Source organism: Microchirus variegatus (assembly GCF_963457635.1).
Source record: "Microchirus variegatus genome assembly, chromosome: 8".
Taxonomy (NCBI): Eukaryota; Metazoa; Chordata; class Actinopteri; order Pleuronectiformes; family Soleidae; genus Microchirus; species Microchirus variegatus.
In genome coordinates this window covers 15,972,597-16,043,953 of record NC_139809.1, presented here as the reverse complement: position 1 = coordinate 16,043,953, position 71,357 = coordinate 15,972,597, and the positions used below count along the sequence as shown (strand labels likewise).

Sequence of the window (71,357 nt, the reverse complement as noted above, 5' to 3'; positions counted from 1 at the left end):
GTCGTCATGGAAACACGGCATGCTAACGCGTTAACGTGCCCAGCACGAGTCAAAAGGAAAACTCTCCGTGTGGAGTGGAGAAGAGTGTTGTCGTTACCGCAGTGACACTGGTGGAGTGTGAGCGCTCACTTTTAAATCGCAGTCCGCTGTGTTTTCGTGGCATGGACTCGCCGGCTCCTCCTCCTCAGTCTGCGTCTCGCTTCGCCCCGGTGACAAATTACTGACCTCGCTGTCCTCTGCTGATTTAACCGTGTGATTATCCAGCCCCTTGGCTTCTTCCATCTCCTCGTCCTCGGGCTCTTTGACTCTGTGCACGATGTAAAGGTGTCTGTTGAGGGACATCGCCGACGTGAAGCACAGGCCGCAGCGGAGGCACTGCGGCGTGTTCTCGTCGCTTTTGTGCTGAGGTATGTGTCGCTGGAACTGCGCGCCGTCGTCGGTGGCGAAGCCGCACTTGGAACAGCGGAACTGGGTTTTCGGACGTTTCGCCGACGGAGCCTCGGCACTCAGGCTGCGATCCCTGCCCTCCTTCTGCGAGCCGTCTGAGGGCTTCTCTGGTGCACGTCCCTGCAAATTACAGAAACTAAATGAATGACTCATTAACTCTACTACCCCGCCGTTCAAAAGTTTGGTGTCACTTAGACAACACAGTGTTTGAAAGTTACACACTACAGCTTTAAATTATAATTTGTTGCTGTTGTTTCAATAAATAATAACAGTTAATAGATAATAACGTACCTTCCCCAAAGCCTTTTTGGACTGCTGCGTGGATGTTTTCGGCATTTGGTCGAGATCAGGATTTTTGATTCCGTGCATTAGACTGATGTGGTTCTTCAGCTTCAAACTAGTCGTAAATACTGTCTTTGTGTCCGTGCAATACCTCAACGAGAGAGAGAGACAAATGGAAATGAATCATTTGATAGTTTAAATAGTTAGTCAACGAGTTCACTATCAAACACAAGCTTACCAACAAGTGTAGGTTTTCTTCTTTCCGTGGTGGTCGTTGCGAAGGTGTCTTCTCAAGCTGGTGTTAGAGTTGAAGGATTGTTCGCAATGTTGACACGGATACTTCTTCACAGACTGTTGGGATTAAACACAAAGACATTGTCAGCATCTATACACTACCGTTCAAAGGTTTGGGGTCAACTATACAATTTTGTTTGTGTGTTTTCCATAAAAAGTCACACTTGAGTTGCAAAATGAATAGAAAATATAGCCAAGACATTGACAAGATTAGAAATAATGATGCTATCGCATCGAAAGAGTTCAAAACTATCTATGTCAAAGTTAGTGCTGGGCACATATACACTGTTCACGGCGTTAACGCCATCAACGTTAGCGAACATTAGCACATGGCACGTTTCCATGACGACCGACTGAAAAAGGCGCTCATGATGTCATGTTTTATGTGACTCCAGATTGTTGGGTTAGGGTTAGGGTTAGACAGAAGTAATAAGTAACGCTAAACTTTAAAAACAGAGGCACACATTCGCAGTACACAGGTACGCTGGTTTTTGGTAGCGCTGATCTTTTCATTTAATAAATAGACAGCTCCAGTTCAACTGTAGGCGTGCCAATGGCGCTAAAGGAGCTAATGCAGCATGCAGAGCTAATTGGTAAATGGTGCCTGGACTCCGGTGCCGCGGAACGTAAACATGACGTCACGCACATCTTTTTTCGGTCAGTCGTCATGGAAACACGGCATGCGTTATTGTGCGTTAGCGGTGACGCTGTTAACGCCGTTAGCTTTGATGCTGCTAACGCCGTTAGCATTGACGCCGCTAACGCTGTTAGCGTTGACGCCACTAACACCATTAACGTTGACGCCATTAACATGGCCAGCACTAGTCAAAGTGGATCTCTTTAAAATGTCAAATTTGTAACCTTTGGGGAGGGAGTACTGTGCAGAATTTGAATATACAACATATATAATATGTATACACAAACACGCTTCAACACAAAATAAAATAAAAAATCTTTTGTTTTCCTCAGAATAAGCCTTTCATGTCTACTTTAGGCACATTTTGCAGCACTTTGTTTATACATTATAAACTTGTTGCATAAATCCATGACAGGACCTGTTTAGATTCTTTCTGTGAGAGGACTTTTGACGTCTCACCATTCGATCCCTTACCTTCCCGTGTTTGCTCTTCACGTGAGAAACATAGGCGTCTCTTTCGGGGAACCACTGGAGACACTTGCCACACGTCCAGCCGGTGGGCTTCACGCGCGCTCTGCCGTCCTGCTCCGCCTTTTTTCTGGTACTCTCCGTGTGTTTGACAGAACTGTGACTCGTCGTCTTCTGCTGCTGCTGCTGAGGGACAGGATGAGAGGCCTGATGGCTCTCGGCGTAGTCGGGTCGTCTGCTGTTCTTCTCCGTGGTCTCTGCCGTCGTGTTTCCTACATGCACGGACTGCAAAACAAAAGTCCCAAGATGTTAATAATGTAGACAGAACGGCACACGTGATTTACAACGTTGATTTGCCTTTGCATCTTGTGCAAGGGTTTACACAACAAACCCCAAACACTGACAAGGCAGGAAGTGAGCTTTGCTCAGGAAAAGGGATCGGTTTGTTTATCCTACACTATTTCCCAAACGTTACAAAATGGGATCCAATTTAACAGTTGATTGACAGAAATCTTGACAATATGCATAATTTAGTGACTAATTTACAGCCGCATCTGTTAAAGCTAATATAATTTTGAATTGGCATAAGAACAATTGCCAAGAGAGGTTTAGTAAATTAGTTATTAGTGCTGGTCACGTAAACAGCGATAACAACGTTTACGTTAACGCAGGACGCGTTTCCATGAAGACTGACCGGAAAACGACGCGCATGACGTCATGTTTACATGCCGCGGCACCGGAGTCCAGGCACCGTTTTAGCAGTTAGCACCGTTAGCTGCGCTAGCTCCTTGAGCGCCGTAAGCGCGCCTACAGTGGAACTGGAGAGGTCTGTTTATTAAAGGAAAAGAGTAGCGCTACAATAACCAGCGTACCTGTGTACTGCGTATGTGTGCCTCTGCTTTTAAAGTTTAGCGTTACTTTAGAGACTCATTTTAATAATCGGGAGTCACGTAAACATGATGTCCCGTGCGTCTTTTTCCGGTCAGTCATCATGGAAACGCTCCGTTAACTACCGTTAGCGTGCCCAGCACTAAATTTTATGCATGTTATTTAAATCATATCCACATAAACCATAAATGAATCCCACAATTTTGTTCGGGGACCCAAAAAATAACCATCTGTGGGTCCCTTCCCGGTGTTTTTGGGAATCACTGATTTAGATAAAGGTGACAAATAGGGACATTATTCTGAATTGAAGTACAAGTATCAAGTATAAATATACAAACAAACCTTGAAGTGCTGCATTAATAAGTGCTTTTGTGGAAAGACGGAGTTGCACTCGGGACACTTGAACACGCAGGTGACGCGCTTGTGGGCGTTCTGATGGAAATGCTGGAACAGCAGCTGCTTCTTCTTGAAAACTGTCTCGCAGGAACACTTAAAGATTAATCTGCAAAACATAAGGAAAGAAACGGTGATGTGTCATTGTAAAGAAGAAGAAGAAGAAGTGATGCGCCGCTGGTCATGAGGCAGGTTAAACTCACTGAGGGGTCGATTTGCTGGCGCCGTGTTTGTTTTTCAAGTGCACTTCACAGCTCTCAGTGGTCTTTAAGGCAACTGGACACATGGAGCACTTGTAAAAGACCTCACAGTGTTTCTCTTCAATGTGAGCCTTTTGTCCTTGAAAGGTCTTGAAAACCATATCACAGTGAAGGCATCTGGGGAGAGGGGCGGGAACAAAGAAATGTGATGTCATGACTCTGTAGTTTATCATGGTATACTCTTTCTTCTTTTTTGTGTTAATCATCATAATAATAATAATAATAATAATAATAATAACAATAATTGAGATCAGAAGAACTAAACCAAACACGCAACACATGTAAACCTATGTGAGGTTCATTCAAGAAGGGCGAGTATTTGCAAATATTAAATAATCAACATATTTATTAGCCAATGATTATGCATTACTGTTTTCAGGAACTTGATAAGCTCCTTCATCCTTCAATGGAAAATGTGTACATTTTCCATTTCAAAATTCCATACATTTCCATACTTCTCGGAGGACTTTTCAGTCAATATTAAACATACCAATTGTTAGATGTTGCATTAGTAACTTGTTTTGATTTGTATATATTAATATATTTAATTTTAGAACGCGAGATAATAGTCTGGAAACAACACACACATTTTTCCATACTTTTTTCCCTTTTTCCTTACTTATCCACACCTGGAAATTACTCAAAGGAACCCTGGGTTACTGAAGTTAAACCATTTTTTGTGGCGATTGAAGCAGAAGCTTACAACATTCCAACGGGTATTTTTATCAGCTGATGGAAGACACATCGCATCTTTGCGGTATGTCAAGGCCACTGTGTTTCCCTGGCACGCTTGGAAAAACAGAGAGTGGATTCCTCCTCCCCTTTCTGACTCGCTTAACTTAAGATGACACAAAACCCTTCAGGGGCCAGGACTTACTTGTACCAAGCCTTGCGAGCGTAGTGCAGACAGTTCTCCTTGACGTGCTTCTGTACGTCCGCAGAGCGGCTCAGGCCGCCACACTCGGGACAGACGTACGGAGACTTGTGCGTGTGAATGCGATGATGAGCTCTGAAGCTGCACTTGTTGGGCAGCAACATCGAGCACATCTTGCATATCTGTGTCGTACAAGGGAAACAGGAAAATGTCAGTTTTCTTCCAAAACACATAAAAACATCTCACTAAAGTCTTTAATATACACTACTCACAAAAAAGGGATGTTTGGTTTTTGGATTCGATTTCAGAATGCACCTAAAATGCACTATGACCTTTACGGGTGAACTGAAATTAACCTTCTCTAAACCTTTGAATGCACATGTCCAGTTGTTAAATGTTTTAGTACTTATTGAATAACATGCTGTTCTCCAACAAGTCGATTAAGGCTGGCTTTACACGACGCTGGGTGAAACTGACAAAATATTTGATCAGATGTGCTTTTCGTTTAGACGGCGACGGCGTTTTGGGGGCTTAAGAACGCAAAAAAATGAACCCACCCTCCAGAATGGAAATCTTAAAAACGCTCCACGCTCCTGGTGTTGTATGGCAGTGCTTCACAGTGCCACCTAGCCACCTGGCATGCATACTACCCACCGTCACCGTGTGCATGCAGATTTCCACCCAAAGACGCTCGTCTAAACACAAAATAAAAAGTGGGAACGCAACGCTGCTTTTGCGGTTTGTGTTCAGATCGTTGTCGTGTAAAGCTAGCCTAACTGCAAAAATCACAACTGTCTGATGTAGTGGTTCAATTGTTATTGAAGAGTTGAAAGTTCTGGTTCAATTACTAGTACTTGCATTCAAACAGTCCTCTTCAAATGATAGTTTTGTTGCGGTTGCCATCACTGTTGTTAGCTCTTATTTGAGATAAAGAAATTACCATTGCATCCTTCTACTTAAATGCCCTGCTTTCATGGTAGAATATCACTGTAGCATGAACTTTTCAACAAGAATATACTTAACTCTTTGTAGTAGTAGTGTATGAATTAAATATCTACTTACAAGTCCTTCCACGTCCTCCGACGGCCTCTGGTAATGGCCCGCCAGTGCTTTGAAATCGGGTAACTGTTTGTTACACTCCAAGCACCTGATTTTATGACGAATGATACTGTCTGGATATAACGGCAGGACGGGAGGGTTTTTAGGTGAGGGCGAGGGCGAATCGTACAAGTCGGCATTCACAGGTTCAACGCCCAGCGGTACAAACATGTGCTCCGCAGCGATGGGTTTCATGTGGAGCTGCGTGCACTGCATCACCATGCCGTTGCTCTTGTGCTCGCGGGCGTGCGCCAACAGGGCACACTTGTTGAAGAACACCATGGTCTTCGCACAGTGCGTGCATCCGACTTCAATGTGGACACTCCGTCTGTTGTAATGAAACGCGAGGCTCCGCTCCACCCCAAAGGAGTCGCCGCACTCGAGGCAGCAGTAGCCGCGCGGTGGCAGGTTGATGTTGCTCTCCGGAGGGGGATTGAGGTTGGGCACATATGTAGGCACGGGGTTAGTGTTGTTCAACAGTCTGTTCAAGGTTCCCGCAGCTGTGTTGGGAACGTATGAGCGAGGAGAAGGGGTGGTTGTTTTGACCTGATGTACCAACGGGACAGTGCTGTACACCGTAGAGGAGAGCGCGTGTTGGCTTTGTTGACTGCAGGTGGATCGCGCGGCTACTGACGCAGCGACGCTGTGAGGGACGAGGTTCAAACTTGCTAAGTGCATCGCTTTGGGGAGGAAGTTTGTGTTAGTTGTCGGAGGTCCTGCTGCGGCCGACGCTCTCTTTGGTCTCTGCACCTGTTGTGGAACCGGTCTTTTGCCAGAACCACTGGTGTTGTGAACTACCGGTGCAGACTGCGATGATGTGCCTGGCCTCCTGGAGCTAGCGTCGGACTTCTTAAGTAATACTTTGGGTGATAATTGGGCACTCACTGAGGTGACTTTACCCTGTGCGTCAACATCATCGGCCGCACTTTGGGACAGATGTGGAGACATATTACAGTACGAGTCTTCACTCATCATACTCTGAGACGGAGAGGATTCATAGGTCGAGTGAACTTCGTCCGTCTCAGAGTCGGGCAGAACACTGGTGACTGTGCGCTGGATCTGTCCCGATGTGGTTTTGATGGTTTTAATTCTGACCCGGGGTATCACAGGGGGTGACCCGGACGCCATGGCGGGGGACGCTTTACCGCTACTATCACTACAGATGCTCACGGGGCTATCGGAGGGTTTCATTAAACGTTTCACGACTTCGAGTGGACTTCTGGGACTTCTCGGGGATATAGGGACCTTGGGGCTTACTTTCATGCAATCGTTGTGAACTGCTGATGTTTCTCTTGGGTTCGTCGACTCACTGGGATCTTTTCTGGCATTCAGCGCTGCCAAAGCCTCAAGGCAAGATGATAATTTAGATGTCGGGGTTTTGACAAATGGATAAGGAATGTGAACATCCTTTGTTGTTCCTGAATTGCAGTTGGACTCAAAGTTCTGGTTACTGATTGGCGAGGGAACTGCGCTGCGCACTTTAGGTGTTAAATCCATTTCGTTACCATCCGAGGGCACTTCACTTGGACTGCTTTCCGTTCTGCTACTTTGATTGTTCTTGGGAACATCAGAGTCATCGAACAAGCCGAGGTCCACTTTTGGGGGATTCGCTGGCACTGAAGCCTCCACCAAATCTGGAGGTTCTGGGAAAGAGGGTTTCTCTTGTTTTGGATGAGCTTCATCTCTATGACATTGAGTGTCTTCCGACTCAGGACTTGAGATGGGACTAAAATGAGACACAGACTGAGAAAATATTGCCGCTCCGTCGGGTTTGTGCTGAATAGGCGTCCTGCCAAACTCCCTTGAACTCTCGCCATTCAAAGCAGAGACAAACGATTTGGAGAAGTCAGGATCGATTATCTCTGAGTCAATGGAGGACTCTTGTCCCCTGAATCCATTTTGCAATGCCAAGCCTGTGTGAAGCCTGTCTTCAAAATCCCCCAGTGACTCCTGACGACTTGTGTTTTTCACAATAACACTTACAGCGGGTATATCTGATGCTGTAACTGCTGGGTTGCTCAATAAGCCGTCATCCAGACACATCCCCGCGTGCTTCAGCTGACTCTCAGCCTCCTCATGACCCCCTTGGATGGGCTCTTTAGCATCCAACCCTGTGGCATCAGGGATGTCAAACGCAGCCAGCAGATCATCAAAATCTGGGGTTTTCATGTCACCCATGACTGCACAGACTCATAAACCTACAAAAAAACATCATACATTAGCTATGACAGCACAGGGTTGACACCGCAGAAGGAAAACAGATAAATTAAGAATGCTTTCAAAAATGTGACGTTTATCAGCTGGGCAGTCCTGTCGCTAGCTCCGGCTAACAGGCTAATAAACGTTGCGCACATATGCTTAATTTTCATATATACCGCTTATAATTGTTTGACACAAACGTATAATCCCACGGTTACAAATACGTTTACATCTAACCAGAACCGCAACTCCTCCATACATTGAACCTCACTGGAGTTGTTATGATGTTAGCCTAGCTAACGCTCCACTAGCGCAGGAACTACAATACTAACTGAACTAGCCAATAAGTTAGCAAGCTAGCTTAGCAACACGATAGCGAGCAAAATAACGACTCCACACATACGGCCGGAACAAATCGAACCCCGCCGTTGCATGACTTCGCTTACCATTTGATCCGGTTGTGTTTAACCGTTCCTGTATATTAGCCAGATGGGTTGTTAGCTGTATGCGCAGTTTGAGTGCTCGCTAGCAAGGTTGGGTTGTTACAGGGTTTCATAGCTAGGCTACAAGCTAGCAGCGCTAACTTCGTTTTCCTTTTCCGCTGAATGGTCAGCCCTCGGCGTTGTCTTACAGGCGACAGGAGCCACAAAAACGTATAATATTAAATATATTTGGAGACAACAATAAGTAGTTAAATAAGTTATCCATTAGTTAGTCCATTCCATGTCCAACCCTCCATTTTAAACAAGATATGAGATATATAGCAGTGATTGGGAACATTATAATTCAACATTTGCTTAAAATGGTGTCAATTTGCCCTGAAACAAGATGAAAAATATGAGGGAGATGGGTTTTATTTGTGGTTTAGCTGCTGCACATGAAAAGAAGATTTTTAAGACGGAGAGATAATCATGTCAACATCACACTTAGTTTAACATCAAATGCAAAACATGTGAAGACCAGATGGAGAACTGAGAGTAAAAGGGCCTCTAATTAATCCCACACCACACATTGTATGTACAACAGCTGCTCAACATTGTTCATATTATAAATATTTCTTGAATGGATACTTAAAGGTGCATTCTGTAATAAATCTGAAGCAACTGGCCATAAAATCCTCCTAATATGTCACAGAGACTCAGGAATAATGTTCATATAACAAACTGAACTCAACAACAACAACAGTACAGACAAAATATTTGCATTAAAAAAAATATTTTGCAGACTGCAAATCATGTTTATGTTTTGAAATCATGTTTTGGCATGTGGCGCCACCTACCGCCATCTACCAATCATTGCAGTCAGTAGAGTCTCAGCTGCCGAGCAACCACGGGTTTCCAGTTACGTCAGAAAACGAAACCTAAAAGACCTCGGTATTTTGAATTTGAATGTAGTAACTGTTTTTGGCCACATTCGTACATATGGCGCCTTTAAGCAATGCATTTTTAATGTGGATCTCAAAAAACAAAGAGGTAGAACCTGCCGAAATAAATAAAAACACTGAGTCCAAATCGAGTTTATCGATTTAAATGAAGAAATCAGCGATCAAATGTGAAATAAACCCAGATATCTCAGTGGAAACCTCTTTCCTTGGTTCAGAATGGAAAGTATGAGCTAAACTCCAAAAACACAGGGACGTCACTGGTAGTAGTCGTTTTTTCCATTATCGCCTGTCTGAGGGAAGTCTGGAGTCCAAAATACACCAATTGATAAGATTATCAGTTCCAATAAAACATGTATATTACCAATAAAAAAAGATATGAATCAATTATTATTATAAATCACAGTGACATCCAGCAACAGTCAAACATGAATAATAATATGTTATTGTTTTGTTCTTTTCAAGCCTGTTATGTCTTGTTATGTGACCGCAAATAAATGATGTACGTGTATGTAACTGATAATTATAGTTACTTATCAACAAAGTATCCAAACAGGAAGTCATGGTCAGGTTTCCTGTTGTGCATCATATAAAAAACAACCGTGGCAGAATTGAATCAATATTGCAATCACAATAAAAACTTGGGATAATTATCTTGTCAGCCAAACAACATTTATGTTATTTTGTGATTGTAATTATTGGTTTTCGTTACCACGTACAACCAGGAGGTCAAATAAAGGAAACCTGGAGTCAGCTCTGGACTGTTTGCTCGTCTTAACACTCTGGTTCAAGTTATTGTTTCACTGTTTGTTCTGATAATGTAAACAGGCAGCACTTCCTGACATGCAGTGTTGACATTGTCCTGGTCAAATAATGTGAAAATGAATTAAACTGTAATAATGCATTCACGGGCAACAGCGGTGCAATAAAACAATACATTTCTGTGTTTTACTTCAAGCAAACTTGCCAAATGTAATGTTTATTTTGTTTTTTTGGGTATTGGTTTTAGTCTAATTCCTTATTGTTTCAGGTTTTTGTATCCTGTGAGACAGAATTTAGGGTGTTAATGCTCATTTTTCGGGCAGCAGCACAGCACTGACACTAATTCCTATCAAGTTCAATGACACACAGGCCTGAAAAAAACAGTTATTATTAACTTCACAAACACAAAGAACAACTATGTGACTTATCAGTGGCCATGTGTCGTCTAAATACAGCCCGCGATAAGAGATCCTGCAAAGTAAAGCACTAACAATGCATAATTCTTAGTCTCAATTTGCGGCTCGTGTACCACCGGTGGTACGTGAGATTCCTCTGGCGGTACTTGGGAGGAAATATTAGAAATACTGGTCTACTGTATACACCAGGGTATGTGTTAAACCACTGGTTTATGCCCCGTCCCAATACCTCCCCCTTAAAATTTCCCCTTGGTTTTGAGTGCTAAACTAAGTCATATGTTGACAATTCTACCGGTGGAGCATGCTGCTATTTTCATTCAGAAATCCAGCTGTTGTGTTGCCTGTTGCGCTATGTTTGTTTTTCTCCATCCTCGTAAACGCTATATCATGAATGTGATTGAATTCTGAAGTCCAGGGTATTCGTGTTCAAGTGAACACCAGTACACACATCCAAAACACTGACAAAGCTACCCAGATGTAGCAGAGCTAGCTAGCGGCTATTTGTCGAGCGCTTCGAGAGAGTATGCCCGGGCGAACGCTCATGAAGCACTCAACAAATAGACGCTAGCTAGCTAGTTTGCTAGCTGCTTTCATAAATCGTTGTTTTCTGACATTAGTGTTCAAAGCTCAACGGTCCTTTGGATGTATATCAAACCAACATATTCCAACACATTTCGACATTGTAACGTGCTTATTTGCAAAAATATATTACAACTAAATTGTTCCTCGACAGATGTGGCCGCCATCCAAACAGCAGACTTGCTGAATTCGCAAAGCATCATGGGTAATTTCATCTTTCATTTCGTTTGAAGCCCACATCAAAGCTCACTTCATTTTGAGGGTTGATTGATGACTTTTGTTTTTATCTTGTTTTTATAGTTTTATTGTATGACCTGTTTATTTGTGTTGTTTTTTTATGTTTTCTACAGTATTTTATTGTTTTGTTATTGTTTGTTCTTAGGTCTATTAAGTCACACATTTGTTTGTTGTTGTTTTTGTTTTTAAAGTGCTTTATAAATAAAGTTGGATTGGATGGACTCTGGTCACTGTCTGGTTTTGAAGGGATTTGAAATATGTGTGTGTGTGTGTGTGTGTGTGTGTGTGTGTGTGTGTGTGTGTGTGTGTGTGTGTGTGCGTGTGCGTGTGTGTGTGTGTGTGTGTGTGCGACAAGAATTTTAACTGTGAGCAGTGAGATTAAATTTTAACTGTGAGCAGTGAGTCGCACAAATAGCTGCTGCAATTGTGTCATTAACATGAGATTAAACGTGCTGTTGTATATTTAATGGAGCAGATAATGACCAACACTGATTCTACACAATCAGTACTTGTTCTTCATAGGAAGCATTAAAAAAAAATAGCGATAATAGTTAGTGCAATTACAGGACAAGTGGTTCAATTTAAGAGTGGTTTTATTTTATGTTGATACTCTATTATACCTAACCTTTCTGCTTCTTCTTTCAGTGTTTACAGTCTACATTGTGACTGAATGGTGTCCTTTAACCTTGTCTCCATGAAACTATGCAGTTCAACATCTAGTGGTTAACATATGCAACTGCACGGGACAAAGGACGCTTTGTGTAATGGAGTGTATGGAAATGTGACACTATATAGAGCAGAGGAGTCAAATAATAATAATAATACTTGTCTTTTGTTTTATTTATACTCAATGTGAATAATTTATATCAATTTACAGCAGAATTTCAACAGTATTAAGGTGTTTTTTACTGTTAATATTACAGAACATCGGTGAAATTAAAGCTCATTTACATTTTTTTTAACAGAACTCTAATGTATTCCTATTTTACAGCACTTTACTGTTAAAGTGTATTAGATAACAGTATCATGCATTATTTTTGGCATTCTGGGAAGAGCATTGCCTGAGCTGCACATGTGAAGCTATTTACCTGCCATTCCCGATTTTTGAAATTCAGGAAATGATCCATTTGTCCTGATGCGCTTTGACAGTGAGCTGACTTTAGTCTCAATTACAAAAAGTATCTCAGATTGACTTGAAATTTACCATCATAATATTCAGCATCCCCCTGAACAATGATCTGCTGAAAATATTTGCAAATCTCTTAAGGAATAATTTTAATGAATTTTTGAAATTCAGGAAATGATCCATTTGCCCTGATGCATTTTGACAGTGAGCTGACTTTCTTCTCAAAAACAAAAAGTATCTCGGAATGACTTGAAATTTACCATCATAATAGTCGGCATTGGCCTGAACAAGGATCTGTTGAAAATATTTGCAAACCTCTTAAGGAATAATTTAAACAAATATTTGAAATTCAGGAAATGATCCATGTGCCCCGATGCACCCATCCCCTCATGGAGACCAAAACTGAGGAACAGGTGAAGCTTAGGGCCAACATCTGAATTGTGTTTAGGTTCAGGTTAAGCATTAACAAGGTCAAATGTTGACCTTAACGAACGTGTTTGGCACCTAATCTAAATAATGGAGAGTTTGTTATCGTGTTGCTCCCTCGGTGTCACAGCAGCTTCCACAATATGGATGACGTCATGATCCATGATGCATAAAAAGTCAATAAATAGCATTTTATTTCTAAGAGTGCAGGTTGTTTCTCCGTCAATATTTATCTCTGTAATCTATAAACAAACCGTTGTATGTATTTTTTGGGGGGCGTCGACACCTTGTTGACCACACAAAATGGATTATGCTTAAGATGTTTTTAAAGAATGATGCATCATTACATGTGAATCAATCATTTATCACATTTCATTATCACTTATCAGGCTGATATGTGGTCATCCATATCAGTATTTTCATTTCCAGTGAATCCTGTGATCAACTTATCATTCGCTGTGTCGTCACGAGGCCAATTAAATGATTGCAGTCATTCACTGTGTCACTTGTGCTGTGTGCACTTCCTGAAGCCGATCACGGCCGTATATACGCAACATGTCTGTCAATTAATGATGAGATTCAACTTTCATAGAGGGGCAGAGTGTGTTTTTTCCCTGCAGTGTCGTGCAGCTTCTCCAGCCACAGCATTTGGCAGCCAGGTTTAGGAGGACGCACAATGAGTAAGCCATTAGCTCTGCTTCTCCTTGAATTAATCAGTTTGCTTTGCTCTTTTCCTCGCCACGATAAGCCTCCGGGAGAACTCTGTGGACCTTATTTTAGATATAACGTGTTACCTGACGTGTTGTTGTGTAAGACTTTGCCTAAAAGCTGCCACGCAGACGCTCGGTGAACAGTTCTTCTCTTTGTTTCCCAGCTGAACGCAACAGTGTCCGCCTGAAAAAAGCAACCCACGGCAACGGAAATGGCGTGGACAACCAAGCCTTTGAGATTGAGGTATGTATTATCTTTCCTTCTTTAAAAAAAAAAAAAAAAAAGTCAATACTATACAGAATAGATTGCCTAAAATGCCTTTATTTTCATAGGAGGACAATATTACTGACACTAACAGCTTCACAGAGAAAACAAAAAAGACTAAAAAGGGATTGGGATCATACATAAGGTCTGTCAGTTCAAGTACAAGTACCTGTGTTTACATATATAGTTATACAGTATTATTCCTGGGTAATAATGATCTTTTTGACACCTTTTCACACTTTAAATAAGATACACTACCGTTCAAAAGTTTGGGGTCACTTGGAAATGTCCTTATTATTGAAGGAAAAGCACTTTTTTTTAAATGAATATAACATTGAATGAATCAAAAAATACACATTGTTAATGTGGTAAACGACTATTCTAGCTGCAAACGTCTGGTTTTTAATGGATTATGTACATAGGTGTATAGAGGACAATTTCCAGTGTTCTAATGGTACATTGTGTTTGCCAATCGCGTTAGAAGGCTATTGATGATTAAAAAACCCTTGAAAACCCTTATGCAATGATGTTACAGCAGATTTGCTGGTTCTTAGTGATTAGAAATGATGATAAAAATCATTATTTATAATCTTGTCAATGTCTTGACTATATTCTCTATTAATTTCGCAACTCTTTTGATGAATACAAGTGTGACTTTAACCCTTTTAGGTATACGCACCAAGAAAAAAGCAAAGGAAAAAAGATATATACTTCAATTTCTTATTATTTTATTATTTTATTTTATTTACTTATGATAACAATAACGACAATCAATATATATATATTTTTTTTCAATTAGACCCTACAGTATTTCAGATACAGGCCTCTACCAAACGGTTGAGACGTCTGTTCATAATAAACCTGGTTTGCATAATTCATGAAGTACAACATTCAGAACAAGTGATATTAAGTGTTAGTGAGTTCAGCTTGATGCATTTTTCACTGAGATATAGTGACTTAAAGTGTGGTTGACCAAATGGTTGAGTAGTACCTTAAAGGGTTAAATGGAAACTCCAAAATGAAAATTTATATAGGTGACCCCAAACTTTTGAACGGTAGTATAAAGTAGAAAACAGAACAGGACCTCACTTCCGATTTGCTCATCTGTGCTTCTTCAGCAAAGTCTCAACGCCGATCAACGCCACAGAGGAATACATCAAGTCTCACTCGCGGACCTTCAAATACATCGTGCTGGGAATTCTCGGAGCAGGTAAATGTTCAGAGAGACCTGACCACTGGGGGTTAAAGGAGCAGTATGTCAAATTACAGCTGAATGTTCCTCACTTTGCCCTTCTCTTCCGAGAGAAGATCTGTAGCCTTCAGTTCTAGCGTTTATACCAGAGAACCCTTTAAAACCCCTTTACTGAATAAGGGGTTTTGAAAGGGTTCGAGTTGGAACCCTCCAAAAGGGTTTCCAGGTGGAACCTGTATAAGAAGGTTCTACCGGGAGCCAAAAAGGGTTCTCCTATGAGGACAAGCCAAAGAACCTTATATGGTTCTACTCAGCACTTTTATTTCTAAGAGTGTACTAACCCTTCCAGTTGAAGGACAACCACCGAGCCACCGTCGCTCAATTTGCTTTCAAAACTCAGGTACAAAATGACTTAAGTACAAATACTTAACTACAGTAAAAGTCGTAAACATTTTTACGACTTTTACTTAAGAAATATTGTGAAAAGTGACTTCAACTTCTACCAAAGTCATTTTCTGGTCAGATACGTTTTAGGTACTTTGTCCAAGATTGTGTATAGTATAATATATATCTAGTTCATCTAGTAGTTTCATTTTTGTTGTTGTACTTTTAAGCAATTATTTATGGCCACACTTGATTGATTTTCAGCGATTTGTAAATAGCATTGTACATGACTAGTTTGGCCATTGTAGGCTTCTGTAGAAACAAGTTTGGCCTCCGTAGAGCTCATCACTGTCCGATCCATTACGGAAAAAAACTCATTTGTTCTAGTTCCTATAGTAAACAGTTTACTTACAACAGTTATACTTCATTTTAATAGGTATACTTATAATACAAATACTCAGGGTTAGAGGAAGGGTTTGTGCTCTTGTTTTATAGAGGGTGGCAACCTCACCTGACCTCGTAAAAACAAAGTAGAAGAAGGAAATGGTTGTAATTTCTTCTATGATGATTCACACGGACAGGTGATCGTACACCGACTCTATCTTCAGATTCTGCCAAATCAAAATGGTTCCACCTAAATTTCCCGTTACACTGGATCTTTAAAGTCTGGTCTGCTCTGCAGGTTACGTGGCGTACTTCATCGCCGCCTGTGTGCTGGACTTCCAGCGGGCGCTCGCCCTCGTCATCCTCACCATTTTGGCCATCGTCATTCAATCGTATCAGCTCTTGAAGACGTACCAAGGGGAACGCATCGTCGCCTGTTTCAAGCCTGTGGGCAGATGCTTCAAGTCAAACCTGAGATGGATCAAATGGTGAGAGGACGATCTCAGTTTTTCTTCTTCTTCTCACCGCGTGGAACCTGTCGCTGAAGTGTGCTTGGTGTGTTTTCAGGGTTTTTATCTTGGCCGTCATCGCTCTGCTCGTGCTTTGGCTCGTCCTGGACACGAGGCATCGTCCCGAGCAGCTGATATCGTTCGCAGGCGTGTGCATGTTCGTCCTGCTCGTGTTCACCTTCTCGGCGAACAGGGCGGCGGTGAGTTTTTTTTCCTTCTGACTCACGTAGAGCTGCTGCTCGGAAACGTGCGCACGGGGGGCGTTTCCCCTCCGGGTTATCGTAGACTTTGGATATCACTTGACCTTGTGTCTGGGATCATCTTAGGGTTAAGCAGAAGTGCTACCTTGCAACAACACAACATAAAAACTCCCTGATTCACCACGTATTCCTATGTTTAGGTATCATGGAGGCCTGTGCTGTGGGGTCTCGGGCTGGAGTTCTGCATGGGCCTTTTTATTATCAGGACGCAACCTGGATTTGTGGCTTTCGAATGGCTCGGAAATCAAGTGAAGGTACTGTGTATATGCACATTAATAATCGACAATTAGCAAGTATATGGTTCTCTAAGATGTTATCTTGTCCCATCGTATGTGCTCTGTCACTTTGCCTATGTCTAAGACACACAGTGTTCCTTATCTACAAAGAGACAATGTTCTTCATCTCCCCATACATTCTCATGCTTATCTTTAGAGCGACTTTAATGGGCTGTTTGCCCGGTCATACAAAGGCTCAATAATGTGCGGAGTCAGCCATGTGCTCAGCCGCTATCTTTACTAAGTTTAGTCAACTATAAATGAATATCATGACGATCATAATTATTGAGTAAATGATTTATTACTATAACTCTTTGTGTTTCCTCTCTGTGCTGTAATTACAGATATTCCTTGAATATACCAAAGCGGGCTCGTCGTTTGTTTTTGGAGATCTGGTCACAAACATTTTTGCATTTCAAGTAAGAAGATGAGATCATTATAATGCAGTTACCTCACTATTTCATCACCAAGTTATGATTCAAACTTTTGTCATGTCCTCCTCAGGCTCTGCCCATCGTGGTGTTCTTCAGCAGCATCATGTCCATCCTTTACTTTTTGGGAGTAATGCAGTGGCTCATATTGAAGGTAAAGTGTCAGGTTAACACACAAACACACACACGTTGCTGTACATGTGTGTATTTTGATTAGTCGTGCGGTGATATGCTGTTGACAGAGAGTCATGTGTGTTTGTCCACGCAGATCTCATGGGTAATGCAGATAACATTGGGAACCTCTCCCACAGAGACCTTGAGTGTGGCAGGCAATATATTTATTGGACAGGTACGCCGAGCAACACTTCTCTGACTCAACACTTCTTTGAAAGACTCTGCACTTTCTTTTGTGTGTGATTACATAAGCAGTTATAAATGTCAATAACTGGAGTTTTTTTTCTCTTTTTGTGTGTGTGTGTGTGTGTGTGTGCTTTAGACAGAAGCACCACTGCTGATCCGTCCCTATTTGAAGGACATGACCAAATCCGAGATCCACGCTGTTATGGTCGGTGGATTTGCCACAATCGCAGGATCTGTCATGGGGACGTTCATGCTATTTGGAGTGAGATAAGCACATACATATACATATATGCATATGTTCATACATTTGTACACACACATACATACATACATACATACATACATACTGGATATATCTACTGTACCCACCTACCTGCCCACCTACTACCTAGCTAGCTAGCTAGTGACTTGCCTGCCTACCTACCCACCTACCTACCTAGCAAGCTACCTATCAACATACATACATACATACATACTGGATATACCCACCTACCTACCTGCCTGCCTGCCTACTACCTACAACACCACCCACCCACCCATCTACTACCTAGCTAGCTAGCTACTTGCCTACCTACCTACCTACCTACCTACCTACCTACCTACCTACCTACCTACCTACCTACCTACCTACCTACCTACCTACCTACCTACCTACCTACCTACCTACCTACCTACCTAGCAAGCTACCTCGACATACATACATACATACTGGATATACCTACCTGCCTGCCTGGCTACCTACTACCTACATCACCACCCACTCACCTACTACCTAGCTAGTGAGCTAGCTACCTTCCTACCTACCTAGCTCGCTAGCTAGCTGCATGCATATATACAGTACATGCATACAGGCATTATTTAGTTAGTAAGACAATATTCATGTCTATAGTACATACATTTCCATTTCACAACAGCATGAACCTTTGTCCTTCTCTTCTCACTACTTTCTGTAATTCTTACTTGACCTGCATTTATGTGTTATCTTGGACATGAGAAACCATTTTAGATGACCCAGCACTGAACCTTGGGGCACACCCAAAAATGAAAAACAGAATAGTCTCAGTTTGTTTTTTCTAAGACTTAAAGTGCATCAATTCATCCATGTCCCTTCAGCTGCAGCAAGTAAAGTTTGATAAGCTGAAAATGTATCAAGAATAATGAATGTTACTGGCATAAAGGAGCATTTTTTTTGCTGAGAACAGCGTGTACCAGTGTCAGGTTTGGTACAGCCTGTATCAAAGCTCAGGTCTCTGGGAAGACGCCAGTCTGAGGGGAGAGGTTAAAATTGTTCAGCTGAGCTGATAAGACCTTCAAGATAAATCAACGTCAACCACAACAGACATGTTTGTGCAAAACGTGTGTGATATCAAACAGTCCATCAGTGCACGCTGAATTAAAAGACATGACTGTATTTTTCAGATTGACCCATCTTCCTTGATATCGGCCTCCGTCATGGCCGCCCCTTGTGCCTTGGCCATCTCCAAACTCTCTTATCCAGAGACGGAGAAGAGCGCCTTCAACACGGATCAAAGTATTAAGATCGCCGTTGGGTGTGTACACGCGTCCCTGTTGTTTCTTTTCAGCCTTTTTTTGACCTGCTTTTCTGAGTTGAACGTACTTTTTCTCACAATCCGTAGAGATGAGCGCAACATCCTGGAAGCTGCTAGCAGCGGCGCGTCCGCGTCTATAGGTCTCGTTGCTAACATTGCGGCAAACCTGATCGCCTTCATTGCCATCCTGGCTTTCATCAACCAGGCTCTGAGTTGGTTTGGCGGCATGGTGGGATACCCCGAAATCTCATTCCAGGTACGACCTGGCCGTAAAAGTCATACGTGAAATATCTCTGTTGACTGTAAAGTCTAAAACAATAACGTTATGTTCCCCAGTTGATGTGCTCGTATGTGTTCATGCCGCTGGCCTTCATGATGGGGATCCCTTACGAGGAGAGTTTCACCGTCGCCGAACTCATCGGCATCAAGCTCTTCATCAACGAGTTTGTGGCTTACGAGAAGTTAGCGGAGCTGAAGCAAAACAGACTCGACGGTCTCAATGAAGTTATTGGAGGGGAAAGACAATATTTATCCGTAAGTTTATGTCTAGTATACTCACAAGTAAGGCACAAAATATGTCACGTAGGTACGGTGCTTTTTTGCTATCGATCGTTTGATTGTTCGATCTTTCTTGTTGCAGGTCCGATCGGAAATAATCACCACTTACGCTCTTTGTGGGTTCGCCAACTTTAGCTCGCTGGGAATTACGATCGGTGGCCTATGTGGGTATTTTATCACCCTAATCCTAACCCTAACCCTCGTTGTTGTCCGGGGTTACTACGGTTACTGAGTCAGACTTGATTTTGACTCACAGTGTTTTTTGTTTTTCCCAAAAGCCTCCATATGTCCACCAAAAAAAAGTGTCATCTCCTCTCTCGTGTTCCGAGCTATGCTCACCGGGACAATTGTGTCTCTCGTCAATGCCTGCATTGCAGGTGAGATTATTATTATTATTTTTTAAAGTATTTTCATCTGAGGAGCGTCCTGTAGTAAAGTTTGACTTGTCTTTCCCAGGGATCCTCTTTGTTCCTGCAACAACGGACTGCGTGGGGCTGTTCCAAGCATCCGTGTTCAACACCACAAATGTGAATAGTCGAGATTGCTGTCAAGATCTCTTTCAAAGGTACGCACACACAAAAATTACTAACTTGGGAGATTTAATTCCATTAAAATAAGAGTTTCAAAATAATTTTGAACGGCTCACTGGTTTTTCAAAGGCACAACAGCAACGCAGCACTTAAACATAATTGGAACACTGTTAAATATTGTATTGAGTAGTGTACTATTTGATTTCAACTCTATTTTAATCACAGAAAACCATATTTCTATTTAAGGCAGATGTCTCAAACTCCACACCACTTTATAACATAATTATATACAGTTCCATATAAAAACAACACGTTTATTTTGAAATTCTGTGAAATATTGTGACAAATTTTGTTATATTGTGATAAATCATTATATCATTCTAAGCTCATAACGTTTTTTCTAGTTAGCCAGTTAGCATTGATAGCATTTATTGCTGCCAAATTTCTCACCGTAAAGTGAACACTCACTGGGAATCCATAAAAACAAGGTAACAAGACAACAATTCCAATGATCCCATTAATCCCGACACCATTAATCTAGGTCATCAAAATAATAACATTTACAATGAAATGTCACAGAATTTCGAAATAAAACAGTTTTTTTTTATATGGAATGATCAGGCAGGTAGCTAGCTAGCTAGGTAGGTAGTAGGTGGGTGGGTGGCGGGGTAGGTACACTCTTAGAAATAAAAGTGCTAAGTAGAACCATATAAGGTTCTTCGGCTTGTCCTCATAGGAAACCCTTTTGGGCTCCAGGTAGAACCTTTTTATGAAGGTTCCACCAAGAACCCTTTTAAAACCCTTTATTCAGGAAAGGGGTTTTAAAGGGTTCTCTGGATCAAAATGGTTCTTACTGGAACCATTAGTGTTTCTTAGGGAAAGGGTTTTTCAGAAGCAACTGGTTCCAGGTAGAACCTCAGCCCTTGTAGAAGGACCCTTTTGGAACCCTTATTTTTAAGAGTGTAGTAGGCAGGCAGTTGATCAGTTCAGAATATAAACTTAATTATGACGCAAATTCATCTATTAATAGAAAAAACATGAAGACATACAGTAAGAGGTGTTGTGTTGTGGTTCTTATCTACTGTTGATAAGCTAGCTTCGCTGGAACAGCTCGCCCTTTATTGACACACCCAAAAACACCTGACTTATCGGCTCAGACCTGGAAGTCCCCGCCTACTCCCCACACCATTGGCTTGTAAACCACAATTATGACTAACACACATTGGGCCAATTCCAATTCCTATCTTAACCCTCAATCTAAACCCTCAAGCTCAACCCTTAATCTTAACTGGCCCTCAAAACCAAGTGTTGAGGGTTATTTTGTCACTTAGAAATGGGACACCCCTTAAATGCAGATACGTCTTCAGACTGTAGGGGGCAGAATAACGCAAAAGCTGCGTCCAGTCTGTCAACTCTCAATTCAAGTTATTAGGTTGTCAGTTAGTTATAAGATGATACTCATACAAATACCACAACCACGGACATATTCAGCTGACAGTTACCACACACCACGGCTTATTGAAAAGTAAACCATAGCAAACGATCGTGTGTCCGCACCGGCCGGCTATTGACAAAAGATCGTAAAATAAAAATAAATGTTACGCAACAATGATGTCAGTAATCCATAATATGGGCCTAAACTAAGATAATACAATGGTTTTCATCATTTTTATATCTCTATTAACAAAGAAAATACTTAATTTGTAACGTACTCGTTTCAATGTTTTCGGCGCCATCTTTGTTCTGTCAAAACACGCAATGCATTCTGGGTAGCCCTTGCTCCCAAGGGTGGTCTCGGAAAATCTCAATATTGAGGGTGAATCGGGACAGCACTTGCACTAGCGGGAACGCGCATTTTTGAGATTGAGGGTTAAGCAAGGAATTGGAATTCACCCATTGTGTCATTTTTGAAAATCTGCTTTCATCACGTCCAGCAAAACTTACATTTTGCACCTTTAACTTGACTGTGTGTGACATGCACTCACGTCCAAACTGAATTGTTTTGCAGCGCCGTCAACAACAACGGGACCGTCTCATTCGAAGGCTTCTGGACTAACGTGGCAAACGCCACCTTGTACTTCGCTCAGTGCTGTCAGTGTTGTAATGTTTCTAACGTGGATATTTGTACGTAGAGGAGAAAAACCACGCACCTGTACGTCTATTTTTCTATTGCGGATCAGTGATCAGTGTGGATCACTGTTTACACACGTGTTTGTGTCACAGCTAATGTAAAATGTAAAGACAACACGCAAAATCTCTACTGTATTATATTTTAAAAAATGAATTCAGACACTGGCTTTTATTTAAAGCAGAGGATTAAAGCGGGCATTCACCTCAGAGCACCTTCGTTGTATGAATGTAAATATTTTTAATTAATTAGTGGAAAATCATGGAGTTTTTTTTGTGTGTGTGGAAAATGTTATATTTGTGTAATAAAAAGTGAATCATGCTTTGACACAACTGTTTTTCACATGTATTTATTTATTTAAAAAAGGGAACATTAGCTGACATGTATTCATTCAGTCACTCATTCACACACGTTTGTTAGCCACACAGTCCTCTGACTTTATGTACACATTAGCACAACGCGACAGTACGTTCACACCTTCACATCACCGTGTTTTCGCTATCATCGCCTGGTCAAATATTCCCATAATTGTGCTTTTATCCATTAATAAGGCTTCATGCAAATTAGGAGGGACTGGTTCGAAAGCTTCAGTTGATCATTCACGAAAGAATTGATTACAGAAATCTTCTTTTTTTCTTCTTCTTTTATTGTAATCAAAGAGTGGAGACGTAGCTGAGAAAAGCCCAAAAGGTTCAGTGTTTACAATTTAGCAACATTTATTGGTAAAGTTTCATATTGAAACGGAAAGTCCCTCACCTCAGCCTGCCCTTCCAAGAGTGTTGAAGAACTTATGTAGCATCCAGTTAGCATTAAAACTCAAAAAGATGTTTAATTTGTCCATTGTGGGCTTCTGTAAAATCTAGTGCTGGGCATATTAACACGTTAACGGCGGTTAACGACGTCAACGTCTCTACGACAACTGACTGGAAAAAAGACGCGTGTGACGTCATGTTTTACATGACTCCCAGTTGTTAAAATTAGTAACGCTAAACTTTAAAAACAGAGGCACACATACGCAGTACACAGGTACGCTGGTTATTTGTAGCGCTGCTCTTTTCATTTAATAAAAAGACCGCTCCAGTTCGACTGTAGGAGCGCTAACAGCGCTAGCGTAGCTAACAGAGCTAACTGGTAAACAGTGCCTGGACTCGCGGCACACAAATATGACATCAGCCGCGTTTTTGTCAGTCGTCATGGAAACGCGTCATGCGTTAGCTTTGGCGTTAACGTTGCCCAGCACCAGTAAAAAAACATGGTGGTCCAAAGTGGGGACCTCGATAGAGCTGGAAAACAATAATTCGTACAATCGGGTGATTGTGTACACTTAACTCAAATGTTACACACTGGACCTTTCAGGGAGTTTTCTGTGTTCTTCATAGCGCTTTTTATCACACAGTCCATAGTACAACAGACAGAGGAAACACACATAAGCATGCTGTAGTTAAGGAGTTCACCGGTAAAACCCCTTAGTGCTTATTGCTCAGATAGTGCCATTCTCCAGCATGGATTATAAAGCAGGGTTTCTCAATCCTGGTCCTTTATCCATGTTTTAGATGTTTCCCCTTTTCTAACTCAGCCTGACAACAACCTATTAATTTGAATCAGGTGTGTTGGAGCAGGGAAACATCTAAAACATGGATAGAGGACCAGGATTGAGAAACTCTGTTATATAAAGTCCTAAATACAGATGACCTCTACGACAAACATTCTAAAAAAAATGAATGCCAAATACAAAGTGCACACAAACATCTTTGACCCTAAAAAAAAAGAAATGGTGGTATTGTTCCTGCAGCATGAGCTCAACTTTGCTGTGCTAAATGCTAACGATAAATAATAACATCTCCTCCTCTCACATAAACGTTCTACCGTGCACATTATGTACATCGTAGACGTGACACGAAGCATTTCATACCTGAATCAACTCTGTGTTTGCAGCTGTTTTTTCGTTTTTTTAACAGTCCTTATGATGAAAACACTAGCTAGCAAAATGTTAAGCTAGCAAACGTTGGAAGGAGCTTTGTTTGCCCGTTCATAGACATGATAAGACAAAGACTTTAGAGCTCTAAAGGTCAAAAACCTTGAGCCCATCACTCCAGACGCTCATAAACCATTTTAACTAGAGGTCAACACGGGAAAAGGGTCGTTTCATGGGTCGCCATGTTGACTTTCACAGTAATGACGCAACACTTTTACTCCGTGATCCGTGCTGGCTTTGGTAAGTGGAAGGACACGGGTAATACTTAACCACTAGAAGCATTTACGCATCGCCTGAAGCAGAAGAAGAAGCCCCTCTTTCTAACTAACTTGTTTGCAGAGCATCAACAATTTCTGAAGGATGCAGTTTGGCGTCTGCTTTATTGTCCTCAGTCTCCAGGATCTTTCGGGCCACTTTTGGGCTAGAATTTGCCTTCCTTGACATCTGAGGGCTTTTATCTTTGCGCTGCGTCTGCGGGCTGCTGGAGCCGATCTTGCGGTTGAGGAGGGGGCTCCTGGAGCCCTTCATCTTGCTCGGCTGCGAGTCCATAGACTTCAGAGGGCGCAGGCCAAGAAGTCCACAGTAGTAGTTGCACTGATGCTGCGTCTGGAACTGCTCGAATACCTCCGGAGAACCAATCTCTGTTAACCCTTGGTATCTGAAATAAGAGACGACAACTTTGTTTTAGCTTCTCCTGCCGAAAAAAATGCCAATAGCGTTAGCATGTTTTGCTAATCATGTCGATGAAAAAAATACGAACCCTTTCGACTTGGTCACAACTCCGATGTTGGTAAGCTTGTTTTCAACACCTGCAATTCAAAATCATAGAGATGATTCAAGTTGGATTGATGTTTTTCATTCCCACAAATACGCAACCGTTCAAAAGTTTGAAGTCACCGATACAATTTTTTGGTGTTTCCTTTAAAAGTCACACTTTTATTCATCAAAAGAGTTGCAAAATGAAAAGAAATTATAGTCAAGACAGTGACAAAATTAGTAAATAATGATTTTCTAACCATCCAACAGTCTTCTAACGCAATTAGCAAACACAATGTACCAATAGAACACCTCTATACACCTATGTACATATTCCATTAAAAACCAGACGTTTGCAGCTAGAATAGTCGTTTACCACATTAACAAAGTATAGAGTGTATTTCTGATTCATTTAATGTTATATTCATTGAAAAAAAGGGCTTTTCCTTCAAAAATAAGGACATTTCTAAGTGACACCAAACTTTTGAACGGTAGTGTAGATCATTTGTCACTCGTGTGGCTCACCTTCCAGACGAGTCACGAATAAATTGCCATGTGTCCACTGATGGATCCAGTGCTGGAAGGTGCTGCATTTCTGCTCCACTTCAGAAACAGTCTGAGTAATCAATGTGCCTTTAGGGTCCATCATACAGTACCGAAGGAAGACGCCTTCGAGAGCTGCCTCCACTGTGGCGTACGGCACTGAGTTTGCAGGCCGGTACATCAGATACCGAGGGATCACTCTGCAGGAACACACACAAAACATCGTGGAGTGGGCCTGTCACAGAATCAACAGAATTTACAGTATAACTCATCGTTGTGCTACTCACTCAAGTGAAAAGCCAAAGTTCTCGTTGACTCTCGCTTCCGCTGCAAAGATTTTGCAGTATTCCCGAATCATGTTTTGAACTTTGCATTCCTGGCAACACAAAGAATTCATTTACTTTTTATTCTTTGTCATTGTGTATTGTATGTTTTGGGTAACATCTACTGCACGTATGTCCGTCCAGAGAGTGGATCCCTCACCTGTGGTTCTCCCTAAGGATTCTACTCTTTTTCCCTTTTACAAGGGTTTTTTCCCTGGTAGTTTTTCCTTACCCTGGTCGAAGGTCTAAGGACAGAGGATGTTACCAACCCTGTGAAGTCCCGTGAGACAAACTATGTTTTGTAAACTGTGGGCTATACAGATAAATATTGATTGATTGATTGAAATCAGACACGAAATGCACCCACACATGAGCCACCTTCATTAGGTACTAGGAACTATTCAACTTCTCATTAACGCAAATATCTTATCAGACCATTACGAGGCTGCAAAGTCGACCCGGTCAAGGCGACCTGCTGACGTTCAAACCAAGCATTGGAATGATGAGGAGAAGGTGATTTAAGTCATCTGGAATGTGTTATCGTTGTTGGTCAGAGTATTACACACGTGTTTACAGGTCGGAAAAGAAGAAGAAATACCCAGTGAGATCCAGAAGAAAATGTCTTCAGAACAAAGTGACAAAAGGACCATCACTCACTTGCTTGGTGATCTCTTGGCTCCTCTCTACGAGGCTGCTCTCTTGTTTAGTTCCGTAAGCGATGGGGCTTTGGACTTTGATGACGCAGCTGCTTCCCGAGTCAAAGACGGGATCCAAGCCGTAAATCACCCTGACTCTGCAGGCCTTGTGAGCACAGCCGTCCCCGACGTTCACCGTCTCGGTCACGATGCGGCCAAAGTACTTCTCGCCCCAAGTGCCGCTGTCCACCAGGCCTTTGGGGAACAGCAGTGGCGTCATCTCGATCTCTTCTCCCACTGAAGAAAAAGTCAAAGAATGTGAAACGCAGAACAGCGATGTATAAAACGTAAACAAAAACTTGTTTGGTACATCGCCTACCTTCCAAATCCTCTCTTAGTAGGATTTCAGAGAGAACTGTGAACACATAAACGACACATAAATGCATATTTTGACATTGTTAGATGCAGATTGCACGTCCAATTCTCTCCATCTTACTGTCTTCGCTGAGCAGGAAGTCAGTGGTGTCTGTGCCGTATTCGTTGTTGATGGTGCAGCCGTAAACCGCGCAGTCTTTGCTGGACGCCAGCACGATCGCCAGCGCTACTTGGCTTTCGTCACCTCCACTTGGGGGAAACAAACAAAACCACACCACACATCAAACGTGCACCTAACTCTGGCAGTTCACGTAAAAGCCCACACGGTGTCACTGAGAGACAAAGGCATACGGCGGGGGAGAAGTGGCCCTGCTGACACAGCAACCAGTCGCCCATATATAGACTTTTAATGCGTCCTGGAGGTGAGGAAAAATATAGTGTCAGGTTACACTTTTCTGTGTCTGGCCACAGATTCAACTCTCTCTGTGTCACAGCTGTGGTCGCTCACAGTCACATGAGCTGGACGTCTCTGCAGTGAGAACATGAGAAAAGACAGGAGGCCACGGGGACCCAAATAAATCCTGCTCATCCTTGAGGGATGGTGGGTGGTGGGGAGTGGGGGGCATTATTGTTTCCTAAAAACTGTGGTGCGTTACCTTCTCTTGATCTCAAGTATTTCCTCTTCGTCTCTGAACCACTTGACGGTGGAGTCGCTGAGGACGTTGAAGAACTGGCACCACAGCTTCAGGTGTCCGGAGGCGTCGGGGAACGGCTCTCCGCGGATCTTACGGATGACCTGCGGAGCTGGTGGTGCAAGAAGAGAAAGAGACGCGGGGGGGTTGGAGAGTGTGCGGAGAGTCCATAGTTAAATATACACTGTACTGGAGAAGTGAGAGGGGACACATTCTAATGTTACCGTTTCCTCAAGAGCCGATCAGATGTACCAGGAAACCCCATCTACCGTGTTTGATCAATACGTATTTTAATAATTTTTTTTATTATGTCTTCAAAACATTTAATCATCAGTCTGTTCATATAAATTCCCGATTTTTCCCTTTCACCCCAACCGGTCGAGGCAGATGGACGCACACCTGAGTCTGGTTCTGTCAGAGATTTCTTCTTCCTGTTAAAAGGTTATGTATGATGTTGTCCATATCAATAACTGTATAATATGTGATATTCTGATTGGTATACAGATTAAGTCGTCTGAATAATACACTAGCATTAATTATCTGGTGGCCTTCACGTGAATACGGTCATTCTCACAATGAACTAAATTCATATTAAGAAGTGGTATCTACATAAATATGGTTCAATGTTCCTCAGATTATGGGATTCTGTTGGAGTTTTGACAGCAGTAGGTTTATCAGTGTGACTCACAGTCAGACTTAAGTAAAGTTTAAATCGTGTAAACCGTGAGCGGAATATCCGTATTAAAAGTTCAGTGCGAGGGCAAGAGTGACATTTCATGGTGAGACTGAGGACTGTAACAAACCAATGACTCCTACACTCTTGGAAATAAGGGTTCCAAAATGGGTTCTTCTACAAGGGCTGAAGTTCTACCTGGAACCATTTGCTTCTGAAAAACCCCTTTACGGAAGAAAGGGGTTTTTCAAGGGTTCTTGGTAACACTAATGGCTCCAGTAAGAACCATTTTGATCCAGAGAACCCTTTAAAACCCCTTTTCTGAATAAAGGGTTTTAAAATGGTTCTTGGTGGAACCCTCCAGGTGGAGCCAAAAAGGGTTCTCCTATGAGGACAAGCCGAAGAACCTTATATGGTTCTACTTAGCAGTGTAGTGTAAGCGTATGAGGAAACAACCAAATGTCAGACGGTGTTTCTCTGTACCTCTCAGAGGGTCTGGCTTCTTTTCAGCTGGTTTCTCGTCTCTTTTGCCGCCTGGTTCTTCTTTGGGCGCGTCGTCCACTTTGGGCACCTCTAAGGTGGCCTTCCTGCGGTTCATCAGAGGCGAGCGCCTCTCCATCGGCGGGGTGTTCTGCCCTTTGGGGGCCTGCAGCAGCAGAGACGCTCGGCGGGACTGGCTGGGCGACATGTACGGCGACTCCTTCCTGCCTTGAGTGTCCAGGACGCCGCTCGCCACGCCGTCTCCGTCCTCCTTGGGCTTCGCGATGAAGATTTTACGGCGGGCTCCCGAGGCCAACTCCTCGGGCGTGGCGGAGCGTATGAGCGTCAGGCTGTCTCGCCGCTTCAGCCGAGGGCTGTTTTCACAGGAGAGGGACGTTGGCGTCGAACCGCCGCTGAGGTCTTCGTCGACCTTGTCGGAGACGCTCGTCGTCGTCTCGTTGTCTGCGTCCGTTTTAGACATAAACCGGCGAAGGCTGGCCGGACTCAGGGACGGATGTGCTGGGGGTTTAGAGCTGAGCCTGTCAACAGGACACCTGTTTCTTTGAAGGTCCTCGATAGACACAAACGGCTCTGTTTTGGCCTCTTTAAGAGATTTTGTCTTCATGGTTTCAGGACTGTCTTCCATTGTCTTAGTAAAGGGCAGCACATTATCGGTAGCCTTTGGTGTTGGTGGAGTTTCGCAGACCACAGCGGGGGCGATCTCTTTCCTGCACTTTTCGGCCACTTCTTCAATGTCCTGCTTTCTACTTTTGTCAGCCTTCGTGGCCACGTTGTTATCAGTATTTGTTCCTGTTTGCGTGGAGGTTTCAGTTTCTGTCCACTGACTCAGAGTGGGCAGCTTCAGTCCAGGATCGCTTTCGTGACAAGTGACAGAGATGGGAGGCACGACGAACACAGGCACCGTTGGGGATTCTGAAGGCTGCAGCGCATGTGGAACGTGGGCCTTCACCACTTCATCATCAGTGCATGAAACATTTATAAGAGGAACTGAAGTGTGGTTCATCCGAGCGAGCCGTTGGCCGCTCATCACCTGTGGCTGCTTCGCCTCGTTGGTTAATTGTGCAACTTCCTGGTCTTTCTCTGTGGGTGAGAGGTTGCCATGCTGCTGCATATCTCGGTCTGTGGGCGGAGAGCCTGGAGAATCAGTCACGCTCTCGTCTTTAATCATCGTCTCTGACACGCGTGTTACATCGCGGTCCGGCAAAGCGGCCGGTTCTGGTTCCCAAACGGTGCACTCTTTGAGCTCAGGCTCCACGATTTCAATCTTTGGGATGACAAAATGTTCATTGTGGTTCACATTTGCTATATTTACAATATCGGCGGTGTCTTCGACCACAGATATGTGAACTTGCGGGATATCCTCCGATATCGGTCGTCTCTCGCCACCGTCTCCACGTGCGGTTTCTTTGCTCTGTTCTTCCAAAACTTTCTCCTCCTCATTCTGTGAAACTGGAAGTGTATTTGAATCATCCAACATTTCCACTCCACTCTCTACTTCCTCTCTCTTCATTTCAAACTTTAAATCCTCACTGTCGCACGTGACGACTTCTAAACTCCTTTCTAAAGCAGAATTCAGTTCATGCTTCGAGTCACTTTTCGCATCTTCAGCCACAAAACCTGGGCGTGAACTCGGCTCTGCGATGAGGTTGCGGCCTCGCGCCCTTTCCTCTCCACTTTCACGCTGCGTTTTTAGGTCAACCGACTCTGAACTCTCTGCAGTGGGCGGAAATCCTACATTTATTTCCTGACTGGGTGAAGTACCCCGGGCCTCCTCTTTTGCACCGCTGTTCTCTGCAGCCTGTTCAGAGAGCACCTGATCTCGCGCTCTATATTCGCAGGGCTCGATTCTCTCTTCCAGCGAAGATGTCGCTAATTCTGTAATCTCAGATCTGTTTGTGTGTACGCGAGGCTGCCGGCTGGATTTCACTTCAGCTTTCTCTTCCTCACGCAGCTCAGCGGGGGAGCGGCCTTTCTCTTCGGCAGCCTTGCCTTCTTCGCGTGTTTCATTCAGCTGCTCCTCTTCCGGTGTTTCGGTCGGCGTCTGTCCAAGGTGCTCGCTGTCTGACAACGAGATAAGACACCGGGGGGGAATCCAGCTTTCTTCCGTGGTAGTGATAGTGGGCGTAGCGGGGTGTTCTTCTCCACTCAGGTCTTTGATTTGTGATAAGACACATGCATCTTGAATGGGTGACGACTCATCTCTTGTAGCCTGTGGCAAAACTACCAGGACATCTGGCTCTTGTTGTTTCACAGGATCCTCTTTGGTAACTGAGGCCACCTGAGCATCTTTGTCCTTTACCTGAAAAAAACAAACATTAGTAGGAGTTACCTCCATAGCATACACTGCCTTTCAAAAGTTTGGGGTCACCTATACACATTTTTTGGTGTTTTCCATTAAAAGTCACACTTTTATTCATCAAAAGAGTTGCAAAATGAATAGAAAATATAGTCAAGACATTGACAAGAACGAGCAAAACTGTTTTCAGCTATGCTAACGTATTTGCACAAGGCTTTTCTTATCATCCAATAGCCTTCTAACGCAATTAGCAAACACAATGTACCATTAGAACTGGAAATGGGCCTCTATACACCTACAGTATGTACATATTCCATTAAAAACCAGACGTTTGCAGCTAGAATAGTCGTTTACCACATTAACAATGTATAGAGTGTATTTCTGATTCATTTAATGTTATATTCATTGAAAAAAAAGTGCTTTTCCTTCAAAAAGAAGAACATTTCTAAGCGACCCCAAACTTTTGAACGGTATGGTGAATAATTTTCTTTCACAAACACGTGCAAAACTTCACTAAAAGATATAATATGCAAACAGTGGGACTGTGGGAAGACGCTAGAGTACCCGGAGAGAACCCACACACACTCTTAGAAATAAGGGTTCCAAAAGGGTCCTTCTACAAGGGCTGAGGTTCTACCTGGAACCATTTGCTTTCCTGAAGAAAGTGTTTTTCAAGTGTTCTTGGTAACACTAATGGTTCCAGTAAGAACCATTTTGATCCAGAGAACTTTTTAAATCCCCTTTCCTGAAGAAAGGGTTTTAAAAGGGTTCTTGGTGGAACCCTCCAAAAGGGTTCTCCTTTGAGGACTAGCCGAAGAACCTTATATGGTTCGACTTAGCAATTTTATTTCTAAGAGTGCGCACGGGAGAACATGCACTCGTCGAACCCGGGATCCAAACCCCGTGACCTTCTCGCTATAGAGCGACAATTCTAATCGCTGCGACTCCACGTGACCCTGCTTCAGTGTCAATCAGCCTCAAATAGAATAAAAAAGTTCAGAGGGCCCCAACCGAGTGGCAGAAATGACACACGGTACGTTTCATGACCTGGAAAATATCACTCAATACCACATATGGGGAGGTAGAAAATGACACGATGCGAGCTTGTTATAGCAGAGTTACTGCCGTGACCTTTGTGACTCCCCGCCGAGCTGAAACGTGTTTAGACTGAACCATGTTTTTCCTGCCATAAATCAACGGAAGCGTGGGCCGCGACGCATTCACACACACGAAACTCGATAGCAGGAGGTAAAATCCCCCCCCCCCCTATAGAAAAGAAGCAAACGGGTTCAACCATTCTGTAAACTTTTATCTGCAAAAATGACAATTATGCAACGTGTAAACACGGCAGATAAAGTTGGTGTATTTATGACCGGTGTCAGCTGATTTTCAGCACTGCGAGTCACGTGCAACAAGACAGCTGTTTACACAGTCAAGGGTCAAATTAAATGTATGGATTTTTCTCATTTAACACTTCTTCGTGACTACTTTTATGTCCAAAACAAACCACTGTTGAATTTGCTTGTGTGTTCAGAGAAGAAAAACAGACTTAGCTGTAGTTTCTGAGGGAATCTGTTGAGCATGCTTGCATCTTCATCACCACTATCTCTGTGTGTGTGTGTGTGTGTGTGTGTGTGTGTGTGTGTGTGTGTGTGTGTGTGTGTGTGTGTGTGTGTGTGGAACATCATCATTACAACAAGTGTGATGAGCATTAATGAAAAAAAAGAAGTTGCGGCTTTTCAGAGGAAGGGAACTGGTGTTGCATTTATTCTAAAAACAAACAAACACAGAAGCTGCGTTCACCTCCACATGTCCACCGTGTAAATAATAGCTCTCGTGTCCAACTCGTGAGAAAACATTGTCGAGATAAACGCTCCGACTTCCTCAAATTAGTCACCCATTAAGTCTCGCATTACCTTGGCACAGTCGCAGTTCCACATCGACGACACACGACTGACTACTCCTCGTGCACGTGAATAATGCTTTAAAGTCACTTCCCTTATTCTTTAACGTGCCATTGTACGGCACACTGCTAAATATATAAATCACCAAAGAATAAACTCATTCACAAATCCGTTGTATTTGTATTACTGTGTAATACTACACAACAATTTAAAAAGTTTTGGGTCGAGGACTATTCGCCTGTTTTAGCTGCAAACTAATGTGTTCTGTGTTCTAATGGTACATTGTGTTTGCTAATTGCGTTACAAGGCTATTGGATGATTAGAAAACCCTTGCTCAATGATGTTAGCACAGCTGTTTTGCTGGTTCTTTGACGAAAGGGCAAAATTATTATTATGATGATTATGATTTGAATAAAAATCATTATTTCTAATCTTGTCAATGTCTTTCACTAGCTAGATAGATCACTTTAAAGGTGAAGTAAGTAGTTTATAGTGCCATCTAGAGGAGAGGCTGAAATTTACAACAAAGAACTGCTCCTCTGCTCACCCCCTCCCTTCCCTGAGCGCTATGGTATCCTCAGGGTGAGCTACCACGGCCGTAGCAGACGAAGCGGAGAGAGTAGAGGCAGGATTTCCGCTGCAAGTAAAGCAACACTTGAATTGTTCTCTCGCGTTTGTCCTTACAGGCTCCCGTAGAAACATGGCGTCGTGGCAATGCAGTCGTGGCCCGCGACCATGTTATTTTACATGACTTTTTGAAACACTACGAAAATGAAACAAAGAATATTATACAGCGAATAGACAATGCAGGAGCACATTATATGTATAAAAGAGTGGATTTTGGGTCATATAAACCCATAAATACTACAAAGTGTCCCTTTAAGCTAACTTTAGCCTAAATTTACAGAAAACAAACAGCTATCTAGCTAGCTAGAATTTTGGATAACTTTAACCTATCTTTGTGTTTGCTAATTGCGTTAGAAGGCTATTGGATGATTAGAAAACCCTTGCGCAATGATGCTAGCAGAGCTGAAAACAGTTTTGCTGGTTCTTTGACGAAAGGGCAATATTATTATTTGGAATAAAAATCATTATTTCTAACCTTGTCAATGTCTTGACTATATTTTCTATTCATTTTGCAACTCTTTTGATGAATAAAAGTGTGACTTTTAATGGAAAACACAACAAAAATTGTACAGGTGAGCCCAAACCTTTGAACGCAAGTGTATGTTGTTGTTCTTCAATTGCCTTTTTCCTTCCAAAATGAAGAGCAAACATATCAAATGACTTAGAAAATGGTACATTGCCAAGTATTTCTATCACCTTTTTTATTGCATGGGGTGTAAAGTGTGCGGTGCATGAGTGCCATAGCGTGATAATCCAAATCGCCCACACGTGACAGACACGAAACAATCTCCGGACACCGCGGAGGCAGAAGTGCTGCCTTCCTCTCCTCTCGTCTTCCTCCACAGGAGGAAGAGGTTTATTTTAAGACACAGCGGACAGCGTGAGGAATGTGTCCAATGTGACTGGGTCCTCCTGTCATGCCTGCTCAGACCTGCTGCACAACTCGCTCTATAAAAAAAACTCACAACGCAGTCATCTGCCGCGCAAAGCCCTGTTTGCAACGAGATCTATGGCAGACGTTCAGGTTTCATCATGATCTGTGAAGTGTCTGACTTCGTGCAGCCGACCACTGAGATGTGTGCTAACATCAACCCCCACCACCACCACCTACACATATATAATTTTAGCATAAGTTGCTCCATTACTTATGGGTTATAGATGTTTCCTACACTCTCGTGTTTGGCCCGTCGCTCTCTCGAGTGATGTTGTTGATGCTGTAAAAACCACAGCCTCACACACATGCAGGCTGACTCACTTCAAACCCACTGCTGGTCAATTCAATGTCTTTCGCCCCAACACATGCTCACTGAGGCAATGCTGTGGTTGGTTACTGCAAGTGACTGTGCATGAAAGTGATCGTATACAGCTGGTTTGAAAAGTGAAGGCCAGGAAGTTGGATGATTCAACTCTGATAGATAGATAGATAGATAGATAGATAGATAGATAGATAGATAGATAGATAGATAGATAGATAGATAGATAGATAGATAGATAGATAGATAGATAGATCACTTTAAGTTAACTTTAGCCTAGATTTACACAAAACAAACAACTATCTAGCTAGGTAGAATTTTGTCTAACTTTAACCTATCTTTTACATAGATAGATAGATAGATAGATAGATAGATAGATAGATAGATAGATAGATAGATAGATAGATCAATTTTAGCTAACTTTAGCCTAAATTTACACAAAACAAACAACTATCTAGCTAGGTAGAATTTTGTCTAACTGTAACCTATCTTTTACATAGATAGATAGATAGATAGATAGATAGATAGATAGATAGATAGATAGATTACAGCATTACACACAAGAAAATGAAAAAGAGCAATAACAAAAAAGAACAAACTACTAGAAATATTAACATAGTAATATATACATTTGTTTTAAAAGTATAAATCTGTAATCTGAAAATCTGGCGACTTCAGAAAACATTTTCCTAAATTAATTGGGGTTATGGTATGGTTGTGTGAGTTTTCTCCAGGGTTCTCTGGCTTCCTCCCACAGTCCAAAGACATGCAGATTTGGGGATTAGGTAAATGGGTCAGTCTAAATTGACCATAGGTGTGAGAGTGTGAGTGAATGGTTGTTTGTCTCTATATGTGGCGGGGGCAATGGACTGGCGAACTGTTCAGGGTGTACCCCCGCCTATCACCCTATGTCAGCTGAGATAGGCACAGCAACCCCTGTGACCCTCTGGTGGACGATAAAGTGGTAGATAATTCATGGTATGGGGTTAGGGTTAGGTTGTGTAAGTTTTCTCCAGGGTTCTCCGGCTTCCTCCCACAGTCCAAAGACATGCAGATTTGGGGATTAAGCAAATTGGTCACTCTAAATTGACCATAGGTGTGAATGGTAGAGTGAATGGTTGTTTTTGTGTCTATATGTGGCCCCTGCGATTGACTGGCAAACTTTCCAGGGCTGTGACCCCCGCCTATCGCCCTATGTCAGCTGAGATTGGCACAGCTCCGCTCTGGTGGAGGATAAAGTGGTAGATAACGGATGGATGGACATTCCCATCCAGCTGCAGCCAAATCCCAATCTGTCACACTTGAAGCCTTGGCCCTTGAAGTAGCTCACCCCCACTCAGATGCAGTCTAAATATAACTTCAAGTAGCTGCCAGCTCTAAGATCATTGTACATACCTCAGTGAGAACCTGAAGCTGAGACAATGACAAGTCCTCTCCTGGACGGCTGCTGCTCCCTGCCCCCACACACACTTCCATGGCCTGCACAGGATCATAAGCCTCCTTGACCCTCTGCCCTGTGGACTCCTCTGCATGCTCAGGTGGTTGTTTATGAGCTGTTGGCAAGTCCGTGAATGGAAATCTGCGTTTGTGTGTTTCCGAGGACACTGCCTGTTGCGTACTATCTAAAGGCACCTTGGGCTCATCTGTTTCCATGGGCACGGCGTCCTCAGAGGGAGGCTCGGGCACATCTGCGGCGCATTGTGATTGCAACTGGAACGAGGGTGGCATTTCGGGCTGAACTGGGTCGTGGTCAAACTCTCGGCCCTTGTTGTCCTTGTGATCGTGAAAGTCCTTCTTACTTTTACCAAAGAAGAAGTCTTTAACTGTGTGGAGCACCGAGGTGAGGGACGCCTGGATGTTGTGGTGCTCGTGATCCTTGTAAGCCTTGCTGTGATGTTTGACCTCGGAACCACGTTTAGCGTGAGCTGTCGTATGCAACGCCTCCACTGGCCTTTCTCGTTCATTCTCACTTTCTTTGGCAAAATCCTCTTCTCGGCTCTTCTTTCTCTTGTGTTCCTCCACCAGAGCTTTTACTTGCTCTTCCGTCTCTGTCTCTTTACTGTTATTTAAATGTTTCTCCAGCTGCGGCGAGTTCTGTTTCTCCTCAGCGGCCTGAGATTGGAGAGTGTCTGCTAGAAACTGTGCCAAGCCCATTCCTCCATCGTAACCATTTTCACCTCCAATCCCCATCATATTGGTTCTACTACTACTGCCCTTGTTGCTGCTTACGTTAACTCCATCATCCACTCCATTTGAGATCTTTATTTTCTTTGTAGCCAGAGTGTCCGTAGACGGAGGTGTCTCCTTCTCCAGGCCACTGTCTATGGATGTGGCAGAGGCCACTTCCATGGTAACTCCATTAGGTTCTGCAGCAGCTCCCAGTTGTTCCCCAACATCAGGCTTCTTGACCACCTGCGTGTCCTGTGGCGGTAGCGAGATGTGACGCTTCCTCGGAGGACGTTCGGGACTAGCCTGCGGTTTTTCTTTCTGGACGTTCTCTTTGTCCTCTTTCTTGGTTTGGCCCGCCAACTCTTTCTTCTTCTTCTCTGCTTTCTGTTTCAGTTTTGCAAAGAATCGCTGGTGTATCTGGAATTCGTTCATGGTGCCGACCTCCAGAACTCCCGAGCAGGAAACGATGCCTTTACTGTTGCTGGCCGAGACCTGATAGATGGCTGCGTCGTCCAATGTGCAGCTAAAACAGAAACAATAACAACAACAATTAGAAATTCAATATACTACCCAACAGTGTGTTTTTGTAGGTGAACAATGACTTTAAAATGAAAATTGTTTGGACTGGCAACCTGTCTAGATTGTATCCTGCCTTTCGCCCTATGTCAGCTGGGCTCCTGTGGCCCCACAACCCTAATGTGGAGGATGAAGTGGTAAAAAATTGTTGGGTTTTTATAGTCGTATAAGCAAAGGGCTTGCTTCATTAAGGCCACCATTTTGTGCCTCTGTGTTTGTAGACATTGCAAGTGTACATCCTTTCTGGTCTTCTGGAAGGACACCATAGTTGGTGTGGGGTGAGTCTCACCACTAGATGTCACTAGTTCTTACACATTGGACCTTTAAAACAAGCAGCATTCTTGCTAATTTGATCCTCTTACGTACTTGTAAATATGGAGGGTGTGAGTTTTTCCGTTTCGGTGAATTTCATATTTTGGAAGTCCACAGTACCGGTCCATCTCAGTGTCATCTTTGTACCATTTCAGTTCTGGAGCTGGGTAACCTGTGGACACGGACAGACGATAATGAACCAATTATTGGGCAATCCATTTTACAGTCTTCGTAAGTAAGTTTGAAAAATATACAGTACTGCTCAAAAGTGTGGGAAAATGAAGAGGGAGGGAGAAATGTCCTTATTTTTGAAGGAAAACCCAATGGATATAACATTAAATTAATCAGAAATACACTCTATACATTGTTAATGTGGTAAACGACTATTCTAGCTGCAAACGTCTGGTTTTTAATGGAATATGTACATACTGTAGGTGTATAGAGGCCCATTTCCAGTGTTCTAATGGTATATTGTGTTTGCTAATCGCATTAGAAGGCTATTGGATGATTAGAAAACCCTTGAAAACCATTGAAAATCCTTGTGCAATGATGTTGGCACAGTTGAAAACAGTTTTGATGGTTTGAAGGGCAAAATTATTATTTTGAATAAAAATCCTTATTGCTAATATCGTCAATGTCTTGACCATGTTTTCTATTCATTTTGCAACTCTTTTGATTAATACAAGTGTGAGTTTTAATGGAAAACACCAAAAAATTGTATAGGTGACCCCAAACTTTTGAACGGTAGTGTATGCAACGGTGATAAGCAGCCGGTGGGATGGCTTATAGAGTAAACAAAATAGAGCAGAGGCTTGGCATGGATGTGTTGCATCATGTCTGGGATGTGTCACACAGGAGCAGCTGCAGTTGGACGTGTCTGCTGATTCAATCTGCCTGCAGTTCACGTCATCTTGAAAAACCAACTTGAAAAAGCACCAGAAAAAGACCAACAAATCTCAAGCAAATGCAGGAGAAATAAGCCAAACCAGGAACTACCTGACACCACACAGCTGAACTTCACGTTGCAGGTCTCCGACACAGCTTTTGATTTGAGCGTGGTCTCAAAGGACGGCTGCACGTCCTCGGTCAGCTGAGCCATGACGCTGCATAGCGTGCTCCTGGAAGAAAACACTGAATTAATACGACGGTCAACTTCGTTATTTCCCTTTCAACCACAGCATTTAGTGACATCTCCGACTCTGTGCAGCACATTCTCAGGAGGGGATGTTAATGGAAGATTCTGGTAGTGAATAAAGTTTGGGGAGAGGAAGGGGGAAGGAGAAAAAGGTGACACAGAGACATGATGGGAAATTGTCAGGCAAAACAGGGGTCGTCAATCCAACAACAAAACCCAAGTTTATCCATAAAATTGAATGCAACAGTGGACAAATCGGACAATTACATTATAGTTAAGACGTGTTGAAAAAAAAAAAAGTTAGTTTTAGGGAGGAATGTTTTGAAAAGTGATTACCTCGTTGGCCTGTAGCGAGAATACCTTGAATAGCTATTCAGAGAGGAGGCAAATGATTAATTAAGATCTGCATATATGGAGCCCACCTTTACCCTCAATCTCACAAGGTTCAAATATAGTTTAAAAACTTCCTGAATCTGCATCCATGGATCCAGATCACTGCAACCTACTGTACATCCTCGCATACTTTCAATCAAACCATGCTTCTTGAGTAATCCTTCTCAGGAACAGATAAACATGTCCACACCATAACTTCCTTGGTGAAGAAATAAAAGCTCTCCTCTTCAACCACTATTTTGATGCACTAACCCTAAACCCCAGCCCTAACCCTAACCCCTAACCCTTAACCCTAGACATAACTTCCTTGGTGAAGAAATAAAAGCTCTCCTCTTCAACCACCAAGTTGGTGGTTAAACCCCAACCCTAACCCTAACCCCCAACTCCAACCCTAACCCCATCTGTTTTACGGGGATCCTAAGAATGATCATTTCAAAAACAGAAACAGAGATATATGGCACAAACACATGGATTATATCAATGATGTGAGGCTGTCTACCTGTTTTCAGGCCTAACATTTGAGAGGTAACTGTTGCTTCTCTCCGTGCGGCCGTTAGAAGAGCTGCCCTCCGAGTAAGAGCGAATCATAGGCCTTCTGGAAGTCATTGTCCGCTAAAGCTGGATTCCCCAAGAAACACAAGTAAGATCCAAGAAGAACGTGTGAGCCAGAGTACGCAGCAACTGTCCCGTGGTCCGTCCACAGCTCGACAAAAAACAACAACACTCAAGGCTCAAACTTAGTGGTGTTATCCATGTAAAAATCCCTGGAGAGGAAAAACAGAAGAAGAATCAAGGTTTCAGAAGTCAACAGAAGACATTTTCAGATTTCACACCCCTTGGACGTTTGTTTTCAAGAAGACTCGACGCACACAAGTCCAGACTCAAAGCTTGTCCTTTCCGATCGAGCAAAAGCACTTGCCTTGGAGCAGGTTATAAATAGACCGGCTATCATGTTGTGGAAGGGCTGTCAGTGGTCAAACTCAAAACCCAAAACATGCCATTTGGCTCGTACGTGTTAAGATTATAATTCAATGTTTCTTTGTCACCTTGTAACATGGCTAAAAAAATAATAAAATCAATCAACTTACCATTGAGATGTTGCCAATTTGCTTTGGACGCAGACTCTGTGAAGAAAGTCTCTGTAACTGCCTATCATAGACATGCATGTGTTGCCAACCGGCTCCTATTTATAGAGGGGCCCACAAATAGGCGCAAGAGCACATCAGATTTTCCGGAACTGGACCATAGACTTAGCAAAGACGTCTGGTAAAGATTGAAAAATCTGCATTTATAAAATCTGCATTTATAACATATATGAATAATATATATACCTATATAATGTGATTTGTGACGTCACTGATGTCAGCCAATGGTCTACGCCCTGTGTTTTGCTCCAGCACATTTCCCCTTACGTCATTCGACACATGGTCAAAACACATTGGCCCACACGCTGCTCGTGTTACACATCAATTAGACAAAGAGCAAGCTGATCGGACATCGTAAAGAACATGATTTAAAGGCGTCGGGGGTATTTTGCAATATCAATGTGTTGTTGGTTATTTCTATTTTTCAGGTTGTAGACAGCTTTGAGGTTGTTTCCTGGTCTTATTGACCTCCACCAGGAGGTATTTGTTTTCACCGGAGTTTGTTTGTTTGCCTCTCTGACTGTCTGTTTGTCTGTTAGTGACCAACATAACTCGAAAAGTCACAGATAGATTTGGATGAAATTCATAAAAAGTCCGCAATGGGACCAGGAACAACTGATTAAATTGCAGGCAGGGTGTACACTCTTAGAAATAAGGGGTCCAAAAGAGTTCTTCTACAAGGGCTGAGGTTCTACCTGGAACCATTTGCTTCTGAAAAATCCTTTCCCAAACAAAGGTTTTTTCAAGGGTTCTTGGTAACACTAATGATTCCAGTAAGAACCATTTTGATCCAGAGAACCCTTTAAAACCCCTTTCCTGAATAAAGGGTTTAAAAAGGGTTCCAGGTAGAACCTTTATAAAAATGTTCTACGTGGAGCCAAAAAAAGGGGTTCTCCTATGAGGACAAGCCTAAGACCCTTATATGGTATTACTTAGCACTTTTATTTCTAAGATGTATTAGAATTGTATGTAGAACTGTATTTTGTAGGCACTGAGCTGCCTTGGCGGAGGTCTGCACTCTCCGAGTGCTTTTCTAGTTTTGTTATTATGATTATTAGACTTTTAAATTACAATATTTATCCTTTTATTTACTTTAAAAAAATTTTTTATGTAACAAATAGGTCTATCGGGGTTTTCTGTAAATTGATTTCAAAATCGAATAAAGTTATATATAATAACAACATAAACAAATCAATTCTGGAAAATACCTTTGTTTTAACCTGCTTTTTTTGGGGGGGTTAAAAACATCTCTTTTGAGCATTTGGAACAAAGTGTTTCAGCCAAAGAGAAAATACAGAACATGTTATATTGCATAAGAGTCCGATTTAAAATCACATTACAACCTCATATTTTAACCTGTGACAGTAACTGTCTTGATAATAGGCCAGATTGTTCATTACCGTAATGTTATAAAAAGAGGCTCAGCTTGATTCTCCTTTACCATATTTATATATATTTATACAGGCTCAGACTTATTAATTCTGTTTAAGTGTGCCTTCACATAGAAACATACTTTAAATCAGACAATAAAAATCAATATTCACCTTTAAATACACGTTTATTAACTATGCGCTGCTCCTGTATTACAGACTTTACGGTACATTGTGTCTCTGTGTGTGTGTGCACTGCCTCTTTCCGGGAAAGGGGAGAGTTTGTCCGATTCGGTTTATTTAAGGGAAGAAGTTAAATAGAAGGACAACACACACACACACACACACACACACACACACACTCTCACACACACTCACTGTGTGCGGCTGAGGTGCGACACTAACAGCAGGTACGCAACTCGACATTTGACATAAATCCGGATTATTCTGCGTTGTTTACAGTGGGATTACTGACTCTACAGGCACCAGAATTGAGAGGTTTGGTGTCAGAAACCTTGTGAAAATCTCTTATTTCGCATATTAGACTTTTTAGGTTTCAACTCTTGTCTTTATTGACTAAAACAATAATCGCTAATAATCCAACATATAACAGAACAGGCAGACTTTTAACATATATCCTATCATGTTTTTATTTAGAGAAGTTTTGGACAGAATTGTTGCCTTTCAAAGACTTGACTATGTAATAACACTAATAATAATAATAATAACAGATATTATGGTAGCCATTGTTTGCCCCACCTTGACAATGAGTTTGTGCATCATTAGAAGGAGAATTAGGATTATAATACTGAATGTAATGTATGTTATTATATTATATATTATATCTATATGTGACTAAAAAGCATGTCTACATACTGAAACTGAACATTATTGTCTCTACTTCTTGCAGTCTGGTGTAGGAATTGAGGATATAATGCACTGGTGACTCAACCCTGTACCCGGTTGAATCATGATCAGAGGTGAGTCAACGCAGCACAGTTAGTTAGTTGGACACTGTGATATGTGATTTCTGATTTGTGATTTGTTGATGACTGACGCCGCTCTCCTGGCTTTCTCGGGTGTGTTTTGCAGACATCGTGATCGTGCGGCAGCCCTTCTCTGTGTGTGTACCCGTGAACCACAAGGTGACTCTGAGCGTCCAAGCCGCGGGCACGGGCAAACTCAACTACCAGTGGTTTACTCACGATGAAAAGGAGGAATGTGATGTTTCATACTCAAATCAGTCAATGTCAGTCCAGTGTGAGGAAATACCCTGAGTCGTTTTGAGCACCACTTGTGTTGCTGTTGTGGTTGTTGTTGTTGAACGTGTGAACGAGTGCTCTGGTCTATGTGCAGGTGTCTCCTGACAATTGACCTAGATTATAAAACCTTACAAATCGACTTAAACGTTCTGTCCCCCACCTCTCCTCTGTGCCCCATTGTTTTCCTTTCACCGCAACCGGGCGAGGCAGATGGCCGAACATCTTTGAGTCTGCGTCTGTCATAGATTTACACCTGTCAAAAGGGAGTTTTCTCTGCTCTGCATGATGTCGTCTATGTAATAGAGCTGCAGCTAATGTCTTTGTTTTGTCCACAAACCAAAATGATTCAGTTTTAATGATCTATTTGTCATGTGGAGCAAAGAAACAAAGAAAATATTCACATTTAAGAAGCTAAAACAATCAGAAATCTGTTTTTTAACCCTTTAAGGTACCACTCAACCATTTGGTCGACCACTTAAGTCACTATATCTCATTGAATAATAATAATAAAATAAATAAAAAAAGTAAAAAAATAATAATAAAAAATGCAAAGAAATAATTTTTCCTTTGCTTTTATCTTGGTGCGTATCTTAAAGGGTTAATCATGAAAAAAGCTTCAAACCGGTTAATCGATCATCAAAATAGTTGATGATTAATTTACTAATGGACTAATAATCGATTAATAGATCAATTGTTTCAGCTCTGCTACGTACAGTGCCTTGAGATAATGTATGCTATGATTTTGGCGCTATACAAATAACATTGAATTGAATTGAAGATCTTTGATATTGAGTTAGCAGCGTGTGCTTTTGATTGTATTTGCTTTCCTCTTGTACTTTGGTTGTAATTGTTCTGGTTTGTGTTTCTCCGTCTGTTCAGGTGTGCGGCGGCACTCAGGCGGACCTGACCATCAGAGCCACGAAAACCAAACTCTACGTGTGTCGAGTCAACGACCGCTTCTGCAACTGCGTGTTCAGTGAATGGGTGAAAGTGAAGGTGATGGACATTGATAAATCAGGTAAAACCCACCCCATGGAGCCACACTGATCACTGATGCAATTGTGTTGTGTTTTCCTGTAAAAGTCACACTTCTATTCATCAAAAGAGTTGCAAAATGCATAGAAAATATAGTCGAGACATCATTTAATAGCCTTCTAACATCACGTCATTAGCAAACACAATGTACCATTAGCACACTGGAAATGGGCCTCTATACACCTATGTACATATTCCATTAAAAACCAGACGTTTGCAGCTAGAATAGTCGTTTACCACATTAACAATGTATAGAGTGTATTTCTGATTCATTTAATGTTATATTCATTGAAAAAAAGCTTTTCCTTCAAAAATAAGGACATTTCTAAGTGAGCCCAAACTTTTGAACAGTAGCGTACGTCACTACTGCGTGATTTTCGTCACTGCTTGACCGTTCTTGCTCTCGTCTCTCTCCACATATACAGTCCTACCGGAGCATTGGCAGGACACGCTGCACATCGCTGTCAACCCTAAACCCCAGACAGTCCAACAAGGTGCAGACTTCTCTCTGCGCTGCGTTGCTTTCGGCATTCCTACGCCGCAGTATCAGTGGTACAGACACGGCCAGGCCGTGCTGGGTAGAACTGGTGACACGCTGCAGGTACGGAACGAGAACATGGGCCACTGTTGTTTACACTGTGCTATATTTTTTTTTTACTGTGTATTGTTCGTGCACCCCTCACCAGCGTGGGTGTGTAATCCCCTTTGGTTAATATTTAAAGCTTTGATTTCCACTTGAGTAATCTTACACAGTGGTGAAACTGGCAGACAGGAAACCTATGATTTGTTGCAGGTTGACTGTGCAGCCGCTGAACACGCAGGGACGTACCTGTGCTCGGTTCACAACGCGCTGCAAGAGAGATGGACTGAAGCGGTCGACGTTAAAGTCGGTGAGTTAAAGATCTTAAAACTGACGCTGTAAATCTGTCCTGTTGTGTCCCAGTTGTGTGTTGTTGCATTTCCTCCTCACTCTTCACATCCTGCCACAAAGACAAACAAAGGTTGTCTTTTACATTCCTTTCATTCCACTGATTTCACACAGAGGCGTTTGAGTTGTTTCCATTATGCTCGAGGACGTACTTTCCCATTTCTACTGTGTAAAAAAAAAAAAGGAAGTTGTCAGACTCCAGGCAGCACTTGGGTCCGAAAGCTAAGACACACAACAGGAAAGTGATGTAAAGTGAAACTAGCTCTTGCAGCATTTCTCGTGTTTGTACAAAAAAAAAAAAATCACCGCAGTGTTAAAGGGAAATCTCTCAGTCGTGTGTTTACCCTCTGGTCCCAAATCACTTAAAGGTGCATTATGTAATAAATCAAAAGCAACTGGCCATAAAATCCTCCTAATATGTCACAGAGACTCAGGAATAATGTTCATATAACAAACTGAACTCACCAACAACAACAGTACAGACAAAATATTCGCAGACTGCAAATCATGTTTATGTTTTGCAATCACGTTTTGGCATGTGGCGCCACCTACCGCCGTCTGCCAATCATTGCAGTCAGTAGAGTCTCAGCTGCCGAGCAACCACGGGTTGCCAGTTACGTCAGAAAACGAAAACCTAAAAGACTTCTGTATTTTGAATTTGAATGTAGTAACCGTTTTTGGCCACATTCTTACATATGGCACCTTTAACATCACTTAAAATGATTCTCTTCTTTTTAATTTCCTCTAGTGCAAACTGCTCGTCTTCCAGCAGCAGCTCCCACAGGTATGATTTCATGGTTTCAACGTCATTGTTATTTCTCGAGGTTTTGCTGTAAATCACTATAAATCTCTTCTTTGCTGTTTGTGTTTAGCCACAGACAAAGTTGCCCTGCTCATTGGAAATCTGAATTACTCCCATCACCCCAGCTTAATGGCGCCGATTATGGACGTACACGAGCTGGCTAACCTGCTGCGGCAGCTGGGCTTTAGAGTGGTTTCCCTGCTCGATCTGACCAGAGAGGAGATGCTCGCCGCCATAGAAAGGTTTACTCAGCTCCTCGACAGAGGAGTTTATGGTGAGTAAAGTTTGTCTTTCGGGCCCAGTTCAAACCTGATGTTAACATCCAATCTCACTCGGTTGTAGCTCAACTATATGTCCCTTTAAACGTGTTAGAGTTCGGCAGTTAGGCTGGTGGCTAGTTCATCATCAAGCATCATTTCAAGTTTTCCTATCATCTATTAACTTAAAAAAATAAATGTATTTGAGTTGAGTGGCTTCTAATTTAGCTGGTGGCTAGCTGTTAGCATGACAAGCATCATTTCAAGTTTTCCTACCATACATGAACTTAAAAATATGAATTTCTTTGAGTTGAATGGTTTCTGATTTAGCTGGTGGCTAGTTTTTAGCGTGACAATCGTCGTTTGAAGTTTTCTTATCAGCCATTAACTTAAAAATATACATTTATTCAAATACAGACTGCTTTAAAATTAAAGTGTGTGAATGGGTAAATGGCAAAACTGTAGTGTAAAGCAGCTTTAAATGGTCATCAAGACTAGAAAAACGCTATATAAATACAGAGTGTTTGTGTGTGTGTGTGTGTGTGTGTGTGTGTGTGTGCAAGTGACACCTTGACTTTTGACCTTTACATGGATGTTAATACCAGGGCTGAACAGCGGTCTACATTTGTCGATTTGTGAATTCACCTTTTGTCCTCACATAAATTGTATACAGTTCTATTTGTTTCTTTCCTCTCGTCATGGGTCACAGATCAGATGAGTGGGTTTTTAGTATCCTAATTTTTACATAGCATGTCTGTCTGAGCGTGGGCAGAAGATGTGTGGGTGTCTTCTGCCTTCACAGGCTATTTATAATCCTGCATGCCTGTGACACGTTTACATTGTATTTACATATACATATATCTATATATATAGTGTGACATAGTAGATGATTATGATATTATCGCTTACACAAATTCAACATCCTCTTTTGTCACTTCGTCGCCACCAGACAACAACAAAACCAACGCCCAGAGTCTAAGCACACAGATATTAGAGAATTCATTGACAACTATAAAGTATATAAATATAAAGGTATATATATATTAAAGTAAATACAGCATAGATAATACAGTTTAAGGAAAATAAACAAATGAATTGTCAGCAGAATTATGAACATACAAGCAAGCATGTGAGTGCACGACACACTGGAGAGATTACACAATCAAGATTTCAGTGAAGGGTGGGGGTTGGTGTGTGTGTGTGTGTGGGTGTGGGTGTGGGTGTGTGTGTGTGTGTGTGTGTGTGTGTGTGTGTGTGTGTGTGTGTGTGTGTGTGTGCGTGTGCACGTTTGTGTGGGGTTAAAAGGTTCAGGCAGTGTTCAGCAGTTTAACCTATTTGGGTGAAAAACTGCTATCTAAAAAAAAGAAGTTGTGACGACCAAAACACACAGGAAGTGAGGACATTTTGGCTGTTTCAGCGTTAATGGTTAGAATTTGGGTTAAAGCATTTTTTGTGATGGCTGCGTCTACGATTGTCCTCACGAAAAACTCTGTTGTTGCCTCTTTAGGACCTTTTTCTGTCTTAAACACTGACCTTTTCAGGAAAACATGGTCCTACTTAGGAAGAACCTAATTTCCGAGGCTGAGATTTGGATTGGGGTTAGGTTAAAGTCAGGGCTAGGCATTAACTGGTTATAGTTAAGGTAAGGGATAGCGAGTCGCAATTACTAGCAGTGCTGTGTGGACACTGTCCACTGTCTCTCTGGCGTTGGCGCGAGATTTCATGAAGAGGCAATGAGCGAGTAACGGAAATGCAAATTCCAAGATCGCCGTCTCACCAAAAACAAATTACAAAGACTGACTTTTGACCAAGATCTCCGTGGACAATCACTTGTCCAGGTGCAGAGCGTGCTGCAAACCAATAAAAGTGGACGCCATGGGTGCAGTCGCCCTCCCACCTGCAGCTGGAAAGTCCTTGAGAAGTATCGTAGGACTGCACAGTGTATTTAGTTTACGCTGTGATGAATACAGTGCAGTATTAACTCTTCTTTATCACTCTTCACAGGCCTTTTCTACTACGCTGGCCATGGGTATGAGTGCGCCGGGAGAAATTACTTGGTCGCCGTCGATGCCCCGCAACCGTACCGGCGCGAAAACTGCGTGTGCGTGCAAAAGGTCATGCTCGGCATGCAGCAAAGGCAGACGGCGCTGAGTGTGATCCTGCTGGACACCTGCAGAAAATGGTGGGTGCAGTCACTGGATTCCAAGCACAAACAAACGTACTTTGTTATGACATCCAAGTTTAATTTTGACTTCTGCTGCTCCTTTAGGTACAACCAGGATCGCATACCTTCAGCCATCATGCCCCTGAAACCGTGCGGGAATACTGTTTACGGTTATGCCACGTACGTATTCAGTACTAAAGGCCACATTATACTTCTCCGACTGCGTATGCGTTATCCGTCTGCGTCACCACGGAGACGCCTCGAGCATTTATACTTCTGCGTCGTGGTGACGGACACTCGCTGCAATTTCCCGCCCGATCAGTAGGGGTCGCTGCGCAAGGTTGTTGTGCTTCTGGCTACAGTGAGCAATGGCGTCCGAGAAAGAAAGAGAGAGAAAGACTGTTGTTGTTGAAAAAGTGGCCGTTTCTCACTTTTCTGTGTCACGGAACGCAGTTTTAAGATAATTTGAGGCGAGAAATTGGCCATTTAGAGTCTAAACATGTGCTGTGTGTGTTAAGATATGACGTATTTATAGTTCGGCAGCGGCGTTATCGGCGGGGATCAGCTCCGCCTCTGTCAGGACGCCCGGAGCGCACTGAGAGCCGGCACAGAGCAGCTTAGCTCGGCCTGTCCTGAGGACCAATCGCAGCTCTTGCCGTCTCCGTAGTCCCTTGACGGAGTGACGGACACTTAAAAAATATTCCGTGCACCCGGAGACGACGCAGAGGCTCTTCGACAGGTTCTGCGTCGACGCAGAGGACTCTGCGTAGCTACGCAGAGCACTTTACGCAGGAGTATAAATTGGGCTTAACTCAGTGTTGAGTGTGTATTCCAAAATTTGACAAAAACGTCATACTATGTCGTCCAAAATGAGAAAATATTTTTGACAAAAAATGTTGTCCAAAATTTAACAAAACATTTTGTCCAAAATTTAACAAAACATTTTGTCCAAAATTTAACAAAACATTTTGTCCAAAATTTAACAAAACATTTTGTCCCAAAATTTGACAAAAACGTCTTACTTAACTATGTCGTCCAAGATTTGACAATTCTTTAGATTTTTTTTTTTTCCAAAATTTGACAAAACATTTTGTCCAAAATTTGACAAAACATTTTGTCCAAAATTTGACAAAACATTTTGTCCAAAATTTGACAAAACATTTTGTCCAAAATTTGACCCTTTTTTTTCCAAATTTGTTCCCCCAAAATTTGACAAAAACGTCATACTATACTATGTCGTCCAAAATTTGACAACTTTTCTGAGAAAAAAAATTGGTCCAAAGTTTGACAAAAACATCATTCTGTCATCCAAAATTTTACCTCTTTTTTTTTTTTTTTTTCAAAATTTGACAAAACATTCTGTCCAAAATTTGACAAAACATTTTGTCCAAAATTTGACAAAACATTTTGTCCAAAATTTGACAAAACATGTTGTCCAAAATTTTACCATTTTTAACTAAATATTTTTTCCCAAAATTTTACAAAAACGTCATACTATACTATGTCGTCCAAAAATGTAAAATTTTTTGAGAAAAAAATATTTTGGTCCAAAATTTTACAAAAATGTCATACTGAAATATGTCGTCCAAAATGTTAAAATTTTTCTGAAAAAAAATTTTTGGTCCAAAATTTGACAATAATGTCATACAATACTATGTCATCCATCGTAGAAAAAATGCCTGCGAAGTGAGATGATGCAATGAACTATATCTTTATCTACTAACCACAGATGTGAAGACGCCGAGGCGTTCGAGGTCCAGGACGGAGGAAAAAGTACCGGAATCTTCACAAAGTACCTGAACAAGCACATCCTTCGGTCCGACAAGGTCACGCACGTCTTAGAGAGAGTTTCTGAGGGTAAGTAGTTCAAAAGAGACTGTATATGTATTCGTGCTGCGCGTGTTGACGCGATAGCGGCGGTTAGCTGTGTCAACATTAACGCATGACGCGTTTCCATGACGACTGACCGGAAAAATACGCACGTGACGTTACGTTTTACGTGACTCACGATTGTTAAAATTTAGTAACGCTAAAGTTTAAAAACAGAGGCACACATACGCAGTACACAGGTACGCTGGTTATTTGTAGCGCTGCTCTTTTTGTTTAATAAACAGACCGCTCCAGTTCCACTGTAGGCGCGCCAACAGCGCTAAAGGAGCTAATGCAGCTAACGGAGCTAACTGGTAATATGTATATGTATATATATATCGACACCTAGGATATCCTGGGTGGACCACAGGCAGATTTTATTGTTTTTTTATTGTTTATTGTTGGCAAGGCACTTTTGTGTTTTGTGTTGTTTACGCAGGACTTGTAAGTATAGCTGTGTGTGAGCAGCTCTCAAGTTGTCGTCCCCCCCCCCATCTGTTAAATCTCTGTTGGGTCTCTGGTGAAATGATTTCTCGAGGTACCGCCTTGCATGTGACCTCGTTCTCTGGAAATTCACACTGTTGGCTGGAGCAAGAGCGAGAAACCTGAGCGCTGCAGAGCACAGGACAGCTGCTCTACCGTTTGGGCAAACCCCCCCCCCACCATATCTCACATGGGTTCACTTACAAATGAGCAATAGGACACCCTGTGGTTGGTGTCTGTGTGTATGCATGGATGTAAACATATACACTAACATTCAAAAGTTTGGGCTCACTTAGAAATATCTAAGGAAAATCACTTTTTTTCAATGAATATAACATTAAATGAATCAGAAACACACTCTATACATTGTTAATGTGGTAAACGACTATTCTAGCTGCAAACGTCTGGTTTTTAATGGAATATGTACATAGGTGTATAGAGGCCCATTTCCAGTGTTCTAATGGTACATTGTGTTTGCTAATGGCGTTAGAAGGCTATTGGATGATTAGAAAACCCTTGTGTTTGAAGGGCAAAATTATTATTTTGAATTAAAAATCATTATTTCTAATCTTGTCAGTGTCTTGACTATATTTTCTATTAATTTTGCAACTGTTTTGATGAATAAGTGTGACTTTTGATGGAAAACACAAAAACAAAATTGTATAGGTGAACCAAAACTTTTGAATGGTAGTGTATATAAGTGTGAATTTTAGCTCTTTGTGTTTTATTTTGAAATCCCAGAGTCACAGAGTGAGTAGTAACTTTAAGAAATCCCCCAAAGTTGAGGTTTTGGATTTATTTAGAGATGTCGTGAAGATGGCTGAAAAAAAGAAGATCTGCAAAAAGGGGATTTTCCAAAACTCCTGTAACGCAATACACAACAATGGACGCCAACTTATTATTGTGTCTGACAGTTTCAAGTTCCTCAAAGTCAGAGAGCTTAAATTCGATGAGCCTTAACTTACTTCCTGGTGCACTGCTATTGCAAAACCTGGACAGTCCCGTGATGCAAGGAGTTGGAGTGGATTAAAATGTAAAGAAATGTAAAGAAAGTCATCTTAAATTAAACTAATAAAACTGTTTTTTCCCCTCTCGACAACAGACCTCGGCATGGACCCGTTGATCACTGGCAGACAGGCGGTGGAGATCAAACACACCCTGAAGGAACCTCGATCCCTCACAGATCCGGTTCGCACCACCGGTCATACCCAAGAACTACGCATAAGAGATATCTGCTGGAGACAAGCTAACGGTTAGCTGGGAGAAATTTCCCCACCTTTTTTTTAATTATTATTATTATTATTATTATGAATAGCCTTTGTGTGAAATTGGATTGCATGTAAATACTACACGTATTATTAAAGATCTATTGTTAGCTTGACTGAGGTAGAGAGATGACTTGAATCCCTCCCACACCTCTGACACCTCCACATGTGACAAACCCAGTACACACATTGTGGTTTAAAGAGATATTTTAAGCACCATTCAAAAAAAATAATACAGAGAGGGCTGGTTCTCTCTGATAATGCAAAACAGGGAACTGATTCATTATTGTTATTTTGATATCAACAACTTCCTCAAATTCACTTTACCTTTTAAGGCAGAGCTTCTCATCTGCTCAGGTTATTTTTGACTTCATTCACAATAATAGAGCGGAACATCAGGCAGGTGATCAGGTATCTATCAGGCAGGTAATCTGCTGTGGCGACACCTAAAGCAGAAGTAGTAGAAGAAGAACGAACAACAACAATATCTATTATTAAAGCGGAACTAGACCGGAAGTTCCTATTATCGCTGTTTTTTTTGTGTGTATCTGCGTCATTACCTTGTTTATGAAGCCTTACGGTTCTAAACAAACAGTTCAGCCATTGCTGAGAACGTTGTGTTTTATTGTAATCTCGGGGCTCAACGAGATCACTGAAAATCCCGTAATAGTTACGTAAGCAGCGGTTCTCCTGAACAACCGATCGTCCTGCTCCGGGCACTAGTCCGGGCACATCCGGTTGCGTACATTGAACGGCAGAAGAAGAATAACGTCCGTTGTGGAGGTGTTTCACGAGCAACAGTGTCTTCTGACTCTGGGTCTGACTCCGGTTTAAAGTCATAAAAGGGACTGCGGCGGGAGTCGTGATGAAGCTATTTTTAAACACTGTTAAAACAATGTTTTGATAATGAGGAGCAGTGCATCCGCCGTTCCAGAAGGGGGCGCTGCGCTTCTGAGAACGGATGTGCTGGATTGTACTGGCCAATCACAAGACTCTGTCTTCTGGGGGTGAAAGTTCACTCTGAAACATCGCAGCTGAAAAACACTGTCAGAAAAGAGGATTTCTATTGGCTAGTTTACAGAAACTAGGAGGTTTTTGACCATAAAAACAAGTTAATGTATGTAAGTAGACCTCCATAACTAACATATATGTGCAACAGGACCACTCTATGTGACCTTTAAAGAGATACTTCACCGATTTCCATGTGTCTTTGTACAGAATGTAGTTTTCAAACTGATAAGGGAAAAAGAGCTGCTTTTCGGGCGGAACCTAGAGAACTTTTTGTGGGCACAGTGCATTCTGGGAGTTGCTGTCGTTTGTGTACATGAGCGGAAAAACTACATTTTTTGCCTTTCTCAGCCAAGAAGGCACTTTCTTCAAATATTATTTCACATTTCTACTACATAGATGACCCGGTTTTAATAGACATTCATCTTTTAAATGGTGAAATATCTCTTTAAAAACATCGATTGTTTAATTGCTCAATTCAAATCTCATCTTTATTGCAGAGCTGCCAGAGAAGAAGCGTCTGAAGTTTCCTTGTGGGGTCGAAGTGGACGTCAGCTTCTCGGCTTTGTTCTCCAACGTCTTGGTGGCTTTTGCCGCGGTGAAGAGCGTCAGCCCCAGGACTCAGGACTGCACTGTCGCTCTAAGCAGCACACCTGTAAGTATTCAGTTGTATCATACACGTATAAACCACAACATGTGCAGAAAGGAAATACCACTCACTATCAATATCGTGTTTAAAAACCTGCAAACTGCATCTACATCATCGTTTCCACGTTGCTCACTTTCCATGAGCCAGCAGGAATTTGCTCTTTCACCGCCTTGTGTCTCGTGTGGGAGGAAGTCATACCCAAATATAGACAGCCTCCTCAAAGACGTAGGAGGAAGTAGTTCTAAGAAATCTGCTTCACTCCTCTCAGCGACACCGCTTCACTGTAGACCACAGAACCACAGTGACATCTAGTGGCTGAATGTGTTTGTTGTCAATCCTCAGGCGATGGAAGACATATTTTCTGGCCCTGACCGCTCAGACGAGATGGACTCTCTCTTATTTAAAAACTCGGATAACCCAGACTGCACAATGAGGCTTTGTGCTCTTCAGAGGCTAAAGGTATGCAACATATTTAATGTGTGTATTTAAGTCTAATGTTGTTCCCCTGTGCAGAAAATGTGAAACACATCGTTTGCTTGCCTTTCGTTAGGAATCACTGGTCATCAAAGTGGACCTACACTATACTCACACAGACAGTAAACTGCGCCTGACGGAGAGCCAACGCGTGGACACGGGGAAACCTCTGGTGGCGTCTTGTAAATTATACCAGAGTAAGAGTCACGCGGCGATGGACGGCAAGCACGACGGTGCTTCGGCTCAAAGCACGGGCGACATTTGCAGAAGCAAACCAACGCCTCATCAGACTGTGGCCGGTCCGGGCCGACCGTTCACCAGAAAGGCAGAGTGTGCGGCTAAAGCTCCAGCTACAAGGAGCAACGAGCCCGAAGAGAACGACGAGGATGAACTATGAGACTCTGCTCCGACGACCATCTTGGCTTTGTTATTGTAAATACTAATAGAGAAGTTACTGAATCTGTATCTGACCTGCAGGAGAGGCCTTTCAAGAGAGTTGAGAAGCCCCGGGAAATAAGAACCTTGAGGGGCCCTTCATTGAATGGACCTGAGGTGGCATTCATTAGGCATAGTTGTAGTAGTTTTCCCACTACGGCGTCATCTATAAACGCTAACCTATTCAGCTGTACTCAAGGGCTTGCTTTGAAATTCCTGTTGATACACCTTTGTTTCTGTTGTTGACAGTGATGAATGAGTGAGTGCATGAATGAAACAAAAATGACTTGGCGTTACTGTGTCTTAAACTTTACTTTTCAAGAGAAATCAGAATTCAAGATTTAAGTCAGAATTCAAGATATAAGTCAGAACTCAAGATTTAAATCAGAATTCAAGATTACAGTCGAAATTCAGGATATAAGTCAGAACTCAAGATTTAAATCAGAATTCAAGATTAAAGTCGGAATTCGAAATTAAAGCCAGAATTCGATATAAAAACCAGAATTTGAGATTAAAGTCAGAATTCAAGATTAAAATCAGACTTCAAGATTAAAGCCAGAATTCGAGATTACAGCAAGAATTTAGATTAAAACCAGTATTTGAGATTAAAGCCGGAATTCGAGATTAAAGCTGGAATTCAAGTCAGAATTCAAGATTAAAGGAATTCAAGATTAAAGCCAGAATTTGCGATTAAAGTCAGAATTCTGACTTTCTCACTTACATTTCAGATTTACACCCCTGCTATTGTTGTTGACAGTGATGAATGAGTGAGTGCATGAATGAAACAAGAATGACTTGGTGTTACCGTGTATTAAACTTTATTTTTTAGATCTCAACACTGACGGAAACATTAACACTTTTGCCACCGACTAATTTCATCATAGATTCTTTAATATTATATTATATTACATTTGTGTGACACGTTTTCATCAGTGGCAAGCTGGCTAGCCTCGTGTATCAAATAAAGATTATGACTGTTCATGATTCAGCCAAAGACTGTCAGTTTTATTTTTGAAAACATACCGGTAATACGTCTCGGGATCAGATTGACTGAAAATGTTACTGGTTTAGTGAAAACCAGTGTTATTAGTCATAAACTAAAGAGATAAGTCATCGCTAGTAATCACAGCGAGCTTATCTGTTGTAACAGGAGTCGGCCTGCAACACTTACTCGGTTAATAAATTAATTGTCAACTATTTTGATAACCGATTCATTGGTTTGAGGGTTGTTGTTTTTTAATAATTTAACAGGTTTTGTAATTTTTCAGCTTCTTACATGTGAATAATTTCTGATTTCTTTGCTCCATTTAACAAAGAAATCATTAAAACTGAATAATTTTAGTTTGTGCACCAATCTTATACAGGTTATCCAGGATCCAATGTTAGTTGCGTGGATTTTATTTTATCATATTATGTCAGTAGAGAAGAAAATATCTCATTTGTTACAACCTTTACGTTTTCGTGATAGTACATGTACCTAGCAAACAATGTCGGGGCTAGCTAGTTTTCTGTTTGTTTAGACACATACAAAACACTCAGTGACGACATGTAAACAAATATTATGTTAAAATGTCAAACACACGGAGTCCTAGAATAAACAATAAAAACAAACGAAGCAACAAAATGGGGGCAAACAAGCGCAGTGATACGAATTTAAACACAGTTTAAAAAAACGTTAGCTGAAGTTAGCTCAGTGGCTACCGCTACCACTTAAGCCTTGTGATGAATTATAGTCCGTTTCTGTGTGTCGTGAGTGACATTTCCGTTTTTAAATCTCAGTTTATATTAATAATATTACACTCTACAACCACGTTCTATCACAGTAGAACGTGGTTATGTGTTATGTGTTCTTTCAAAAACGTAAATGTTCACCCTGCGCCCCACATCCCCGATAGCTCGCCGTGATCGTATAGTGGTTAGTACTCTGCGTTGTGGCCGCAGCAACCCCGGTTCGAATCCGGGTCACGGCAGAACTCTACATGGGGACATGTTTTGGCTCTGTGTTTTCAAATCCTGTTGTACAAGAGCTATTTTATTTGAGATTTGTTAAGCTGTTATATTACGAACTGTAGTATTTATTAATCTCTCTAATAGCCTATAATTGTTTCTGTATGATTTAGTCAAAACTAATTAAACTACACCATTTCCCCCCCGGGTTTATTTTATTAACAATATTCTACATACAACTGCACGCAACAGTAACCAAGATCCAAACACTAGTAACATTCATTCATTCATTCATTCATTCATTCATTCATTCGTTGTTTTTAAAATAGTACACTGAAGGTTGCTGAGTGCATTTGCGACTACTGGCCGACAGGTGGCAGTGAAACACATTGAATATTCACCAAATATGGCAGTAGGAAGTTTGAGGATGTTTGCCCATCAGGGTGGCTTAATTTATGTTTTTTAAAATAAAATAAAATAAAATAATAATATGTACATCATAAAATCACCAGACCAATGACAGTGTGGTGACACCTGAGACCAGAGGTTCTTATATGTTGTTCTGTGACACACAACCCTAACACTAACCCACATTTGGTTCATTTGCTGAGGTTTTCAATTACAGGAGGTAACATGTTATTGTTTGATTTAGGTATTGGTTACTGTTGACACACACACACAGGCTTGTGCAACTATACTTGTTAGGATACAGCATTGACAACCTGGGCGTTATAACCTTAACCATATCCAGATAATGCCTCACCCAACCTTAACTTTACCTAAATTTAACCAGTTCCAGTTATGCTCCGCCCCATTATTCTGAGAAAAAAAGTCAGAATTCAAGATTAAAGCCAGAATTCTGGATTAAAGCCGGGAATTCAAGATTAAAGCCAGAATTCAAGAATAAAGTCGGGAATTTGATTAAAGTCAGAATTTGAGATTAAAGCCAGAATTCAAGTTGGAATTCAAGATTAAAGTCAGAGTTCAAGATTAAAGTCGGAATTTGATAAAAGTCAGAATTTGAGATTAAAGCCGGAATTCGAGATTAAAGCTGGAATTCTAGATTAAAGCCGGAATTATAGGTTCAAGTCAGAATTCAAGATTAAAGCCAGAATTCAAGTTGGAAATCAAGATTAAAGCCAGAATTCGAGAGTAAAACTGTAATTCAAGATTAAAGTCAGAATTCACGATTAAATCCAGAATTCAAGATTAAAGTCAGAATTCAAGATGGAATTCAAGATTTAAGTTAGAATTCGAGATTAATGTCAGATTTCTGACTTTCTCACTCAAATTTCAGATTTCTGACTTCTGAGTTTAATCTCAGAATGCATGCCGAATAATAATAATAAAAAAAATGAAAACATGTTTTACATGTGACTCGAATTACTCTTCCATAAAAATGCGATCCTTTTGGAAGAAAAAAAAAAATCTAGGAATTACAATAGGTCCTCGCACCACTGTGTGAGTGCACGGCCGGATTAATAATCTGGTGGATGTTAGATGAGGGAGAAAATGCCCCACACTGCTGTTGGTTGACTTTGACGTCAGTTTCACTGGGACCCGCCCGCCTGCTCTGCTCCGGTGGAAGCAGCAGCAGAAGCAGCAGTGAGAGATAATCCTCATCTCGGCCACAGACACACACACACTCTCTCCCACTCTCTCTCTCTCACACACACACACACACTGCTGAGCTGGAGCTGGATCTGGATCTAGATGCGGGCATCCTTGGATTCTGCCGCACACAACGGGCCCCACACTGCGCGCAAACTTAGCGGGACGAGGATGGTGCAGCAGCCGCACGGCGCCTCCGCGGCTGGATGTGAGGCTGCTGGCCGCGCGGAGCAGCGGGGAGCGCGGTCACTGTGACATTCACTGAGTTGTGTTTTTATTGTTCTGGTCCTGTGCGGAACGCAGAGCAGCTGCGCTCCGGGAAGATGTTGAGCCGATTCATGAGCGGCAGCATCAGGAATCTGGAGCGGGAGTACAGCTGCACCGTGAGGCTGCTGGACGACACGGAGTATACGTGCACCATTCAGGTTAGTCACCTGTTTATGCAGCCGCTGATTGTGTCTGAGCTGAGGGGAGACAGACGCTGGAGGCTGCGGGTCCCATCACTGCTGCTGTGGAGCCACAGAGCCACAGACCGCTGACCCTGACCACTGACCACTCACTGACTCATGTCCATGTTCACGTTAAAAGAATAATAATAATGTGTGGTAAAGAATCACAGGTTAGATCACAGAATAATTAGCAGATCATCATCATCATCATCATCATCATCATCATCACTGATGGTGGAGGAGAGATTTTAGACGTCACACACAGACATGGCAATTCCCCCACAGCTCTGGAGGAGATGGGATTCTTTCACAAAAAGATTACAACATTAACTAATCAGTATACCTAACTTTAACTAAATTTAACCAGTTCCAGTTATGCTCTGCCCCATTATTCTGAGAAAAAAAGTCAGAATTAAAGATTTAAGATGAAATTCAAGATTAAAGCCAGAATTCAAGTGCGGAATTCAAGATTAATGTCGTAATTCAGGATTAAAGTCAGAATATAAGATTAGAGCCGGAATACAAGATTAAAGTCATATTTCAAGATTAAAGCCAGAATTCAAGTTGGGAATTTAAGATTAAAGTTGGAATTCAAGATTAAAACCAGAATTCAAGAGTAAAGCCAGTATTCAAGATTGAAGCTAGAATTCAAGTTGGAATTCAAGTTTGAATCCAGAATTCAAGTTTGAATCCAGATTTCAAGTTTGAATCCAGAATTCAAGTTGGAATTTAAGTTTGAATCCAGAATTCATGTTGGGATTAAAGATTAAAGTTGGGAATCAAGATTAAAGTTGGAATTCAAGATTCAAGTCGAAATTCACAATTAAAGATAGAATTCAAGATTATAGCCAGAATTCAAGTTGGAATTCAAGATTAACTAATCAGTATAGGTAACAAATGAATTATTAACAGTTAACCAATCATTGGTTTGGTACTAGTATTGTGATATTATACTTTGATACTAAACTATAACACCTTTCTTTCTTAATACCACAAAAATGCAGATCTACAACATTAACTACATAGTTATTAAACACCTTTATTTATTTATTTACAAAAAAGTAAGCAAAAAAAGATGAACATATCATTTTGAAATGAATAACTATCCATTAACTAATCATTAGTTAATGTTTGGCACAGTGGTTAGGGTTAGTGTTAACCTAAACATCCTCATTTCTTTCTTTATTTCCATGGACGATTATGATATTATTAGTACACGTTGTATTATTTGATTCAGAACTTAACAATGACAGAATAAACATTTAAAAAATAATAAAAAAAAACATAATATCTATTACAAAGCATGAGTTGGTAAAAAAGTTTCAGGGTTTGTTTGATTTACTGTTAAAAGTTACATTTTGGACAGTAAAGCTCGTCGTCGCGTTGCTCGTCTGTTGCATTAATGGCCGTCATTTAGCGTTTAGCTGCTCACTCTGTTTACCTTGAATCTTTTTCGACATCAATAATGCACCCATAGGCAGACAGGCAGTGAGGCTGTGAGGCTGACAGGGTATCCCATTGCTGCTCTGGAGGAAAATGCCGACTAAGTTACACACTCGCACTCACGTACACTACGTGACATTAATGTTCCACTTGATGCTCGTGCAGCGTATACACTGTATATCGCTAAAATAAAAGTCAGAATTCGAGATTAAAAACAGAATTAAAGATTAAAGCCGGAATTCAAGATTAAAGCCAGAATTCAAGATTAAAGGCGGAATTCGAGATTAAAGCCAGAATTTAAGATTGAAGCTGGAATTCAAGATTAAAGTTGGAATTCAAGATTAAAGCTAGAATTCAAGATTAAAGCCAGAATTTAAGATTGAAGCTGGAATTCAAGATTAAAGTTGGAATTCAAGATAACAGTCAGAATTCAAGATTAAAGTTGGAATTCAAGATTAAATTTGGAATTCAAGATTACAGTCAGACATCAAGATTAAAGCCAGAATTCAAGATTAAAGCCGGAATAAGAGATTAAAGACAGAATCGAGATTAAAGCCAGATTTCAAGATTAAAGCCAGAATTCAAGATTGAAGCTGGAATTCAAGATTAAAGCTGGAATTCAAGATTAAAGTTGGAATTCAAGATTAAAGTTGGAATTCAAGATTAAAGTTGGAATTCAAGATAACAGTCAGAATTCAAGATTAAAGTTGGAATTCAAGATTAAAGTTGGAATTCAAGATTACAGTCAGACATCAAGATCAAAGCCAGAATTCAAGATTAAAGCCGGAATAAGAGATTAAAGACGGAATCGAGATTAAAGGCAGAATACAAGATTAAAGTCAGAATTCAAGATTGAAGCTGGAATTCAAGATTAAAGCTGGAATTCAAGATTAAAGTTGGAATTCAAGATTAAAGTTAGAATTCAAGATTAAAGTTAGAATTCAAGATAACATTCAGAATTCAAGATTAAAGTTGGAATTCAAGATTAAAGTTGGAATTCAAGATTAAAGTTGGAATTCAAGATTGAAGTCAGAATTCGAGATTAAAGTCAGAATTCTGACTTTCTCACTCAAATTTCAGATGTCCGACTTTTCAGAATTCTGACTTTCTTAGAATTCTGACTTTAATCTCAGAATGCATGACGTTTAAGTAAAACTGTATATCGCTAAAATATCATCTAAGAAGGATCATAACTTTATTTATGTACAGCAAATGACACGCGTCTCAATGGAATTTACCTGCGTAAGTAAAAAAAACAAGCAAAGCAACTGTTGATCGGATCAGCTTTGATCGGTTTATAAAGGAAAACCTCGGCCTTGATATCAAAATGTCTGTTTGTGTTGATTTAAGAGGGCCCTTTCTGTCACATCACTAAGTACAAATCACTACTAATAATACTAAAGAAACATGTTATATACAGACGTGGAACAAGATCCCTGCGATAGCTGCACCCAGGGGCGTAAACAGACCTGTGCTCCTGCTCCTCGAGCCAGGCAGCATCAGCAGCACCTGTGTACTCGTCTCTGCAGCAGAGAGTCGTGCAGTCGGGTCCTGTCTGGTGCTTCTTGACGTCAGCCGAGGGCCTGAAGCAGGGGAGTGGAGTGAAAGAGGAGAACACACTCTGACTCTGCTGCTGATGTCTGGCATCCTTGGTTAGCAAACTAACCCACCTGACTGTAGCCACACACACACACACACACACACACACACACACACACACACACACAGCTGGGGTGTGTGTTCAAACTTTCCCCCCCTCTTCCGTCCTCGCAGCCATCTGGCCTCCCCGAAAACCCAAAATCACCCTGGATACCGGGGCACTTAGACGAGGGAATGCAAAGTAAGCAGCAAACAACTAGGTCATATATTCTCAGTCTCTCTCTCTCTCTCTCTCTCTCTGTGTTGCTCCACTCTTTGTGTTAATGTCTCTCTCTCTCTCTGTGTTACTTTCTCACCTTCCCAGCCTTTCTTTTCTTTTTTAGCGTTCTGCTGTTTTGTTCCCACCTGTTTCCATTACACTTTGATCCTTTTCCAAATTCGGATTCGCCTCAGGCTTCAACTCGGCCTCCTTCTCCTCGTCTTTGACACTGAAACGTGCCGTTCCCCCTTTTATATAATGAACATATATATGTTTTATATAAAAGTCACCTTCAGAAGACTTTTAAAAACAGTGTAGTGTGTAACTTTTGAATGTCAACACAGTTCCCACGGGTCCTTGAAACCCTTGAAAGTTTCTCTAAATAGACACGGGTCATTGAATGTGCTTGGATTTTGTGCACAAACAAAGTTTAAAGTCAATGTCACCCTTTTTTGTTAAGACGTCACCTACTGTTTCACGCCTAAATGTACGTAGACCAGGCCTACGCAGAAAAAAAACCGTCGCTCTCCGCCATTGACGACCTGATGACGCCTGGGAAATGCAAACTCCAAGAACAATTACACTAACACGCTAACAATTACATGCGTTAGCGTCGTCAACGCTAACGCATGTCGTGTTTCCTTGTGTTGACTGACCGGAAAAAGAAGAGCGTGACATCATGTTTATGTGCCGCCCGGCTAAAATCGAGCTAGCCCTTAGTCGGACTAACATACCTGGATAATGCCATTCATAGTCTGATTTAATCCTGCATGTGTACGCTTAGTCGGACTTGGCGTTCTGCGCATGCACCAACATTTCAGCTGTTAACGGCATCCAGGCACCATTTATCAGTTAGTTCCGTTCACCGCGTTAGCTCCTTTTAGCGCCGTTAGCGCGCCTATAGTCGAACTGGAGCGGTCTGTTTATTAAACGAAAAGAGCAGTGCTACAAATAACCAGTGTACCTGTGTACTGTGTATGTGTGCCTCTGTTTTTAAAGTTTAGCGTTACTTTAGAGACTCATTTTAACAATCGGGGGTCACGTAAACATGGCGTCAAATGCGTCTTTTTCCGTTCAGTCGTCATGGAAATCCGCCATTGAGGCAATTGGTAACAGGAAGTTCTCGAAAAGTCCTTGAATTTGATCAAATCTCTGTATACACCCCTGTGTTTCACAGTTTATGTAGTGTTTTGTCACCCAGTGATGTCACTGCGCTGCACACAGGAAGTGAGTCGCTTTATGACAGAACCGGCAGGAGGCAACAGCAACAATGCGCTACTAAAGCAAGATGGCTGCCAATAGTAGGAGTGGAAAAACTCAATGAATTGCCCACAGAAAGTTTGTTTTTGCAGTTGATCGACAGGATAAACTGTCCCCGTTGACTGCTGCAGACACTCCCTCTGTCAGGACGCCTGGTGCCATCGCAGAGCAGTGTTGTGGCTATGTAGCGAGAGTTCCTCATGGTTGTTAAAGTGACGGCGATGTGATCGCTGCCATTGTCAGGTTCCCTCTTTGTCTGACCGAAAAACATGGCGACAACAACCTCGTCTGAGAGCTCCGTTTGGCCAAAAGTCGCACGCAACGCAAGCAAAATGAGTTAAATGAGCCTCAATTCAAAGTGAATGAGATGCCTTTCAGCTGATGCCTCCTCCTCCTCCTCTTCCTCCTCCTCTGTGTACAGTATGTGTGAGTCAGCCGGACACAGAAAGGGCAGTGAGTGTGTGTGTGTGTGTGTGTGTGTGTGTGTGTGTGTGTGTGTGTGTGTGCCAACACGCTGCAGAAATGCATGAACCCTAAAGTTCACTGACACCCATGTAATTGCCGGTTGGTCCGACTCCAGCCAGACTTAGCATATACATGCAGCATTAATCAGACTATGAATGGTGTTATCCAGGTATGTTAGTCAGACTAAGACGAGATTGATTTTAGCCGGACTAACGTGCTTGCATGACATGAAGAAAAACTTTAGTCCGAAAACTGAATTGTCTACTTTGAAACATGCACGTAAAAACACCGACTGTGTTTGTTGACACAGGCTTTTCAGCCTTTCTTAATCTCAGATGAGTTTAAAACTAAAAGGTTGTGCATTAAACAGGTTTTAGCTGTGAGGAGCAGATCATGTAGTTGCAGGTTCAGGTTGGTGGAAGTGCCTGGAATCCTCATGTGCCGCTCGATTGACGTTACTCAAGACCAGACTGTGTGTGAGTGTGAGCACTGCTTTTACGCGTTGGTCACGTCTGAATAACCTGAAGCAAAACTGAAACATTGCTCTAATTCAGCTGTCGGGTGCATAAGTGATGAGACTGAGGGTGAATTCCAATTCCTTGCTTAACCCTCAATCTCAAAAATGTGCGCTCCCTCTAGTGCAAGTGCTGTCCCGATTCTCAGAAAAATTAAGTTGAGGGGCAAGTTTAAGGGCTGTATCGCCCTCAATATTGAGATTTTCCGAGACCACCCTTGGGAGCAAGGGCTACCCAGAATGCATTGAGTGTTTTGACATAACAAATATGGCGCAGAAAGCAGCAAAACGAGTACGCTACAAATTAAGTATTTTCTTTGTTAATAGAGATATAAAAATGATGAAAACCATTGTATTATCTTAGTTTAGGCCCATATTATGGATTACTGACGTCATTGTTGCGTAACATTTATTTTTATTTTACGATCTTTTGTCAAGAGCCGACCGGTGCGGACAAGCGATCGTTTGCTATGGTTTACTTTTCAATAAGCCGTGGTGTGTGGTAACTGTCAGCTGAATATGTCCGTGGTTGTGGTATTTGTATGAGTATCATCTTATAACTAACTGACAACCTAATAACTTGACTGACACACGGATCGTAATAAATAATCCTGACGTAAATGTGTTCTTCTTCTTCTTCTTTTTTGGAGTTGACAGACTGGACGCAGCTTTCGCGTTATTCGGCCCCCTACAGTCTGAAGACGTATCTGCATTTAAGGGGTGTCCTATTTCTAAGTGACAAAATAAGGGGCCAGTTAAGATGAAGGGTTGAGCTTGAGGGTTAAGATAAGAATAGGAATTGGCCCTAAGTCTAAGAGCAGGTTCTTAGATGTCTCTTAACTGGTGCACATAAAGCAGTCGCGCCAATATTTCATCTAGACGGTAGAATTCAAAAGTGCGATGTTGTGAGATGCAGCTCCGCCTTGATTCCACCCCCCAAATCGTTGTGAAAACAACAACAACAACAACAACAACAACAACAACAACAAAAAACAGTGGTTTTGTTGTTATTCTTCAAATTACCTGTGGGTTCATTGAATGGGCTGGCAGCACAATGATCAGGCCCACTCTGTTTCAGATAATTACAGTTTACACCATGTGCAACCTGTGATTTCCCCTTCATTCTCCCTTTAGTTAGAGCCCAGGGTGTAGTGAGTGTCTTTTAATTCAGCTCCAAAATGTAAAAATGTTAAAAACTCTGGTGTGTGTGTGTGTGTGTGTGTCCTGGAGTTTCCAGTGACAAAAATCAATGCTGTAGCGTACAAGTGAGGAGGCTCCTGGGGGGGACACTCGCTGATGTGTGTGTTGAGGAGGTCCCGCTGTTGCTACGGCGACTCCACATTACCCTAACAAAACTCACAGGTCAGGCTTCCCCACGGACAAAAGACTTTGACCATTAGCAGCAGAGAGAGGTGGTTTATTTCCTGAAGGACATCTGTTGCTGACTGATGTCATGAGACGCCGTCGTGAATATTCCGGACTTGCACCAAGCTGATCCCAGACACACAAGTCAGTCGTGCACACTCTTAGGAATAAAAGTGCTAAGTAGAACCACATAAGGTTCTTCGACTTGTCCTCATAGGAGAACCCTTTTTGGCTCCAGGTAGAACCTTTTTATTCAGGAAAAGGGTTTTAAAGGGTTCTCTGGATCAAAATGGTTCTTACTGGAACCATTAGTGTTACCAAGAACCCTTGAAAAACCCTTTTATTCGGGAAAGGGTTTTTCAGAAGCAGATGGTTCCAGGTAGAACCTCAGCCCTTGTAGAAGGACCCTTATTTCTAAGAGTGTATTCACTTGTTTTAGTGACTTTATTTAACATTATAAAAGGTCTATCTGTGCTTAATGGAGAGTGGAACATTGTTACACGCGGCGGTTGGCATTTTTAAATGCTTAGCGTTATTTTGCGGTGGTTTTCTGTTCGCACTTCGTCTTAGAGCTGCAACCGACGATTCATTCCGTAAAATCTATTCATCTGACGATTATTTTCACGATGAACCGAGCGATTGTTTCGTCCGTAACGTACAAACCTTTGTTTGTCCACAAACCAAAATGATTCAGGTTTTAATGACTGAATGTTCACATTTAAGAAGCTAAAAATCAGAAATTTAAGAATTTAATTCAGTTCAGTTTTATCTGTATAGCGCCAAATCATAACATACATTATCTCAAGGCACTGTACATACACTCTTAGAAATAAGGGTTCCAAAAGGGTCTTTCTACAAGGGTTGAGGTTCTACCTGGAACCATTCGCTTCTCTTGGTTTCGATCCAGAGAACCCTTTAAAACCCCTTTCCTGAATAAAGGGTTTTAAATGGGTTCTTGGTGGAACCCTCCAAAAGGGTTCCAGGTGGAGCCTTTATAAAAAGGTTCCACCTGGAGCCAAAAAGTGTTCTCCCATGAGGACAAGCTGTAGAACCTTATATGGTTCGACTATTTCTAAGAGACAGTAGTAGTAGACATCTGCCTAGACCGATTGGGGTGAAAGGAAAAATGGGGGACAGAGGAGAGTAATCGATTAATTGATTCAGTTCATAGTTAACCAATGGGTTTGATTGTCTGTAAGTCAATTCCAGTTTTTTTTTTTTTATTTAAAATAGTGGTTTGTATTTGCTGTTATATGTGAACAGTACTTTTTAGCTAGCGAGCCAACCGACCGGCGGCGGCGGCGGCGGCTGACACACTGTTGCTGAGCCTCCGTATGAATGATTAAAATGTGTGCTATGTTTGAATGTTTCATGAGGGATTAACCTCACGGGGACGAAACCTCACGAGGAAAACGTCACTCGCGTTTACCTGCAGGCGCGATTGGTCGGCCGCGCGTGCCACGGTTTGCGATTAAGGATTAAATCATCACCGCCACGGTGCTGCACCAGCATGTCAGCCTCTCGCTCTCTAATCTCATCTCCTGTGTGGAAGCAGCCACTTGCCAGTTACACTCTTTGTCGCTCTCGTCTTGATGGAAATGAATGATGTATAATATCATGCGCTGATGTATAATATCATGGTAGAGAGAATGTGTTGCTGCTCTGTTGCATGAGCTTCTTAATCCTCCGTCTCTCTCTCTCTCTCTGGTGTTTCACCACCGTCTCAAACACAGCTCTTGATGCTCCAGTGGCTCATGACAGGGAAATTAAACTCTGTCTGACCTGCGTTGGGCTTCATGACAGCGCTCAGCCGCCGCAGACGAGATGAAAAATGAGCGTTGCTCTCACTGATACATGAGGCTAAACTTTAAAAACAGAGGCACACATACGCAGTACACAGGTACGCTGGCTATTTGTAGCGCTGCTCTTTTTCGTTGAATAAACAGACCGTTACAGTTCGACTGTAGGCATGCTAAGGGCGCTAAAGGAGCTAACGGAGCTAACTGGTAAACGGTGCCTGGACTTCGGTGCTGCGGCACGTAAAAACATGACGCAACACTCGTCTTTTTCAGGTCAGTCTTCATGGAAACGCGCCATACGCTAACGATGACGTTGAACGGCGTCAACGCACATTAGCGCAGCACTACCGTTTATACGTCATCTTCTTCTGGCTCAAAGACCGGGGAGGAAATGTTGGTGCGTGCACAGAACGCGTCAAGTCTGACTCCAGTCCGACTAAGCGTATACATGTCATTGGACTATGAATGGCATTATCCAGGTATGTTAGTCTGACTAAGATTAACTTGATTTTAGTCCACTAGACTTGGTTCAATTGGGGGTTTGCAACATTTACTTCTTCTTGCTTCTTTGGTGCAGATCAGAGCTAGGTTGCGCGTTCACAACCCCAACAAACCGGCCTTTGCTAGCAAACAAGCTAGGATTCTAATTAGAACACTGCCTGTGTTTGAAGAAGACCTCTTTTTTAAAAATATAAAAACGTGAATTAATCAGCTATTTTTTTGGTTAGCGGTGGTGGAAAAAGTCAACGGTTGCACATGTGAACACTGGTCTGTCCTTCAGACATGTCATCAACACATGTTCAGATCCACTCAATGTGGGAACATGGGCTAACCAAGTGACCCTCCCCTGTTCCCAACAGTCTCTTTGTATGTGTGTGTGTGTGTGTGTGTGTGTGTGTGTGTGTTTGCAGGATGCAGAGCAGGCAGGCAGGCAGTCTGTCAGCGTGCCGCTAGCAGTCTGCTGAGCCCTCCATTGTGCTGTGTGGGATGTATTGTGTGAAAAGAAAAACAGAGAGAGAGAGAGAGGGGCCTGAGATGACGCTGCACCTGGAAGCATGAATATTAAACGTCCTTTTTTTTTTTTTTTTTTACCACAGCAATGTATTCCCATGGTGATTGGCCTTTACGGTCACCATCGACAGCCTTGTTGCTGTTATACTTTTTCTGCAAATCGGGGGGGAGATGTTACATTTGTATAATCTGTACAGAGGAAAATGTTGGAACGTGACATTTGGCGATTTGTTTCAAGTTTAACACAAGTATTTTATGGCAAAACACTCAGGGTTTGTGATGGAGTGTGTTGTCAGACATCCATGAGAAGTCCATTAAGTATCAGACCATTGTTAATGAGGAATTCAAGTCTAGAACGGTCTAAATCCCTCACCTATCTACAGGTTACTCACCAAGGAAATGGCTAACATCTCAACTTTCACCGTTTCCTCTTTTTTTTTTTTAACCAGAAGCACCACAAGCAGTCAAAACACTGTCACACACTGTGATACTTGTACATATGCATGTAAATAAGTAATGTTGTTGTGGTTCAGACACATGAGCACGCAGGTATCTGTGGTTTGCAGAAATGAAACAGCAGCAGCAGCAGCATGATGTTGATCCTGGTGACTCGCTGCAGTTTGACAAACAGCTCCTTTAAGAATGTAGAGTTTTCTCGTTTTAGAAAGTTGGACATTGTCTTTATTTTGCCACTTTACTCGGGCTCAACCGATCCCAGCTGTCACAACAAAGGCTTGGGGTAGCAAACCCTGGACAGGCCCATCATGGCGCCAACATTCAGACACGGACAACCATTAACTCTCACACTCATGGTTTCCACAGGGAAAAATATGGAAACTCTGACACAAAATAGGCCCTCGGCCAAAACTCCTACACATACAGATGGTGCAGGTGATAAAGTGTAGATACACATTTCTGTTTATTGGTTTAACCGCAATCCAATCCGGTGATCTTCTTGCTGTGGGCACCATGATGTGGCACAGAATGTGTTTAAAATCATGTGTATTCTGCTTTGTCATCATGTCAGCATTTTACCAAGGATAATCGTCCAATTCAGGCCTCAATCCCCAGATTGGATGTCCTGACCTGTAAACCCAGAATTTGGTGTAAATGCTTCACCAAATGTGCTTCAAAGACAGACTGAAGGCAGCAATTGTTCAGCATTATGTTTTTGAAATGGCTAGCTAAAGCTAGTCTAAATCACAGGTGTCAAACTCAAGGCTTGTGGGCCACACAGGGCCCGCCATGCACTTGTATTCGGCCCGCGAGATTATATGTTATGTGTTAGTACCGCACTTATGAAGTTACCTCACCAGTAACATTAATAAATATATTAACTCTGTAAGCTTTATACGTCCAAGTAAACATTGACTGCACAACAGTGCTAAGTAGAACCATATAAGGTTCTTCGGCCCTTTTTGACTCCACCTGGAACCCTTTTGGAGGGTTCCACCAAGGACCCTTTTAAAACCCTTTCTTCAGGAAAGGGGTTTTAAAGGGTTCTCAAAATGGTTCTTATTGGAACCATTAGTGTTACCAAGAACCCTTGAAAAACCCTTTCTTCAGGAAAGTTTTTCAGAAGCAAATGGTTCCAGGTAGAACCTCAGCCCTTGTAGAAGGACAATTTTGGAACCCTTATTTCTAAGAGTGTACAGCAGATTATTAGCTAAGACACGTGTGACTACAGGCCTGTTCTACTGAAATAGAGCAGAGGAAATCGGGCAAGACAGATGCAAATGGACAACGGAACATATTTTGTTTGTAACTTTTTGTTATTTGGTCCTCGTCTCGGACACAGTTTTTAATTTCGGCCTCCTTCTGTAATTGCACAAATGTATTATTAACAGCCAAGTTACTGCGTTGTATGAGACAGTAGAAGAAGAAGTGTGAAGCATCCCTTTTTTTCTGTATATTTTGGCCTTTGTCACAACAGATTAAGATTTTTTAACATGTTACCATCACCATACATGGAGTACCTCCATCACTATAAGAGGGACACAGCCTCATTTCTATGCTGCTGTCAGAAAACGCTAAGTGAGTCCACGTGACCTTCCACTGCAGTAATTGGGGCTCCGCTAGATCGTGTAACGCACAAATCGGTCCCTGGATTTGTTTATACCACAGTCACACGTTCAGCGTGAAAATGAGATCGCCCGGAGCGTAGTAGTAAAAAAGGTTTGTCGGTGATATTTAAACACTCGAGCGGCTTCATAAACGAGGTAACGCGGCGCACAGTGAAAATAAAATAATCTTTGATGACTTTTACAGCTTCATCAACAGCGTTTTGTAACTGAGGAGGTCAGGTAATCAGATTAGAGCCGTCTGCAAACGCTGACCTTCAAAGAGGATCCGTGACCTCATTTTGGTATCAAACTGGGTTTTAATCGTCGCGTTACGTCAGGCTCAGCATCCGCCGTCAGTGTAAGAGTCTTTTTAAATATTGCGTCCTGGATTATGTTTGATCATAATGCGCCTCCTTTTGTGCAGAGCCGATGTTGTGTAACATGTTTTTGTTTGGGATCGCAGCTTCAGAGCACAAAAAAAAACAAAACACACGAGTCGACTGTTGTGCCATATGAAACTGTGACAGCCTACAACAAGCATTAAGGAATGAAGCTGCATTTTGTCTCATTTTACTCACTGCCTGCTTCAATATTCAATATTCACTTTTAAAACGCATATTAAAACCCATTTTTACTCTTTGGCTTTCGACCCAGTAGGGGAAGTTTTATTGTATGACCTGTTTTTTGTGTTGTTTTTATATTTTATACAGTATTTTATTGTTTGTGCTTAGGTTTATTAGGTCACACGTTTGTAAGTTTGTTGTCAGCTGTTGTTGTTTTTAAAGTGCTTTATGAATAAAAACAACAATTCATACAATGAGCAAGCGCTATAGACATAGAACCAGGCTCAACGATGTGCGGCCATGTGCCTCGACCGGTTGTGGTGAAAGGGAAAAACGGGGGACAGAGCGGGAGACAGCAGAAATAAATCAGAAGCAGATATATAACTTCAATAATGAGACCTAGAAAGGTCAGATTCAAGACA

General features: G+C 41.9%; 4 protein-coding genes across 6 annotated transcripts; 2 read left to right on the top strand and 2 right to left on the bottom strand.

The window, feature by feature from the left end:
• Positions 1–45: 45 nt before the first annotated feature.
• On the bottom strand, positions 46–8,396 carry znf592 (zinc finger protein 592). Its single transcript, XM_083893152.1, has 9 exons — positions 8,287–8,396; positions 5,606–7,839; positions 4,547–4,725; positions 3,613–3,786; positions 3,359–3,518; positions 2,135–2,413; positions 968–1,080; positions 739–880; positions 46–567 (listed from the first exon to the last, which is right to left on the bottom strand). The coding sequence occupies exons 2-9, from the start codon at positions 7,817–7,819 to the stop codon at positions 94–96; spliced, it is 3,735 nt and encodes a 1,244-aa protein (XP_083749278.1). The 5' UTR covers positions 7,820–7,839; positions 8,287–8,396; the 3' UTR covers positions 46–93.
• Positions 8,397–13,443: 5,047 nt separating this feature from the next.
• slc28a1 (solute carrier family 28 member 1) lies at positions 13,444–22,307 on the top strand (the record flags this gene model as incomplete). Its single annotated transcript, XM_083893802.1, has 18 exons — positions 13,444–13,447; positions 13,642–13,721; positions 13,811–13,887; positions 14,861–14,952; positions 16,001–16,190; positions 16,270–16,411; positions 16,612–16,725; positions 17,091–17,165; positions 17,251–17,331; positions 17,446–17,526; positions 17,674–17,799; positions 18,957–19,087; positions 19,175–19,343; positions 19,424–19,621; positions 19,728–19,809; positions 19,924–20,022; positions 20,102–20,210; positions 22,184–22,307. 18 exons carry the CDS (start codon positions 13,444–13,446, stop codon positions 22,305–22,307), a joined length of 1,974 nt encoding a protein of 657 aa, XP_083749928.1.
• Positions 22,308–22,646: 339 nt separating this feature from the next.
• Positions 22,647–40,628, bottom strand: alpk3a (alpha-kinase 3a). Of its 3 annotated transcripts, none has more exons than XM_083893564.1 (14): positions 40,530–40,628; positions 39,941–40,205; positions 38,910–39,031; positions 37,968–38,085; positions 36,252–37,548; positions 28,759–31,075; positions 27,567–27,714; positions 27,032–27,159; positions 26,915–26,950; positions 26,558–26,832; positions 25,865–25,953; positions 25,560–25,777; positions 25,039–25,087; positions 22,647–24,936 (listed from the first exon to the last, which is right to left on the bottom strand). In XM_083893564.1, the coding sequence occupies exons 2-14, from the start codon at positions 40,045–40,047 to the stop codon at positions 24,603–24,605; spliced, it is 5,238 nt and encodes a 1,745-aa protein (XP_083749690.1). In that variant the 5' UTR covers positions 40,048–40,205; positions 40,530–40,628; the 3' UTR covers positions 22,647–24,602. The 3 variants fall into 3 exon arrangements, with proteins under 3 accessions (XP_083749690.1, XP_083749691.1, XP_083749689.1); XM_083893565.1 differs by lacking the exon at positions 40,530–40,628 and adding an exon at positions 40,311–40,338; XM_083893563.1 differs by lacking the exon at positions 40,530–40,628 and having other exon boundaries at positions 39,941–40,322.
• A 2,253-nt stretch (positions 40,629–42,881) lies between these two features.
• Positions 42,882–55,504, top strand: malt3 (MALT paracaspase 3). The gene is made up of 14 exons (XM_083893225.1): positions 42,882–42,936; positions 43,049–43,173; positions 44,098–44,236; positions 44,679–44,854; positions 45,047–45,143; positions 45,930–45,965; positions 46,054–46,257; positions 48,245–48,422; positions 48,510–48,584; positions 50,134–50,261; positions 51,859–52,008; positions 53,530–53,684; positions 54,021–54,137; positions 54,229–55,504. The coding sequence occupies exons 1-14, from the start codon at positions 42,927–42,929 to the stop codon at positions 54,547–54,549; spliced, it is 1,911 nt and encodes a 636-aa protein (XP_083749351.1). The 5' UTR covers positions 42,882–42,926; the 3' UTR covers positions 54,550–55,504.
• The last annotated feature ends 15,853 nt before the right edge of the window (positions 55,505–71,357 follow it).

Bases quoted from the DNA above. Each gene is read 5' to 3' on its own strand.
- znf592 (XM_083893152.1), bottom strand. From the start codon at position 7,819: ATGGGTGACATGAAAACCCCAGATTTTGATGATCTGCTGGCTGCGTTT. The intron at 1,081-2,134 runs GTAAGGGATCGA...TAATCCCAACAG, and splicing joins TGAAGAGCAAACACGGGAAG to TCTGTGAAGAAGTATCCGTG. The intron at 568-738 runs GTACGTTATTAT...TGTAATTTGCAG, and splicing joins CCAAAAAGGCTTTGGGGAAG to GGACGTGCACCAGAGAAGCC.
- alpk3a (XM_083893564.1), bottom strand. From the start codon at position 40,047: ATGACTTCCAGAAGGCCTATGATTCGCTCTTACTCGGAGGGCAGCTCT. The intron at 27,160-27,566 runs GTAACGCACCAC...GTTTCCCCCAAG, and splicing joins ATACTTGAGATCAAGAGAAG to TGGAGGTGACGAAAGCCAAG. The intron at 26,951-27,031 runs GTAAGATGGAGA...ATGTGTTCACAG, and splicing joins CTTCCTGCTCAGCGAAGACA to TTCTCTCTGAAATCCTACTA.
- malt3 (XM_083893225.1), top strand. The intron at 45,966-46,053 runs GTATGATTTCAT...GTTTGTGTTTAG, and splicing joins TCCAGCAGCAGCTCCCACAG to CCACAGACAAAGTTGCCCTG. The intron at 50,262-51,858 runs GTAAGTAGTTCA...TCTCGACAACAG, and splicing joins CTTAGAGAGAGTTTCTGAGG to ACCTCGGCATGGACCCGTTG.